Below are 71,598 nucleotides of genomic sequence, written 5' to 3' on the forward strand. Positions count from 1 at the left end.
CTTAGAGTGATCAGCCAGCCTTAGAAAACAGGATTTGCTATTGCCCCTATTTTACACTGAACAAACATTATTCCTGCCATAAATTCTTTGAGATGGGGCTCCTATGTTCTGGATTTTATTTAAACCTAAGCATGTTGGTGCTTAATAAACAAACACTGTCATGACTATGTTTAAGCATTAATTTGTCCAGTCTCTTTTCAAACCCAGCTCTCTCCTGTACTCCCAAATAGCACATGCTGGGTGCCTCCTTGGAGATATTCCAGTCCCTGGCTAATTTAACTGCTATGACTCTTTTCTGACATTGTCTCTCTGATGTTGCCAGTAGCAAGACTGAGCATGTATTCACAGTAGCTGCACATCAATTCAGTAGCTACTCCTGGATCCTTGCTCTCCCTCGTTGTCTCCTGTGCATGGGCACATGTGCACATGTAGACAGATCTCTCCATTGACTCCCCCACACCTCATGATCTCTCCAGCAGTTGGCCTGAACACCCCTGGTGTCTCTGGTAGCCAGTCTTCCAGGTGTCTCACCCAGAGATACAGACTTCTGGCTCCTGAGCCTTTTAACTGCCTTGTCAGCTGGTCTGGCTGGATACTCGCTGACAATCACACACTAGCATACCTGCACAGCTCCAGTTGCTGGCGCATGAGCCCTCCGAACCACCGTCCCACTCTGGCTGCTTGCACTCAGATCTCCTGACCCAGAAAAGGAGTTAGAAATGGAGTTTAATGAGAAGGCAGGACAGAGTGTACTGAACATGGCAGATAAGCCTACTAACCAGTAAGCTGGTTAGAGAAGCCATGTGACTGGCCTCTCTTACCCCTTATCCTTCTTTTTTCCTATGTTTATTCCTCTCCAAATTCCATTGATCCCTCCCTTTCCCCAACTGTGGTTCCTCCCCTAAACCTCGTATTGTAAATTTAGTAGGATCCTGAAATTCTCTTCCCCTGCATCCCGTAACGTGTCCTATATGCCAAGGGAGAGATAGAGAAAAGAGGGAAAAACCTCTCATTGACTCATGATGATGAGTTTCACAACTGAACCATGGGCCTGAGGCTTTCCTGGGACAGCCCTGAGAGGAGCAAGGGCACGTTCTCCTTTCTCCGACAGCGTGACGAGGGTTTCCCCACCTGCCGTTGTGTATCTGTGCCCATGTGTTTGTGTGTGTAGATGAGCCTTTTATGTGTTGCTTCCCTCCTGTGATGAGCCTGGGGTAGCTGAAGCTGGGCTCCCCCACCAGCCAATGTTCCTTTACCCTATGTTGTGTGCATGGAGACGCTTTTTATGTTATAAAATAACAATGTCTCAGGTGTCACATACCTGGGAAAACAAACAAGAAATAAAAATGCACAATACAGCATTTGCATTTAATTTCTTTCTGAATAAAAGTTTTGTTCCTGATACATATTAATAAAATTTTTGCTGTTGTTGCAATTTTACAATTTCAAAACAAAATCTGCCTGTGGAGTTAGCTGTGTGCCTATATTATCAATCTCACATTAGTAAGTGCTTTTGATATTGTATGCATAATTTATGTAGTGTTACAGAAAAGCGTTAAAAGAAATTTGCATCCAGTAGTTACTCTCTCCCTTGAGGCAATCATTAGCTCATTCTCTTTACCAAGGTCATAGAGGGGTCTCATACAATGAAGCATTGTCTGCTAGAGTCACATCCTATACTGTTATAAAATGGATAAAATTCAGAGCTGAATCTCTGACAAGGCAAGGCAACAGATAAAATGTTTCTTGAGCAACAGCAGCTCTATTGTGACTAAATTAAAAAAAAAAAAACAAAAAACAAAAACCAAAAACCACAAAAAAGCATGGGCTGAGGATTTCAGGCCCTTCTTAGTGCTGGAAGGCTAGATTAAGGGAAACTGTATGCAGCTACCTCAGGAAACAGGAAAATATCAACCATGTTATTCTGTTGGAGGTAATAATTTATGGGGCACATTCAGATTTGCACATTCAGGTGCAAAATCTAAAGACTGCCGTGGTGAAAACCATTAACTGAGGATGGCAGCTGGGATGTGAGGTGTCAGAATGGGGCACACAGGGAAAAGCAGCACTTGTTGCATCCATTTTACTTTTGACAATGGACATGTGTCTTTGTGGCTTCTGTTGGGAGTCTCTACTCTAGCTCCTTCCTCCATCTCTTATCCTTAATCTTCCTTTCCTAGAGATAGTCACCTCCAGCTCTTTTTGGTGGACCATGGAACTCAAAGAGCTCCCCCTCTTCACTGTGTAGGACATTGTGACCTCTAAGCAGTTTCTCGTCTACACAAATGTGCACAAATTTGATCCCTTGAGATCTCTGACTGGTTCATTTTTTTTTCAGTGAGGGATCTCAAGCTAAAATAGTACCTGACATGGACAAACGGTCAAAGAGAGATAGTATGAATGGACCTGAAACAAGGTCAAAAATATAATGTTGGATTAAAACTACAACACTCCATTAGGACTCCTTCCTTTGATATTCAATCCCATTTTTATTTGGTGTTGAATATTTTACCTTCCCAGCAGATATTTGCCTGTTTGCTAGAAAGGGCAATGTTTCAGTTAAGGCTGTGAATTATTATCTGGAGATCTATGAACAGATCTCGGCTCTCAGTGTTAAAGCACTGGTGTCTATACAGAAATTACACCCTTCAAGCTCCTGAAAGAAAGCTGTGCTGTCAAGTTAAAGAGTTGTGGGAGGAGGTTGACAGCCTGCTCAGTATCAAGAAAGATGCAAAAGAGATTGACCAGATCTTCACTGGTAACCTGAAAAGACAGGACCCTGAACCCCCAACTGGGGTGAAGAAAGAGCAGCCAGAGACTATGATCAGTTATGGGAGAAATGGAGACTCCCAAGACAGGGAAGACTGGAAATCTGTTATTTCTGGCAATGGGAGGAAAGTTCCTTCTCCCTCTGCAGATCTGCAATGACAGAATAGGTTCAGTGCCCTGGTTACAAACAAGGTAGAGGAAGCCACGTCTTGAGAAGCATCAGAGACATCATGGCCTGAGCCATGCATCTACAAAAAGAGAAAGCAAGTGGTAGTGGTAGGAGATGATCATCTGCTGACCTGAGTTACTATATAGGGAGGTTTGCTGCCTGCTGGGGGCTCAGGTCTGGCACAATGTAGAGACTGCCAAGGCTTGTCTGGGCTTTGGACGACATCCATCTGCTGCACATCTGCACATGCATAAATGAAAAGGTGCCATGGAAGAGCCTGAATGCATCAGGAGTGACTACATGGGTCTCCTACAAGTGAGGGTTGAGGGCACAACCAACACCCTGTGCAGCTGGTGGTGGTGTCAAGGGTTTGGTTTTTGCAACCATGGGATCTTCTTTTAGGAACAGAAGAAAAAGGCTGTAGAAAAAGGACATCCACCTCACAAAAAAAGCAGCTCTGCCAGTACATTGACCAGTCTGGTGAGGAGAGATTTATACTGCGAAGAACTGGGGATGGAGGCTACAATCAAGGTGGGGAGAGGGGTGAAAAGCAGTGTATGGGGGATGATTGGTACAAGAGACCTCAGGAGTGATACAACAGGAATAAGGGGGCCTCTCTGACTGGAGTGTATGTGTGCAAATGCGCAGGCCCTAGGAAATGAGCCAGAAGAACTAGAATGCCTCCTGCAGTCATGGAGCTACATGATTGCAATAGCTGGTGGCATGGTAGCTCAGGCGACCAGAGTGCTGCAGCATATGGATACAAGCTCTTAAGGAAAGAGGTTCATGGAAAACAGTCAGGAGAGGGTGCTGCCTTCTCAGGGTAGTTTGTAGGGTCCTTCACACATGCACTTTCTGCAGAGAGAGGTAGAACTGATGCGCACTTGTGTCCAAAGTTGCAGGCTGCAGCCCCCTATCAGCTCCTCCCAGATTTCCCCAGATGGTTACCCCCTTTCTATTTAGGCACTTCCTGCATAGGTCAGCTAAGAAATATTGAGCATCTTTCTATGAAAAAAACACCACCTCTTTTATGTCTTGACCCTACCAAATGATTTTATAAGAAATTTGTGAACAGAACTCAGTGTGGTACCTTGTGGAAGGGGTAGGCAATATTCATTTACAAAATTTCTAGGGGAGGTAATTTCACAAACGCCAGAATGTGTGGATCTCAGAGGTCTGGCCAGGATCACCTGGATGCAGCACTGACAATAAAGGACACAGACTGTTGAGTTGTCATCATCTCTCCAAGGCTTTTCTTGACTGGCAATGACAAACCAAGTTTTGGTCACATCTTCAATATGCTGGTGTCCACAGTTACTATGGGGCAATCCTTTGGTAGAATCTGTCTTCCTCCTGCTCTCTAACAGATAAAGAAATAACATGTGTGATGTTCTGTAAATGCGTTGCTTTCCTTTGATCTATGCTGTGGAGTTACCAGAGTTCAGGCCTTCCAGGCTTCCCAAAAGCAGCATGTTCATCAGTTTTATTGCTGGAACTGGCAGCCTTTGTTATCAGTACAAGCCAGTCTTTCAAGTGTAGTTGTGCTGTTTCTTTGTGTGCTTACTCAACCACATCTGTCCATTCTGATTTCATTCATACTTATCACAAGATCTCTGTTAGATGCCTTTACAGTCTGAGTCAATAAGATGATCAAAGGTATAGAACAACTTTAGAGCACAAAAAGGCTAATAATACAAGGCAAAAGGTATTGAGTGACATGATCAGACAGCAGGTTCGAAGTTACTACAAATACTTCCTTTTCATCCAAAAATAGTTAAATTTTGCACCACGTGGACTTGGTACAAGCTTCAATAAATACAAAAAATGTCTTCAAGAGCTATTAAAGACAAATGTAGCACTCTAGGTCATAAGTAAACTGGGACACACATCCTTGGCAGCATCAGAGAAGTGTCACTAGATGTTCTTGTGTGTCGGAAGTGGCTTCAACTGGGTGCTCCAAGAGGCCACTGAGTGAAACGGACTTCTGGGAAATTTGTGTGTTTCTATGTCTTTTCTTTTTATACATTTGTTGTGAAGAACATGCAGAATATGCAACATGTGGATAACAACCCCCAAGTACACAATGGTTTCATGATTCCTAACCTGGTCTTTTAGACATAGCCAAAAAAAGTTTAGGACAACAACCTGAAGGAGGTTGCCTTCCACCTCTTTGCCCTTTCTCCCTTGGCTGTGTCTCATCTACCCATACTCAGGAGAAAGGCAGCCCAAGGGAAGATCATGGCTTCCAATATAATCCAAAGTCCTTGCATGGGAAAATATCTATGTTAAAGAAAATGGGGCTATTTCTTGTTATTTTCTGTACTGTTATAGAAATGAGTCCTCTAGGCTGCTTTGGAGCATGTGTCATGTTGTTCATTTCTTCTTCAGTTTCTTCAGTTCTTCTACCAGGAAAGACTCTGTGACAGCTTCTTCTGCTCAGACAGATGAAAGCTCGGTTTTCCATACTCAATACCCAGAGATCTGAGAACAGGAATTTTCTCCCCAGCCATGGTGATCCAGTCTGGAGAGTGGCACCTGAAGAAGGCTGAGTGCTGTAGAGGGTGGGTGTCCAGTCTTTCAAGATGCCTCATTTATGCTCCTTCCAGTACTGGGAAGAAATCTGTCACCAGCATTCTAGTTTCAATTGGTGAAAGATGCTGAGAAAGGTGCAAGCTTCAGGAAAGACCAGGTGGTAAGTGAGTGGGAACCAGGTAGCTGGCTTGGATGAAAGGTGGAGGTTCATCTGGAAACAAACACCCAGCTTGCAAGAGTGTAGTTGCACCACCAAACAACTAACAGGCACTGCAAATATATGGCCATGGGGCTGGAGGTCATGCTGATCATCAGACAGTTCTTGTCTATTGAGGTACCAGGGCCACAGCTGAGGAAGGAGATAGACAGGAAATCTCCACCCTCAAACCCATCACGTTGACACCAAAAGTGTGCAGTGTTCTCACCTTGTGCAGAACTAATGTGACTTTTGTCCTGTGATTTCCCCAAAAGTCTCCCTGATTGTTTCTCTGTCTCCACTTAATTATTTTAAACCATGCTGGGAGAATCCCTACCATTTCTCAGGGTATGCAGGGTATTAGTGCCAACTTAGAAATGCAGAACACATTGGATCAGCTCAGTAGTAGTCCAAATGTCCAGTGCTAGAGGGCGTGCACGGTAGTCCAGACACAGTGGGGTCTGTGAAGGGAGTGAGGTTTGAGTCCCAGTTCTTCTCTTAGACAGCTTGGTTTCAGAAGGATGTCCTCTTTATGATCTGTGACTGGAAAACCTATGGTCCGCAGAGATGGGATGATGAGGGGGATAGGAATGTCTTAGCTCTTCTTCAAAAAAATCCCAGACCCCCAGTAGGGCTGGTGGAAAGGACATCTGGCATGTCCCATCCAACCCCCTGTTCACAAGAGACAAAGCCCTAGATTAGGGCAGCTGTGGCATTGTCTAGCCAAGTTATGGAAGCCCCCAAAGTCAGACATCCCCCACCTGCCTAGTGAACTGCCACAGGCCCGCACCAACACCTGGTGAAGGAGCTTTTCCTGATGTACAACTTTAACTCCCAGGTGGCAATTTGTGGTGTTTTCCCCTCTTACGTTGCTTGATACCACTGGGAAGAGTCTGGCTCTCTTTCCAACTGCCCTTACAGTCATCAACATGTTGTCGATGATTTCTCACCCCCCTTTTCCTCTCCTCTTTACCAGTTTAAAGAAGTTCATCTGCCTCTACCTCTATTCACATGTGCCATCTGCCACAGACCCCTTCACCACCTTGGTCGCCCTGCACTGGACTCTCCACTGTTTTTTATCAGGTATGACCTAGGAGAGAGGTTAAATATCTACCATTAGATATAAAGGAAAATCAGCTGCCTGTAATAAATCAACTGAATCACAACTAAATGCAGGTACCCAGCTGTGAGGAGACATCAAGCTGCAGTGTATTTGCTATTTAAAAAAGATAAATGCTAAGAGAAATATCAGGATTCAGTGTACCTTCTCATCCACTGGAAGAGGAAAGCAGAAAAGATGCTGATCTTGTCAAATAATATCTCACCATGACTGGACTAAACCCTGCATCATTAATACTGATCCCAGTGTCTGGTAGTGAAAATACAGAGGAGCACACTGAATTTGTCTTTCAGATTCATGAAAAAATAAGATAAGCTCTTGGAAAGATCTAAAGCTATTTCTATCTAGACCCTACTCTTTTTTATCAGAACCCATGGCAGTCATATAAAATATTTAATGTAAATACTTCTTGTCTATGCCATTGGTTTTATAGGCTTTTTATTGCTAATAAACCAAATCACGTCATCATTAGTACTTTATTGACCCTTGTCATAGTTAAAATATTACCCAAAGGACAATCACACCTTTGTGTGTTCAGTGTTTGCTGAGTACTCATTCTGGATCCTTGCATTTGCATGATTGGTGGGAGTGAGAGCACCACCCAGGGATAAGACCAATACCATAAAAATTGCTTGCAACCATTTTGCATTTTTCTCAGCATAAGATCTTGGCTTTAAAATTTCCTTTCTTCAGCAAAAGCTTCACTTTAAGTTAGCAAAAACTGTTCTTCGGTTTCCTAGAAGGCAAGCCAGAACTTCACCTATATTATCCAAAAGACCTAAGAAATGATTTTCACCCTTCACATTTTTGAGCATTTGAAAGGAAAGAGATGTTTTTGCTAGTAAGATAACTTTTTTTCTGCTTGCCTCATATTTTGCCTGGATTTGAACAAAATAAAGCCTTTAGGAAGAAAAAAAAAAAAAAAAGAGGAGAAAAAAAATGTTTAATAGACATTGTGAAATACAAGACATAGGCAAACCAGGAAACCAGAACATGATAATGTCCAGATGGGTGGGAAGATGGAGGTTGATGGGAATAGAAGAAGATAAACACAAAATGTTTGGATTGAAGGGATACTGGAGTGGGACTAGAGGGTAATGTGGGTAGGAACTGAGAAACAAATTATGAGATTAGAAATGTAATAGTATCTAAAGCTGGTTGGTTGAGAAGACTGGTACCTAGAACTAGAGGAGATATCAAAACTATGAGAAGTATGTAGAAATGTATACTTTTTAAAGTATGAAAAAAAGTATCTTCTTATCTGAGAATTTTGAGCTAAGCAGAATAGGAGAAATAGGTAGGAAAATCATATAAAGACCAAGAGAGTCAAGGGGCAGAAATTAGAGGAAAGGAATAAAGGAAGTTGGGAAAGAGTCATTACAGAATCTAGGAGGAAAACAAACAAACAAACACACCCAAACTCCAAAAACTAAGGGAAAGAGAGTGGGGACTGGTTGTTGGTAAGAAGGACAAGAAATGGTAGCCCTTGAAAGCCAGTAAGTGGTGTAAAAAGATATAAATTTGGAAGAGCTAAATAGAGTGATGAAAAGGGTAAGAGAAATTCTGGGGAGAAGATGAGGTAAATCTAAGAGAAAGCGGGCAGAAAAGTCTATGCATACTGTAATAGTGAGAAAAGGGAAAATCCCAGATTACTGATGATTGTAGAGTTACTGACGGACACCATAATACCCTATTACAGAGTAGTAAAATAACAAGGGGAATCAGAGGCGGTAAGTGCAAAGTGATGAACATAAGGAAAAGTAACCATGCTGCAAGTCTCTGAACTAATCAGTGCTTTAAGAAGAAGCTCTTGGAATTACATATTTATTGAATCTGTCATCTTAGTGCTCAACAGCTGGAAGAAAATCCAGTGTTGGGAGTTACTAGTAAAGGAGCAGAGGACATAAAAGAAAACATAACTGAATCATTGCATAAATTCAGGGAACACTAAATTTGACTTTGCATTGAACCAACGATAGAGCCAAGACTAACAGTTGCTTTACCTTGGACAGTACTTCTGAGAAAAGTTTGACATTTTCCATGGCTGTAGCTTGTCCACTAGCATCCTGGCCAGACCCTGGAGCCAGAAGGCTCGGACGCCTGTGCAAGACTGTGATCACAGGTATTTAACTCCTGGGAGAAGCACATTCGTTCTGAGGCTGTTCTAGTAATACAAGACAGAAGGGAACCCTTCCCTTGAAGCCCCTTAGTTCAACAGTTAAAGCTGAAAGTGTTTTAACTAAGCAGAGGACTGATGATTGTGAGCCTTATTGTTGCTAAGGTGCAAGACTGAGAGTTTTCAGGGCAATACAGACCTCATTTTCCTTCCTATGTCTCATAAGGGAAGAGGAGGATGGTTTAGAAACAAGAATTCACAGATTCTGAAGCCTAAAAGACCACTCTGCATACCTAGTCTGAACTTGGATTTAACGTATGCTAGAGAAAGATATGCATGTGTTAAGGAAGAATACATACGTGGTTAAGGAAGTAGATGTAAAGTATGTGTTTAAGAAAGGTATTTCAGCAATACTTTAAATAGCAGACACTCCATCTCCCTTGCAAGCTGCTCCATTATTTAATTACACACACTAAAAAGAAATTGCATCCAAAACTTTGAATTTATCTAACTGGCACTTTGTTACACCCTTGACATAAAATCCTTTTTATGACTTAGCTTTTCCTCTGCAAATATCCTTCTGTGTTAGGAAGTCATCTCTTCTTGATAAAGTAAGTTGTATACTCACTATTGCACACTTCCCATGTACAGGATCACTCTGGTAGGAACAGGTCTGGGAAGAACTGCAAGCTGTGGCAGCAGTAACAGGAATACTGTAGTTTGGCAGAACTCTACATAGATGCCAAGAGGGTTTTCTTCAAGCTGCTACTCCATCCTCATGCATAGCTTCTTGCTTCTACCTCTCTTTAGCACCTGCATAGCTACTCAGCGAGCTACCCTTGTGAACCAGTTCCACAGACAGTAACTATTTTCTTTGTCACTGGGTCACATCCCCACTGTATGGAGTCTCCTGCAGAGCTCCACGGGTGGTATGGCAGTAGCATCGTTCTAACAATTTTCAAAAAGCCAGTGCAACCTCAAAGCTATGGATGGATAAGCTTTTTTATGTTTCATGTACTTAAATTCTTCCCGTGATGAATGACAGATATGTTTAAAAGGCTAACCTTGTGGCCATATTTGTTCTGTGTGTAATGGTTTCTGCTTAGCTGGCACATAACTATGTCTGGACTGAACTCTCCAACTGCTTTACCAGCAGAATCAAAATGGAATCAAAAGCCAGTGATGATGAGAGCTTACCTACACTTTTGTAGGCCATGTATGGATACCACTGGATGAAGTGGAACATAAAAATCAACCCCACAAAATATAAGGTAATGTATAGGGAGGTCGTGTATGTGGGTGGCTTCTGGGAAGGGGAAGACAGACACATCTGGACATGAAAGTTCACAGCCTCTCATCAGAAGCCTGTGACAGATGATTTGTATTGCTGAAAAGTGGTCCTGACATGGAAAGCAATAAGCACTTCATCCTCTACAGGACAGTGGAAACGCTTTTGTTATACAGGAGGTTTGTCTGACTCTTGGGAAGGTGTCCCTTGAGAAGCTAGATGCCCTTTCAGGGATTAGTTCCCAAATAATATTTTTGTGGCTAAACTGGTGTGAAGAACATGCATGGAAAACAGACAATGCATGGGTCCCTGGTCTATGTGACCCAAGAAAGGAGGAATAGATAGGTGAGAAACGTACATTGTTGCATGAGCCCACACCTGGAAGGTTTAGGTACACAGCTAGCACAGAGGTGCTGGCTGATATTCTGGAGAAGAAGGCTTTTACAATTCAAAAGGTAACTCAGGAGGAAGAATGTATCAACACAAAATTCTTGAGATTAGATTGTAAGAAATATGTGACCTCACAGGAGCTAAGGGAATTAACACACTTTCGGTTGTGCCTACCAAAAGCATCCTGTAAATTTGAGTAAATTTGCCAAATAAGTAAAAAAGAAGTCACAGAAAAGTATATATTAGTGTTTTCTATCTTTTTTTCCTCAATGTCAGTCCTTTAGGGAGGGAGTAGAAATAGTGCAATGTACAGAAGTAACAGATTTATGCATAAACATGAACAAATCCTAAACTTCAAAATTAGTTTAAAACTGTCTTAGGTCAGTACATAAAAGCCTGTAGCTTGCTCTAAACCTGAGTAGAGAACTGTACTTCTGGTCCTCCTGGGATGTTGTATGGGCACTCAGAAAAAGCATCTTTCCTCATACAGTGACAGACTTCGCTATCAGAGATGTACTGTTGTCCATGCTCATCTATTCATTTGAAGTTGAACTGAGAGATGCAAGTGCACCCAAGCAATATCTCCTTGCTGAGACATGGGGAACTTCTGATGCAGAAAAACTGCTTAATATTTAATTTGATTAGGCTTCCATGTGAATCTGATGAAGATGACCATGTAAATCTTGATTTGAAATCTTGTCTTATACTCTCCAGTTGTCTTATACTCTCTGACTGGTATCTATTTGTCATCTATGAGACTGTAACAAGGAAAAAAGGACAAGAAATAACTGCGATCAACTAGGATGATTAAGATGTGGTTGCACCAATATTCATGTTTTGTTACTCTTCTAAAAAGCCCAGTCTGCAGAAGATTAGGCATTTCTGCTGGTGAATATATTTACCTTTGAATTCTATTTCTCTCCTATGAGGTGTTCTTTGAACTTACTGTTTTGATTTAATGGCTATTGATTTAGTGACATGGGCCATAAAGTGTGATTTATAGCTAAATCATGGGTCCTACTGATTCTCTGGCTTTCATCATAATACTGATTAAACTCTGCCAAGACTTACCAGGCACCACTCACAGACCAGAAAACTTGCTGGATTTTAAAGAGTTTAGCACTGTGGGGAAGACCTCAGTGACCAACCTGTGCTGTGGTTAAATGTAGACTGAGAGGCAGACAGCATCAAGCAGCATGGAAGTATTGTATTGATTCTTTGGGGGATCTGTTCACAGCACTCCTACATGATTTCTTGCCTTATTCTGCCCTTTGCCCTCTTCTTACATGTTCTGTGTACTTATTATGTACAGCAATACAGAAATATGATACTGATTTTTCTAACAAGAGCCCTGAGCCAAGAGTTGATTGTCTCTAAAACTCATATGAGTAGGGGAGAAAGATAGCAGCAGCTGACGTCTATACTCTCATTAGTGATTAAACATTAATAGGAAATGCATGCACATGCCACCATTCTCTCATCCAGAAGAGCCTGGGAATGGCAGAGGTAGCCATGAGGCACTGCAATGGGGAGATCTATCCTCAGAATTTGCTTCCTCAGCTGCCTGGGATGGTTAAATGGTCCTGTCAGGAATATGCTGGGTTCCAAGATTTATCCAAAATCCCAGTTGTTACTGAAAATAAAAAAAGGAAGATGGAGATGAGAGTATGTTCCGGTATACATGTGATGCTATAAAAAAACATATGGCAACACTCAAGTTGTAGTTATCAGCTGCAGACTTTGAAATCCATTCTTAATCTTCCTGTGTGACTTTTTGGCCTTGAAGAAAAAGCTTGTGCAAAAAGTAATATGCAATATGATTACACTTATGTAATAAAGGTGCTTATTAAAAATTATTCAAAATGCTTCTATAGCAGCTGTCTTCACTAGATTTCAGAAAAGGCTTTCATTCACCTCTTGTATTTCCTTCACCAAGGAGCTGCCATTTATTTCTGTAATTTGAGTATTCCAGTCAGGAACATTTTGAAAAGCCACTGGAGAAAAGGTTTTGAACAGGGTTCCCATCTCCCACTGGGAAGAGGTTTTACATTCCGGTAGTTCCTATGAGTTTACATGTGTTTACTCCCTTTGGTCACCTATTCCTCAAGGTTAGGTAGGAGAAAAATCATTAACTTAATTGCAATCATTACAGTCACAAACTTAACTGCAATCATTAACTTAAGACCACATCCTTCCAAGATCACACCGGTCTTCCACCCATGGACTCAGGGAAGATTATGAGGAACATGGTATGAGAAATAACTAAGTAAGTTCTTCTGAATAAGTTTACATGTTGCCCAGGCCACCAGCAATGGGCAATATTATATTCTACAATTTTACAATCTCTTTGGTATTTTGTTGCAGATTTGTTGCCATATGAAGTACATGCTGTCCATGGCACAAAACTCCTGTGTTGTGTCCTTGAGCGTAAAATGAGCAGAGCATGAAACACAAATATGGACAAGTTAGAAATATTTTTCACACTGATTTATTGTTCTACTCTCTTCTGAATTTACACATTTTTTCAAAATTATCAAAATTATTTTTATGACCGTTTTATTGTTGCTTGATCATTACAAGAATTTTCTTCGTATGTTTATCTAGCAACAGCTTCATAACTCTGCATCTTCCTGGAAAAATAACAATATGGAGAAAGGAAGTAGACTGGATAAAAACATGCTGAATGTTTTGTGAAGGGACATTGTGAGGAGTAACTATTTCCTTGTTGAAAATGCTGCCATGTAGAAACATGGTGTTGATCTGCTGTGTCATTTTTGGATACCTCTGAACTGTTTCCACTGGGACCATATCATTGGGTACATCAGACATACGAGGTGCTCAGGATGTTTTACACAGTAGAGGGAGTTTCTGTTCCCCAGGTACAAAGAGGCATTCATTCAAAGGTCAGGAAGTGCCTCAAACTGATAGTCCACATCTGAGTCCACATCTGAGAATGAACCATTCAAAAGGACATTTATAATTGGATATCTGCAAATCATACATTGACTAGGCAGTATATTATTATATATCATACATACTGTTTACACTAGGCTACGTATTATCATATATATCACAGAATAGTAGAAGCACAGAATGGCTGAGGGTGGGAACTGCTCTTTGGAGGTCATCCTGTCCAACCGCCATGCTCAAGCAGGGCCACCCAGAGCCAACTACCCAGGATAGCCTCCAGATGGTGTATGAATATCTCCAAGGATGGAGACTCCACAGTCTCCCTGGGTAACCTGCTCCAGTCCATAGTCACCCTCACAGTGCAAAACCATTTTATGATGTTCAGGGGAACCTCCTGTGTGTTTGTACCTGTTGCCTCTGGTTGTGTCACTGGGCAACACTGAAAAGAGCCTGGCTCCGTTCTCTCTGCATCCTCCTTTCAGATATTCATGTGCATTCACAAAGATCCCCCTGAGCCTTCTCTTTTCCAGGCAGATGAACGAACTTGATCATGCAGGTAAGATATGTCTTCCACTAGTTAAACCTGATCAAGATGTAGAAAATCACTGCCTCAGCAAAAGGCTCCTTTGCACACCCTGTAGCAGAAGGAGATTTATGCAAAACTTCTCAGTCCTTTCCCACTGGGATAGGGCCCTGAGTACTCTCGGGGAAGCATTTGCAGCATGGAAGATGATGGCGTTTACCCACCACCGTTCCAGCAGCTGACAGAGGCAGGTTTGACTTTAGTGCTGCAGGTCTGACCAAATTACAGTCTTTAGGTAACGCCTGCTGTGGGAAGGGAACACAAAACCCAGCATTGCAGTGGAGACACAGCATTCCTCACACTATAGTGATCCTCTTTCCATGACCAAGAATCAGTCCAAGTGTTTACAAACTAGCAGTCTCTGCTAGAAAGAAAAAAGTGATCTTTTCTCATTTACTTCCTTCTCAGACTTCCAGAATGTGGAAACCCAAAAGAATGTCTTGCTTTTCTTCTTTTTATTATTAACGCAAAAGAGGTAATTTTCAAATAGGTGCCTCAAATGAACCAATTAAACAGTAACAGCTTAATGAACACTAAGACATTTTATGTGGCCTCAGTAACTTACAGGATTGATCTCATCATTGTACTGGAGAAGAATTCTTTCATCCCCTCATCCTCTTTTTCTTTTCCTTTCCACTGTGGCACTTGATACCTCGCAGTATCTGATGGTACTTAATGGGGGTGCCATATACAGTTAGAAATTGATACCTGCATGCAAGAACTACCACACTTCTGAAATCAAATTTAAGACAGGCTGTTTTTCATCAGGATGGTGGTGGTGTTGTTTATGGTAATCCTCTGCTCAGAAGTAAATCTGAATCCTCAGAGATTATAAAGTCTGGATGTTTCCTAATGGAAACTGAGTAACTGAGCCTTCTGGTCATTTAAAAATACTCTGCTATCCACCTTTCATCTACACCACAAAGTGAACTGCCCGCCATTCATGACTGAAATTGTACATGTCTCTTATGTATAAAACACAACTAATGCAATAATGAAAAAAAAAAAAAAAAAAAAAACCAACCAAAAACCAAACAGATTAGAGCATCTCACATGTTATTTTTGATCTGGTTGTAACTCATTTTCAGAGTGTCTTACGGGCTTTTGACCAGGCCAATATAACTTACGGGATGCTGGTCACTTGTTTACCACAGGCGCCCTTTAAAAAGCATGTTGGAAGACTATAAGCTACAAAGAACTTGTTTCAAAGATGGTTTACAACAGCAATACCCGAGAAAGACTTTAAAAGACCTTTGCTTCACAAATGGTCTTTTGACTGTGGCTTTCTGCATATGCCCCTTGGCTGCTCGGTCTCACAGCCCATGTAAGAGTTTTCACTCCTAGCCAAAGCTAACCCTTCCCCGGAGACAACTGCTCTATCATGCTGTGACATCTGCTTCTGGACAGTGCATCACCATCCTTTATAAATCAGAAATTAATCCCTTCATCTCTGTTCACAAATATGAAGGAAGTTTAGCTCAAGTCACAGACTGCAATACAAATTTCCAAAGGTTAAAATGTCAGTTAGCCAATGAAAACCATTTTTTGGATGCAGAAGCAAAAGTGGCTGGTTTTCTTAGGCAATGTGTAGTCTGAGTAGCCATCAGCTGAATCTCTACTTGAGTCTCAAGTGGTCAAATAGTCCCTCCAGAATCTTCCCAGAAGAAAATTTTACTGGACGATTTCAGTATTGATTTCCATGTCTACATCATGTTTGTGAGTCTTGGGCTAGCTTGCATCCAGCGCCCCAGGTTTTTTCCAGAGCAGATACAGATTGGGCCATGGTAAAGGAGTGTGCCAGGCAGCGTGCATCCTCCAGGCAGTGTGCTTGTCCCTGTGCAGCCCTCACCACAGCACGTTAACTTGGTCCTTTACCTAGACCTGGTGCATGCTACACACCTGGGTTATTTGGGTAAGGAACGGTGACATCTGATTGTGTTTGTGAAGCTTTGTTATGACTGCTCAGATTTCCAGATTCTGTCCGTCACATATTGGAGTGTAAAATCTTTTCTTGGGAAGAATAGGTCTGTATGATACTCCTGTTATCCTTTTCTAGCCCACCTCACTGCATTCAGAGGCTGTTCAGAAAAGACAGATGGCTCAGAAGATGATCCATATAAAACTCCTCTTCCTGAGTCACTGGTTCCCCATTTTTAGCTGTAGCTCCCAGACATATTTGGACTGACTGCAGACCCTTTTAGTACCAAACATAGTTCCATAACCCAAGTCCTGGCTGACTACTTGGAATAATGCAAAGCATTTATGATACGATAGAAAGGATATGGTGAACCTCATTTTAACCTGTGAAGCTCAGTTAGAGAAGTACTAAATGGAGACAGGAATGCTCATAAAAACTTATCTCAGTTGAATGAAAGGCAGAAGTTATTTGAAAGAAAAAATACTGTGTATCATGACAAGGCAAATCATTATTTTTATCTTCAGAAAAAGAACATTTGCTTATCATTCATACAGAAGAAAACTCAAGTGAATGAGATGACAATTTTTTTCTATCATAACTCAGTAACTTTTATCACATTGTAAATAGGAAGCAGGAAATGAAGGAAACATGCAGACAATAAATTATAGTAAGTGGCAATCCTGACTTCTTCAAAGAGAATGATGTGTTATAAAGCTCAGTCTAACTTGTTTCTTAGGAAAGCACAGGACTGTTTATGAGAAAAAAAAAAAAAAAAAAAAGAGAAAACTTACAAAGATGTTCACTTACTTACAGAGATGTAATCACTGTGGCAGGAGGGGTCTGCCTCATGTTGTGCAATTCCCTTGTGAGCTCTTCAACAAAGCCCAAGTAAATAACTGGATGAAGAGCACAAACTACCTTCTGAGAAGGAAATGATAGGAACACACATGACGTGATGGACATTGGATACACAGGAATTGGTGAAATAAATTAACATTGTTATGAATCTCTTTGAGACATCTGAGAGATGTTAAAACTGTTGACTAACAAGCCCTCTAACTTGCAATGTAGCATTGTGTGCCCTTGACCATGAAGAGTTTTCAGTAGTTTGAGGAGCAAAAGTCAAAGGCAGACTGAATTTTCCTGAGACACTCACCTGTGAAATCTAAGCCTATATCTAAGTGATATAGTATACTTCATATTCACTGAATTTAATGGTTAATGATTATGCTAGTAGCCATAGTTACTGCACACCTGGGGACAATCATAAGATGGATCAGCTGAGACACTGACATTTATAAAGAACAGGCTTTGTTCTTCAGACCTTAGAAAATAACTAGAATGTCCTGGGCCATAAAGACAATGCATAGAATTGTGCTGAGAATGAGTTATCTGACAACCTGACAAAGTGATTAATTGATCAGTTAAATTGGCAATGAAACCAGCTTTTGGGTGTCCTGAAAGTGAACTGCCTTCATTATAATACTAAAAAACACACCCAGTGGCCAAAAAGACCCCTGCTGGGGTTAAGACCCTTCCCCTGAGCATACGTAGTATAAGAAGCATTAGCTAAGACATATTGTAATTGTATGTTAATCACTAACCAATCAGTATCCAATAGGCACGTTATGGAAAAGTACTAACTCCTGATTTACGTGTATAGAAGGAGCACAAAAACCTGCTGGTGGTCTTGATTTGTGGAAAAGTCCACTGAGCACCCAAGCCTGAATAAATTACAGTATCTCCCTGAGCATGTTAAGATTGGTTCATTGCACACTGGACACACATATGATTTTTGGGTAACATAAGGAATGGAGTCTGTCCCTTTACTTTGGTTTTGAGGGGGTCACATTCTCCAAGTGCTGTTTTTAAAAGAAAAGATTAACTTGTGAATCGAAGTATATCTTAATGTGATAAGAAGTGACTACATGATGACCTTGGCTAGGAACGAGGCTTCTGAATCATTTTTTTTGCAATGCTGGCCTTTTTCATAGAAAAAGCTCGGGTACTCTTGAACTACTGAAGAGTGAGAAGAGTTGAGGGATTTAACAGCCATTTCTCCCCTGCAAGTGGGAGAGCTCTCAGCCACTGGAATCTGTGAAAAAGTTGAATGTTTTTTTAGATCAAGATGAAGGCAGGGCCCTGAGGGCACCAATAGTCCTTAAGGGTCCTGACCAATCTCAGCTGGGGTCTCCACCCTGCCCATGGGCTTCAGTCCCTGCCTGAGCTTTGTTTCCACCACAGCCACAGACATACCTGTGCTTATGAACCCCATTAAAAGGGATTTCAACCCATGGTCTGATTTCCCAGGCTAACTTTGGACCTGTCTTTTCATTATGGACCTGCCTGGCAGTCATGGGGCAGTATTAGCTCCTGATTGCTATCACTGGACCTGAACCTGACCTGCACATTGACTTCCCAGATCGACCTCAGCCCTGCCTCTTCATCATAAACTCTTCTGATAATCTGGATTTAGTTGATTTTGGCTATGGCTGGGTCTGCCATGGTCTTCTTAGCCAGGGACTGTGGGATTGTGCCATGACTGGTGAGGCCCTTGCCCTTGTCTCCACCAGCCATGGGATTCCCCTTGGCTCTCCATCCCCACAAAGAATTGTGATTCAGGAATCACTTGTAGAACAGAAGTGAAAGAAAAGAATGACTTTATAATAAGAGGATTTTAAGGGGGAAATAATGGATTTGGAAACTAGAAAGATGTGTTAGGTAACACAAACCTAGTGGTTTGGTGAAAAATGAGGTAACCAACCTGATCTTCTCTCATAATACAAATTACTTAGTGGAATTGCCAGTGAGGCCTTGAAGAAAGGCATTTGGACTGTGGCTTGATGCCAAGAAGTTGACTATGTCAAAACTAGTTCTTGCTGTTGTAGGATTTCATGCAACTTAACATTTGGGTTATAAACATAAACATCATGAAGAATTGTCAGAGCACAGTGAGAGCCATCTGCTCCCAAAGGGATGGGGAGCTGGGAACCAAGGGCTTTCCCATGGCCAGTGGGACAGGGGTGTCACCAGCCACAGCACAGTCCTACAGCACCTGGGTGAGTTGAGCAGGGCAGACCCAAAGTCTGTGGACAGGTTCAATCAAGAGTTCAGATTTTCAGAATACATGGTGGTGAGGCAGTTCTGAGGTTAATTCAGGAAGTCAATGTACAGGTCAGGACCAGATTTGGGGCCAGTGACAGTAAAAAAGATCAGATAGAGCCCCATGATCACCAGGCAGGTCCATAACGAAGAGACAGGTCTGAGCTCAAGCTGGGGAGTTATTCTATGGGTTGGGGTCCTGATCATCAGGGGCTATGGCCAGGCAGAGATACGTGGTCTTTCTTACCCATTTAGTTCCCTGAGAGTTGGGTTCATATATAGATAAGAGGAAGAGAGAAGGAGTTCAGAGCTCAGCCTTTGGAGTGGGGGCTCTGCTCTCCATGTTAAAATAATAAAATCCTGGCATGATTTGTACTCAGTGTGTGTCAAGACACACCCTGAACCTTGCATTCCTAATGAAAAAGCTTAAACCTCTCACTTTTCTGTGTTAAAAGCAAACTGAAACTCTTCTCCAATCCTGTAAATTCAGGAGGTGGAACTTTCAAGAAAACACCAAATCTCAAGAGATAATTTATAAAATCATAGAAGTTAATGGTAGTCCAAGGTACAAATTTGGAAGATTGTTCCATTTTTATAGCCCAGCATCAAAATGCATATTTCCTGTATATGTCTCATAAATCCAGTGTTAGACTAAAATTAAAATCACATTTTAAGATTGGAATTAAATAGCATAGAAAAATTTGTTCTCAAAGATGTGAACATGAAACAGAAATACTAGAAATGGCAGAAGAGCTCATAGCAGGAAATTCATGAAATAAACTCACCTTTCAATGATTTTCCATCTCCTGATCTGATTACATGTCCATTGACATCACAGCGAGCAGAGCAAAGGCAATAGTTTCAATTTGCAATTAGAGACATAAACCAGAAATGAAGCGTTTGCATAGTTGTGGTAAAATACACCGTGCAAAGGCAGCAGGTCCAGCCCTGTTACTGGGCTTTTCAAATCGGATTTAGTGTATCTTTGTGGGACACTTGCATGAAATTGCCCACTGAAATATTTTCTGAAAGTCAAGAACTATTAAACTGGGGGGAAAGTACTAAAACTCACACTGAATTTGTATAATAAACTTGCTTTGAACATGATCCACTCAAGTCAGTTACGGAAGGAAAAAAGCCTGACGGCATTTGAAAAGAGTCCCAACTCCTTAGTCTGGGATTCATCTAACAATCAGGAACAGCTTCCCTTACTTATCACCTGAATATTTTTAATTCTTCTATGTTTCTATTTAAGGCCTCATACTACACTCCACACCGGTTTGAGGTTATGGCAGTGATGCTGAAAAGGGTCTGTAGGTCCTTGTTGTTGTTGTTGTTACAAGTCTATTTATTTCTTAGCATGGATGAGGATACTGGGACCAGTTCATAGCATCATTCTCTACAATGTGAGATTTTACAGGCCTCTCCTATCAATAGAATACACGTTTGTTTTATGTAAAATCCCTTCCAGTGTCAGGGTCCTGTACCACAAAGGTTCTCAAAAACTCATGCTCTTAAAATTACATTTCTGTCCCTTGATAACTGTAAATCAAAATGAAGACGGACAAAGGCGGTTAGTGTGCAATTGTTTGTTCTTTCTCAAGTGATGTCAGCATGTTTATGCCATGCAGTTTTGTTCTATCCTCAGCTTGAAATGTGTTTTTTCAAAATAGAATAATCACCTGTTTAGCATTTTTTTATGTTGACCAACAAATTAGAAGGAGCTTATATAACATTTGCTTAACACTTCTTACTTCCCCCAGGTTTCAGTCCAAGCCATCATGCTAAAATTCAGGCTGTTACACCAATCTACAATGTTCCCATCCAGGTCTCTGGACCCTCCCTGTGATTTCATCTAGTCAGGGCTACAAGGCAGTTCTCACGTCCAGACCTTCCTGCCACAGAGGTTGTGTCTGAATGTCTGCTGTGGCTCAGGACAGTGGAGCTGTCTGGGAAGCAGAATGTTTGCCCAGATCCCTGCGCACTGGGACTGGCAGAGCTTTGTACACACACATCAGGCAACAGCCCGTTTACCCTTCGACACACTTTGAGTCAAGGCTGTGGGAGGAAGAATAGACTTGAAATACGTTATTAATCTCAGGGTATCTGGCACACCTGAGGATACTGGCTAATGTTAGAATTTAGGATGTTTCTCGCCTCTGCCCTTGAAAGGTGCAATTAGGTGAGACAACTGAGCTGGGCCAGCAGCTTACTGCTTCTGAGCAGAAGGCTGAAGACTTTGTCTTACCTCTGTCAGTAAAGGCAATGAAAACTAGGGGATATTTCTTTGAAATATATCTTGTTTTTCCATCATTCGCTCTTCTGTTATGCATGTGTTTAGTACACTGGCCTTGAAGGTGATGCTGATGAACACAGGCTCAGAGGATGAGACAGCAGCTTTCCTGTGTGGAGGAGCACTTTTTACTTTTTCTATGGGGGTTACCTCTTAAAGCAAATAAATCTTCACCATTAAAGTAATAACACCCTGCTAGTTAATACATGCACACCTCCAGCGTCTAGTAAGTCTCTTAACACTGCATTAGCAGTTCAGCAAGTCCGCTCAGGGTTTCTGCACAAGCACGAAGCCTGCAGGGTATTTCCCACAGACTGTGTGCAGGTGACAACGTGTTGGTGGCCAAGCTGGTAACCCAGCCTGGTGAAATCTTGGCTCTGCTCTGAGCATGCTGTGCCTGCAGCCCCATTTCCCAGAGACTGTTGGAAAATGCAGTCCTCAAAATTTGTTTCCTCCAGTGGGATTTCTACAGCCTGCTACAAAACTGGAACTCCACTCCCGCCTGTTGTTTCTTGGCTTTCTTGGTTTGTTTCTTTTATTGTGTGTCCCCCAGCTTCCCCCACAGGGATACAATCCTCTTTCTGTATAATTATTAGAAATGTCACCCAGCAAGTGCAAAACAGAGGTTGAGTCCCTCCTTTAACCCCCTTTTTCTGTATGTCAAGACAGTGCTTACACACTAGGCCATAATCAGTCTGTGGTGCCCCTGTTGATGGCAGGGCACTATATCTAGAGGCAGAAGATTTGTGGGAGAACACACATGAGGGTGTCCAGCCCTCTCACCCCACTTGAACACTGGCAGCCTATCAGCAGGAACTGGTTCTAGTCTTGTTGCCAGCAAGTTTTCCTTGCAAAGTGCATAACCTGTCCTCTCTACACAAGCTGTTCCAAGCTGTTGTGCTAAGACCTAGTAATTTGTCACATCAGTTTTCAGAGAAAATAATAAGCCACATTTTTTATATTCAGAGAAATAACTTTAGGGTTAAAATAAGCTGAGGTAGTGTTTTGAGTCAGGAAATCCAGTTTCCCAGAGGTGCCAATGTCAAGGCAGCAGGAAAAGCCTTAGTGTGAGACTCTCCGGCATTCGCTGTTGGATTTTTTTTGTCCTGGAGTGGTCAATGTACTGGATGTGGGGAATTTTCTTCTGCATCCACATAAATGTGGAATGAAATAGGATCCACATAAATGTGGAATGAAATAATAGTATTAGGTGTGTAAATTCCATGAAACAGGAATTTACACACCTAATACTATTTTTTTGGAACATCAGTTTTTGATTTAGTTACCTAGATCTTGGGATAGAGCATGTCAATGGTCTATAGCATTGACAGTCTTTGGAGAACTTGGTTTCTGAGTTGAGGGCCCATATATATGAAATTGAGATAGTAATTCAACAGTTAAAAGTAAAAGGGAATAATTTAAAAGCTATCATGCCATCTTATATTACTATGGTTCATACGAGGACCACAAATTGTTTTAAGTTCAGGACAATATTAATATCTTTTATTCCAGTGAAGACCCAGACATGAAAGACCTTATATAGGAGAAAAGCAAGTAGGCAAGCAGACTATCACCAAAAATCCCTATCCCAAAACCCAGCAAAAACATAAACCAAAAAAACCCCAAATTATTACTAGATTTTATTTCATACACAGCATATAAACATGGGCAGATCCTTTTTTCCCAATCTTGCCACCAATAAATAAAAACACAAGGCAATATTTTAATTTCAGAGTGATTCCAGCATTGCAGTTTGGACTTCCTTTCTCCTAAATGGAGCCTAATGAACATGAATATCTGTCAAAAGAAGGGAGCTTCCTTACAACTATGCAGAAAGTGTTCCTGTGCTCCTCCACATCCATTCCCTAAATTGGCAAAAGGTTCTACAAGTAACAGACTGAGAATTTTCTAGCTATGAAAGTGTTACTAAACACCAGTAACATGGGGACAAGTTACTTGCTGCAGTTCTGTTACAAACATACATGTCACATGTAGACCTACAGGTAGAGATACAGTTATCCACACGCTGGAAACCATGGGCTGGAAAAGATGATAACTCAATGCTGTGGGGGTGTTAGGTGTGGGTGAGGCCAAACCACAGGCAGATTTAGATATTAAAAAAGCTGCAGGAGACTGCTCAATTTCACCCATTGTGTTCCAATCCAGACAAAATATTGGATAATGAAACTGTGCCTAGGACATTTTCGTTCCAGTGTGATACAACTCATGCAGGACTGAAACCTCTCAGATGATGTTTAGAGTCTCCATGTAGCCAGAACTGAACTGCAGGTGACACCTTATCTGACTACTTCAGGACTACCCCTGGTATGTCTACATGAGTTAGCAGTTCCAGTTTGATTGTACTGGAGATGGAGCCCAAATAGTGATTTGTGAAAGTATGCGATCTTGCAGTATGAATGCACAAACTTCCTAGCTTGACACATCTTCTTTGGATTGTTTCATCTTTACTCAAAAGCAACCAGCGCAGGCAGCATTGGCACAGATTTCACATAAATCAGGGTCTTGGACAGCCAGGTCTGTTGGAGAGAAAAGAGGGTTTCAGTGAGATGGCAAAAGAATTTCTTAGAGAGCACAGCCACACATCAAGGGATTTGGAGGCTCCTTTCCATTACTGTTTTATGAGTTTTAATGTTCCTTGGAGTTATTACTGGTAAGTAAAATTAGTTCTTGCAAAAATCTGGCTTAAAGAATGAAATAAAACCTGAATTCATTGGGGAAATAATGGGAACATGTGGAGGCAAGAGAACAATAGGACATCTTGTGGGAGGGTGGTGGGGATGTGGCTTGCAGCATCACAACATTCATTATATTGGTAGTGTTTCCTCCTAAAGTGTCCATTGTACTGGACAACAGATATATGCAACATAATAAAATAAAAAAAATCAGACCCTGTAGCAGTGTTGCAGAGGCTCTCAAATGAACAAACAACAAAAAAAAAAAAAATTTTTTTGTCAACACAATTAACTAGCACTCCACAAACATACAATGGCAGATTCACAATTCTGTGAGAGGAGAACAAAACTATCACCACTTCCTAAGTTTTAACGACAATCCAAAATGCTCTGTCACTCACATAAAAAAAGGAGGTCTCTCAACCTCGAGGAACTTCTCAGGGCAGTGTCCCGACCCAAGGGGAGAGCCCTCGACCACAGCGTGCTGCTCCACTCAAAATGGCTCCCCCATGGGACTCCATTTATATCCAAGCCAAATCTGATCCATGGTCAATATCAGCTCCCATTGACCAAGGGCCCAAAATACCATAAAGCCCTGAGAAGGAGGGCATGGGAAAAGGCAAACAACAGCCACTACATTTCAGCAGCCAGGAAGCCCCCATTTTCATCAGGTGGGTGCACCTGCCAGAAGCAGCCAGTTCAAGAATCGCCATGCATGTCTTGGAGACAGATCATGCCAAATACCGACTCACTTCATTTATATCTCACACCTCTTTTAGGCTGCCTGGAAAAACATCTTCTTCTACACTGATTAGAGAGAGCAATTGGACCTGTTCACAACTTATAGTTAGCTAGAACTGAGTGATACAACCCTGCTTTTCCTGTAAGCCAGAGGAGACTGTGGGCTCTCTCACTTTAAGTCATGTAAGTTAGTGTGCAGCTACTTGGAAGAACATTTTTCATGGTTACAGCAGCCTGATCTGTGCAGGCTACAGCTAAGCTCAGCACAGCAAGAATTCTCTTGTAAGGGAGCTCACAGCTAGTGTAGTCCAACCCTTGTAGAAGGGGTAGTAGAAAGGCAACATGGACTCTCTCAGCTTCTTTCAAAGTGACAGAACCATAATTACGTTTTTTTGCCTGCTGCTATTTGAATGCTTAAGGTTGAAAAGTGTGACCAAAATGGCAACTATGAAATACGAGCTACATACTTAGCCTCTCAAAAATCATGGATGCATCTTCTCTTTTGCACACAGATTGGAACTCCTCAGGGAGATCTTTTTCATTACATGGAGAATAGCTAGACATGGGAACCACCATGCGACGGTTGATGTATCTGTTCTCATCCATAAGCTCCTTTAGCTTCTTCACAGACTCGAGAGAGAATTTCAAGTCTCCATCCTATGTAGAGAGAACCAGAAATTAAAAAGTGTCAGGAAGTCAGTCCTTAGCCAAATCCATTCCATTTCAACCATAAGCTCTCCCAAAAACTATAATACAGGGAAAAGAAAGTGTTGAAACAAAGCCTAGATAAAATAAGTGTTGACTGAAGGCAAAATGATCAGCTCTTCAAGGCAGAGCAGCAGTGATGTGTCCTGTGTTTCGTTATGTGTCATGTGTTATGTGTTATGTGGATGGAGGCAGAACTAGTGCACTTCTCACTCCCATGAGAGACACCCATAAAATCTGGGGTTGAAAGATACAGACTGGGAATCTTCAGCCTAGAAAACAGATGACTGGACAATATGTGGTAGAAATTTACAAAATCATGAATTGAATGAGGGTAAATGCGAATTTATTTTGTTCACTCTTCCTTCTAATACACCAGTGGAGAATTTCAAGTGTTGGCTGTCATGTGGCAGGCTCTAACCACACAAAAGGAGCTATTCCTTCACATTACACGTTGGTAAGAGCTGAAATCCCTCACCCCAAGGTACTGTGGCAAGTTTCCATGAATTTAAAACTTGTCCACACAATTAATGAAACACAAGTTATTGGCAGCATAAATACAAGACAGTTCTGACTCAAAGCTTATATCAAAAGCTTCAGAAGGCTGGGAGAGTATTCTGGGAAATACTACTCCATGTTTTAGACTGCTAGACCTTGTGAATCTGCTAATGGTCACTCCCTCAGTTTCAAGTGAGTCCCACTGCTGAGGTCATAAACTTAAATTGGAGGTGTTGCTATTGTTAAGCTAGACGCATAAAGTCTGTTTATGTCTGTAGACAATCAGTTTGGCCTAAAAGAGAAATAAGCATTTTCAAACTGATCTTTAGCATGTGTTTTAACCTAGTTTAATGACTGACATGTGGTCAGCAAGTTGATCAAGTAACATCTACTCATTCAAAGCAATAAAGTGAAGTGACTCTGATAGAGCTTGAGACAAAATATCGTCACTCGTTTCATAGTCTCATAAGCCCAACGTTGAATAGTGTGAGATATGGGGGAGGTAGCTGGTTTTGGTTTGTTGGGGTTTTTTTACAGAATCACAGAATTTTGGTGTTAAAGAATTAAAAAAAACCCAAACAAAAAAACCCAAAACCCACACCAGATAAACTCTGACCATGCACGTACTTAACAAGTCTCTTTTCTACTTGCAATTAGTGTACCATTTTATTCAGATTAATTAGTTGCCTATGAAAAATTAACTTTTACTGTATAAATGCAGTTCTAGATTCAGATAGTGGTCACAGATCTTGAAAGCATAAAACAGAGAACTAAAAAAGGATGGAATTTCACAGGGACCGTTTCAGAGAGACTGGAAAGTAGAAATGAACCCTGAGACCTGTATGTCCTGGTGATAAAAAACAAAGGAATAATAATAAAAAAATAAACAAAACCCTTAACACCTCAGATTAAAAATATGTATTAGAGAGATCTCAATCTGAGCAGCATCTTTCCTCCAAGGTGAAAGTGCATACTGTGTTGCTGTACTAAGAGATTTTATCACAGAAATAGTGCAGGCCAAAATAATACATCTCTAGTTTTTCTGTTTTCACTCTACACCTGGTAAACCATCTTCTCCCACCATATTCATTTAAGATCTGTGATGGAAAGTGTGGAGATAGTGATACTCAGTCTTTAAAAACATGATATGAAGTCACATGAACTTCACTTCTGCTTTGAAAAACATTCTGTTAAATGAATCTGATATAGTACAAGAGTGGGAAGTCTTGGGAAGAATTTCAGAAAATAAGAGCATAATCCAACTTTGTGCACCAAGTAATTAGTCAAACCTTAGGGACCTCAAGCAGTGCAAGTGAAAGGAGTGCAACACACATGCAGAGTACACTGCACATATATTGGGGAAAATACAGATTTAATGGTTAATGAGATAAGAATTGAATCTGCAGAGAGAAGCTAAAACTCCAGAGCTACACTTTCTACACTTTTACCCAACCTAGAAACACTAGTCACGTTTAGGGGGTTTTTTTAATGCCTCCAAGTGGAAAACTGAGATTTTTTTATTAAGTAGGAAGCCATGTGTTCTCCTGGAGACTCGAAATGTTAAAGAATGGTTTGGAAGAAAGGAATAACTTAAACCTGGTATCTCTGGATATCTCTGACATCCAAATGAGAAAAATAGGATATTTCAAGGCATACCTACTGCATACATATAAAGTGAGTCAAGAATTGTTTAAGAAATATTAGTTCTCTTGGTACTCTGAGGAAGTTATTTACATTGCAATCAAACTGAAATCTCCTGAATGGTTTCTAAGGATGACTGCAGACAGGTCCACAGTCCCAAGTGCAGACAAGAGCACTGAAGCACCTTCTTAGCTGCTTCCATGTTACATGTAATACCAGTCATAGGTGCTGTGTACTTTGGAAAATGTGATATAGCCTCCTCTAATAGCTTATCTGCCTATTAATATTTCATTGGATCCAGCTAAGCATTTCTTTCACCTTTTTTTAATCTGACATGTGTAGGATCCATCACAGAAACTTGCAGATGATGTTCATAAAGAACTTCCTGCCTAGAAGCAGTCGAGACAAGATTATTTCTCTTTTCTCACATCCTATTTACATCATTCTGCAAAGTCAGAGGTGTTCCCTGTTCTTGCAGCTTCACAACACAAAGGGGTTATGTGCAAAAGAAAAATCTGGAAATGCTGTGCCTCAGTCAGCAAGGGATTTCAGAGCAGTGATATGGCTGGTAAAGTTAAACTGCAGCAGCATGTTAGTAAATACCTCAAGTATTTTACAGAAAGAACAACTGAATCATAGGGACATGAAGTTGGATATCAAGCCAGAGCAAAGCAAAAATTCAGGTCTATTGATTTAGTTCAAGATTCCTGTTGCAGCCATGATACTTGACATAATAACAGTACTTTGTTGAACTTCTAATACCAACAAGTTAAAGAGCAGAAAACTCACCTGAACGTAGACTGCTTGGCAGCTGTGCACCAGTGTAAGGACTGCAAGGACTGTAAAAGAAAGAAAGCCTTTCATAGTGCCTGCAGAGTATAGACTTTCCTAACCTGAATATAATTTATTTTCTCTGGCTTTGGTCTTTTTCTGTCTTTCTTTTGTGTCTCAAACTTTCTCTCTTCTTAGCACTCAGATTAACTCATAGGCCAGAGCACTATGCTCCCAGTGCGAAGCTGGAGCTTTATAAAGACTTCACACAGCATTTGCTTGGTAATCCATTAAACTCTTTAGTGGCATATCATAAACCCTCAGTGGACTATCAGTTAGCTACTCATTGGCAGAGTAGGCCAGTCACACCCAGGCAGATCCTGGGGTTTATGAGTCCCTCTCTCTTTGAGAAACTGAACATGACACAGGCAGGCAAAACATTCCAGCCTACAATAAATCAATGGCAGAGACTGATGTAATGCAACATCTGAAATTCAGTCTCCATATGGGGAAAGTACTCAGGTTTCTGGCCACTTGCTGCAGAGCTGTGAGAAAGAGATTTGGAAGGAGATAGAAAAAAATCGATCTCTTGCACCAGTTGCTGGCCAGTCAGTTCCCTCTTCTGGGGATTCCAGGTACTAAGAGGGGAGCAATGGACCAAGGCATAAACACAGGCTGTGCCTGCATATGACCAGCTATGTCATCTTGCTGCTGCTTTTTGCAGCACCTAATTAAAATGCACACATTAAGAGGCACGAGGATTGTTATTAGGGATAAAGGCTGCCATGAAGCAAATCTATTTCTCTGTGACTTTCAGTCTTACCCAGAAACAAGGTAATGTCACAGATGGGGAAGGATCACCATGCCTCACTCAGCAAAGTTCTGGCCATCAAGCTCAGGTCCTTTAATCTGTAAATGGTTTCTGGAATACTGTGGCTTTGAAGTAAAAACAGGCACCATGCCAGTGTCCTGATACCAGCAGAACAGAGGGTGTCAACCACTAAATATCTTAAATCTCAGCAAAGTTTAATACCAGAAAAGTCTCTATTTCTTATTGTGTTCCAATCTAGTGCTAATACTACAGTGAAAACCACCATGCTGCTTGGTATGAAATTTCAGAAACTTAAGCAGCCTGGACTTCCCAGGCAGTGGGCTTGTAGGGAAGGAATGAGACCTCTCTGGTTGTATACTCCAAAAATTTCAGTAAAGCTGAAGCTACCCCTTCAATGACAGTGCTGACTGCTTACTGACTTGACTTCTCTCCCCTCCACCAGCCCAGTGTACTCCTTATCCATGAAATCTGAATCCCTAGAAGCTTGCCTTTTATGCTGTTATGCTTTCTCTGCTTTTTGTGCTGCCGTTGCCAACAGCCACTTACAACTCCAGAACAACTCACACTTGTGCCCTTAATTCCTCTAACACTGGTTAAGGGTGATAACAGCAGAATAGAGCAACAACCTCCTCCTAGCAGCTTTGCAGAGATGTCACAAGAGACAAACACGCCTGGAATCCAATTAGGTGAATCCAAGGGTAAGAAAACAATTAAACATAGGGAATAAAAAAGATCTACTGAGACACCTGAAATGGGATTGAAACCCCACCTCCCATCACATACTTGGTTCTCAAAACCGCTGGGTCAGTACACCTGTCAGAGCATGGGCTACCACTTTCCATCAGTATCATGCTTGCCATGCTGATGGCATGCCACGGTGGACAATCCCAGTGCTTCTGATCCAACTGCATTCCTGACAGCGAAGAGGTACACACTCTCTCCTCCATCTCTTTTAAAAAACCTCCAGAGAGAATTATGGCTGGCTTGCTTACACTTTTTTTTACTACTTTATCTCAGAGTTATATCAAGCTCTGATACCAGTTTTGGTCCATTACTTCACACCCTTCATTTCTGTCTTGCTTAGGCAATATTACGATAATACCAGTTAAATCTTTGAGTGGAACTGTTGCACTTTGCTGCCTGGATTTATTCAGTCCACCTATAAGTTTTGAAACCCAAAAGCTTTTCCAAGTAGCTTGAAAAAAAGGACTCCCTGTCAAAACTCAGATCATGTGTCTCCCCTGTTTGGTATCCTGTTCCTCATTTATAGGAATCACTTATGCATTAGGGGAAATGGGGCCTTTCCTCAGAATAGTTGTCAAATGCCTTCACCTGGAGTCTTAAGAGGGCTCCCACGTGACATTCCCCAGGAACAGGCAGGGATGATGAGGTCACATATCTAAGCAGATAGGATCTTTAAGAAGGAATGCAGAGGCACCTAACACATTTAGTCACCTCCAGGAATGACTTTTTTGAGGCTGTGCCTTTGAATTAAAAGGTCTGCAGCAAGCATAAATCTGAAACTAAGTCCCTAAATGGTTTTTCTGCTCAATCTGTAGCCAGTATCTCAACTATTAGGATAGGTGTGCCCTGCTCAAGAGAGAGAAGACAGAAAGTACACACAACGGGGTACTCTGTGGTTCTACCTGCATGACCATGGAGAGGACACGAGGAAGTGGGATGGAATACCTACCTCCATCCTAGATGCATGGGCACGTGAGTTGCGAGGAAAAACAATCTCAAAAGGGGATTCTTCCAGGAAAAATGCCCCTCCAATTTCCAGCAGGCAATTCCCCAGACAGACTAGAAGGGCTGATCTTGATTCTGATCCTCTTGAAGGGAATTCTAAGTCATTTTTATGAGTAACGAACATTCTGACCAGGATTAGAGTGCCACTGCCTCCAGCCATGTGGAGGAAAGGGACGATCAGGTTTATTGGACTGTCTGGATTTGATGGCCTGGTGTGCAAGGCATTGGTCAGTGGGTGGTGAGCGGTTGTATTGTGCATCAGTTGCTTTTCTTGGTGTTTATTTCTCTCTCTTTGTTATCTTCCTTTCATTACTATTACTACTTATAATAATAATATTCATATTATTATAACAAAGAGAGAGGAAATTAAAACTCAAGAAAAAACAACCGAAGGGTTCTCAGAGAGACCTGGCAAGGTTGACAGCCATTCAGTTTTGTTCATCTCCAAAGCAGCTATACCAAAAGCCCACCAATACCATTTGGGTCATTAAAATACCTTCTCCTGAGATACTCTATACCAAGGATGCACAGAGCTCTGCATCCGTCACAATGAGGTGCTTTTGCCACTCATTCCTTGTTAAACTCAGTTTGGCTTCTAACACAGTCAGCTGTTGGGATCCCCCTGTCACTCCAGAAATACAGGTGGGTTCTGTCCCTTTATAACTTGATGGCATCAGGGTGCACTGTACAACACAGACTACTCCTCCGCCTTTGGAGCCTCTTGCTTCTTATAGGTCCTCAGTGTCCATTGAGACTTTCACCAGTCCAGAGGGATTATGAAATATTTGTCATAGTGTATCTCTATACCACCTTCAGAAGGGAGGATCTCCTGAAATTTATCTTGCTGTATTTGGGGATGAAGAGAAAAAAACCCAAACAAACTACAGAACATAATATGGAAAATATTCTATGAGACTTTGCAATATAACAGATACCATTAGGTGGTGCAAGAGTAAAGACAAGAGAACACAAGAGGGACAAGAGAGAACATGCACCCAAACCTAGTGATCCCAGTTCCTTGGTTTCCAGCACAGGGTTTTGAAGGGGCTTTAGTTTTTATGGCACTGTAGGTAAAGCTAACTACAAAATAAAAATAAAAGGTTGTCAGACATTTAGACTGGCCAGGAAGGAAAAGGGAAAAAAAAAAAAGGCAAGCAAACAAACAAAGAAATGCCACCATTTTCAGGCTCTTCCCAGCAAAGAACTTGAGACACTGACAATTGGCTGCAGCTCCCTGCTTTCTGTTTGAGGAAAACTGTCTTCATTGACCGTAGGACCAGGGGGGCAGATAATAGGATGTATGTTTTGAAACATTTCAGATATACTAACAAGAAATTATTGATTTTACATATAAGATCTATTTCCTTTTTGCCCTTTATAGGATTCTGAGCAGAAAAGATTTCTGACCCACACAGCTCTTTCTGCAATTTATACAGATGCATAATTTCAAAGGATTTTTTTTTTGCCTTCTCTCATACCCTACATACTTAATGCAAGAAAGACTGTAGCCACACAATCCTCTATTTTTCCCTTCTTCTTGTTGAAAAGTTAATGGACAGATTTTTGCTTGTATTTAAAGTTTTTAGGAGAATATTCAAAATGTCTTTTAGACAGGAATAGTCACTTTACATACAAAACCGAACTAAGTTGTGAGTTTTTGTGTTCAGTGACTTATTAATTTTTCAAGGCATGCTTGACTGTGTACAGACACAATTTTATCATGAAAATGAGGAAAAGTGAAACATTTCCCTTACATTGGCTGTTCAAACAGATTTTAAGATTATTTTTTTCCACTTTTAAAATGTATTGAATTAGGTAAAGCTTACCTTCACAGTCTCGGATAAAAATCACACAAAATATGTTTTCTCACATTCTGGGCCATTTTTTTGTAACTGCCCTAGAAGTGTGTGCATGATCACATACTTTGCTGGGTAAAAAACTGTCTGGATGGCCGGGCCCAAAGAGTGGGGGTGAACGGAGTTAAACCCAGTTGGCGGCCGGTCATGAGTGGTGTCCCCCAGGGCTGGGTTTTGGGGCTACTCCTGTTTAACATCGTTATTGATGATCTAGACGAGGGGATCAAGTGCACCCTCAGTCAGTTTGCAGATGACACTGAGTTGGGTGGGAGTGTTGATCTGCTCGAGGGTGGGGAAGCTCTGCAGAGAGACCTGGCCAGGCTGGAGCCATGGGCTGAGCCCAACTGGGGGAGTTTCACTAAGGGCAAATGCCGGGGGCTGCCCTTGGGCCACAACAACCCCCAGCAGGGCTACAGGCCTGGGGAGGTATGGCTGGAGAGCTGCCAGTCAGAGAGGGACCTGGGGGGTTGATTGACAGCCGGCTGAACAGGAGCCAGCAGAGTGCCCAGGGGGCCAAGAAGGCCAATGGCATCCTGGCTTGTGTCAGCACTGGCGTGGCCAGCAGGGACAGGGAAGGGATCTGAGCCCTGGGCTCGGCCCTGGTGAGGCCGCACCTCGATGAGTGGGTTCAGTTTTGGGCCCCTCACCCCAAAAAGGCCATTGAATGACTCGAGCGTGGCCAGAGAAGGGCAACGGAGCTGGGGCAGGGTCTGGAGCACAGGTCTGCTGGGGAGCGGCTGGGGGAACTGGGGGGGTTCAGTCTGGAGAAGAGGAGGCTGAGGGGAGACCTCCTGGCCCTCTGCAACTCCCTGCCAGGAGGGGGCAGAGAGGGGGGATGAGTCTCTGGAGCCAAGGCCCCAGCGCCAGGCCCCGAGGGAATGGCCTCAAGCTGCCCAGGGCAGGGTCAGGCTGGCTCTGAGGAAGGATTTCTGTGCAGAAGGGGCTGTTGGGCGTTGGAATGGGCTGCCCAGGGCAGGGGGGAGTCCCCATCCCTGGAGGGGTTGAAGAGTCGGGCTGAGCCAGCGCTGAGGGATCTGGGGCAGTTGGGAACGGTCAGGGTGAGGGTCATGGTTGGACTGGAGGAGCTTCAAGGGCTTTTCCAACCAAGATGCATAAAAACCTAAAGACAGTACTTAGGACTACAAGTAGCTCCCAGGTCATCATAGACCAAGAAGCAAAAGCTACAAATTTTGTGGTGAAAGAGGAAAAAAGATTTATGCATGGTACGAGACACAGACGGATAAGGGTAGGAGAGAGGCGCAGGAAAGCAGAAGACAGCACTGAGCCCAAAGGAAGGTGACCTGTCAGAGTACCGTGTCTGAGGACACTACCAGTGCTCTGTGACTGGAAACACTCAACAGACTTAGGATGGGTTTGCCTGAGTTGTGGTGCTGCCAAAAATCCTGTAACAATTTGGACAGACGAATTTCGGTTCCCTCTCTGCAAATACAGGCTGGGAGTTTCTCGCTGCACTGACACTTCAGGTCTCCTCTACTGTTTGCTGCAGCCGTCTGCCATCACTCAGCCCTGCTGCGACCACTTCAAACGTTTTTGTGGGAATGAACCCACGTACCTGAGCAGAAGTCAATGTCACAGGACCGTGACTCACCACCAGGGGCTCTATAAAGCTGTGTAACAGACGAACGTGAGCAACTGCAGTGAAGCAAAAGCAGAAGCTAGGCGGCAGTGTCGGCACAGGCTCTGGGGCACAGGCAAGCTGCTGCTCCTACTTCCCACAGTGGGCTCCAACTGTGGCTCCTCTATTGACAGGAATCAGTTCTGGACCTCCTTTCTCATCAGCTGAAGAGAAAATGCTTTAGCACCTCTGAAACTTCAGCCTCAAAGTTGGTACTCAGAGTTCATGGGGGAGAGCAAGAGCCAAAAAGACTCAAGAGTTCCCAAAGCAGAAAGACCATACCCTTTCCTTTAGTAGTAAAAGGTGGTGTTTCCCCCCAAGTCACATTTCTGCATGTCAGTAGATCGTCCAGTTTTACAGTGACACACCACCAAAGGAACCTGTCACTAAAAGAAAGTTGCAGTTTTGAAATGGCTATTTACATGCAAGTGAGATAAAAAGAGAGGTGGAGGGCTCTGTCACAGATACTGGAAGAGACAAATGGTTAAAATGAGAAAGACCTTCAAAGACCATGTGTTGCCCCAAGCAGCCTTTAATGAATTTTATTGTGGTTCAGTGACCCTGGTTTGCTTTTAACGGTTCATTTGGCAAGTTGTTGCTGCAGCAATTTCTAATAATAATGTCACAAGAATCTTTTAACCAGGTACAGCTTTGTGACTATACAGGGCTGCTCTGAAAGTGAATTTTGGACTTGGTAAGACGGAAAAACATCTGCAATAAGTTCCTTTAGTTCCTTCCTTCATGGTGCACATCACACAGAGGAACAGGAGGACAACAGTCAGTCTGAGGAAAAGCAGAAGTAATTTTCTTCACTCAGATGAGGATTATTTTGAAATTATAACAGCAGCTGAGAGCCAGACATGGACAGCATTTACTTCCTTCACACTTCGGGCGTTACTGATCATAGTCAACACAACAATGTATTTCTTCCCAACATACTAGTTTTTTGGTAGAGTTATTTTCTCAGCCCTCTATTCCAAATGATATTTTGACTCTATCCTTGTGCTGTGCTGATTCAAGTAGAAAAATAACCAAAATGACTAAAACAATGAAGTGATGAACTGTAATTAAGATTCTCTCTATATATTATTTTTTATCATGAACCAAAAGCTCAGTGACAGCAATAAATCCAAACTACTGAAATAATTTGCTAGCTATGCATCTTGATAACCATACCTTATCTTTTTTCATCATCTGCAGTCATCCTGCTGTCACTCCATCTTTCTGTAGAGGCTCTCAGGCACAGAAAAACACACTATGTCTTCTGTATTGTCATTTTTCAGATGTAGCTGTGGGTGGACAAGACATTTCACAGCAGGTAGGAATGCCTAATGCAAGAAGAAATTTGCAGTGTAGGAAAAGGGAAAGGAATTGAAAAGGAGACTTCCCCTAGGAGATTAAATCCCAGGTCCATACAAACAGCTCACCATGACTTGGGGCCAATAATCCTATCCGAGTCAATAAAAGCAATGCCATTGAAAAGATCATACCCTGCGTAACCTGCAGCAGGCTTCAGGTCAGTGGCAGACATGAAGTTTGTACAACTCTGATAGTTTTTTCCAGGGATTACAATGGGACTATTCACATACAAGAGCACGCACTCAACTGCCAGAATCTGGACACACAGCTGGTTAATCCCGTCCGGCTGCAAACAAGCTCCAGACTAAAATCCTTGCAGGGCTGATATTTATTAATCAGTATTTGTGCATCTCTCTGTAGTACCTTCTAATCATATATCTTAAGCCCCATCCCCTAGCCCTGTGTGCAGGCCCAGGCCCAGGGCTGAGCTCTCCCCGAGCACCGTGTCTCTGCAGGAGGGGCTGGCACTGTCCCCTGCCACCCTGCCCCCAGCAGCGGCCCAGCCCCTGGCAGCCGGCAGAGAGCAGCTGGGCTCTGGCTGCAGCAAATCCCTGCAAGCTGGAGGCTTACAGCATTTGTATTCCAAAGGACTGCAGACACATACTGTATGAAAATTCACAACTGAATGCACTTGTCCATTATCATCCCATCACTGATTAAAGAAGAAAGTGCATGACTTCACATCAACCACCTCTGCCCCGGTCATGCTGAGCTCTCCTCTGCACAGAGAGGAGCCCTTTGGGTATTTCACCTCAACAGAACTCAACTAAACAGTTAACACTTCAGTCCTTGTTTCCATCTCTGTGCAGACAGACGGCACCTATTAGGAGTTATATGCCAATCTAAAAGGTGGTCAATTAAACTATTATGCTTTGCTTCAGGCATCCAGCCACAGCCTACAGATTTTATCAACTGCAACCAGGAGGGTCTTACCTCAGTAGAGAACTGAGAGATTTGGTCTAGTGGTGAAAGTGTCAGCTTCATAATAAACCCCTTCACAACTGCAGTTCATTAGGCCTCGATCCAAAGCACGGAGCAGGGAGTGACTTCCAGGAGGTCTGTCAGCACTGCTGTGTTGGGGGCATGTGTCATCCCAACACTCAGATAGCCACGCTTGTGTGGGGGTGTAAAAGACAGCACGCATCCCATGGAGCTTACAGTCATATGTAGAGCTGCTGCAAATACAACAGGTGAAGGGAAATAAAGTCATGACTATTTCCCTGAGTGGGAGCTGAGGAGAGAAAAGCTGGTAAGAAAGTTGGCTGAGCTCACAAGCCAGCTGAGAGACAGCAATTGCCTGCAGTCCTCCTGAGGGCCCCACACCAGAGCATCTTTCCAGGCTAGACAGGGTTTTAAAGAGCCTTTAAAAAAACCAGCTAGTACATACTTTTTACTAAAGCCTTCTGAAACTCTTCTAAAACAGCCACAGCCATTATGGGAACGGTGGGCTACAAAGGGATGACAGTGGAGGAGTGCAGAGATTAACAAAAAAACCCTGTAGTGTCACAGCAGACTGCTCCAGATTGACAGGTGATGAGCCTGAGGTTTAAAAACTTGATGCAATAGTTATCTGATGGCTGCCACTGCAACTGGAAAAGCAAAGAAATAAATTTGTTCCCTTGAAATCTACAGTCATCTGCCTCTATTTGCAGAAGAGCTTTTTGCACTGTGTGTCCAGGACACAAATGCTCGCGATCACGCCGTCCAGCTCTCACAGGAGTGGGCCCAGCAGAGGTGGAGCAGGATAAGCTGATCACAGCTTAGGACAGTTTTGCTCCTGAACCAGCAGTCTGTAGCAGGAGAGTCGTCCTGCTGGCCCAAGACCAGTATAACCATTCTCTCAAAATCACCAAGACATTTTCCTTTTTCTCAAGAACTTCTGCAGATTTTTTTTACAACTGTCAGCTCACCTGCACTTGATGGAGAAAGGGGCAAACTTCACCTTTTGCACATACTTGTTCTGCACCCGGGTGGAGCAGTCTGTGAACCCTGGTGGTTACTGCAGCCACTGACGTTTCTGTCAGTCCCGGGTCTCTCCAGGTGCGCTCTCTGCCCCCACTGAGTCTTCTCCTCTAACATTTTCCTTGCCTTTCATTTTGAGCCTGGAGTAACAGGAGAGCAAGACAGACAGAGGGACAGTACTAGTCTGAGGGGCAGGATAGGAGGGGAGACAACTCCCCCCGGCAGGCAACGGCAAACTGCCTTCCTGGGGATGAAGCAGCCCAGCAGGGAGGGGTATCCTTCCATCCCCCGGAGGCTGCACAGCACAGTGACTGCGTGGGACAACAGCCATGTCTCACAGGGGACTGATTTGTATCTTTCCTCACAGAGACTTTTTCCTTCTGAACCGTCCATTAATTCTTTCTTCCAGAAAAAAAAAGGAAAAAAAAATAGTATTGCACAGGAAATTTTTTTTCTGGATAAAAAGAAGGGGTTTACAACATATGTTAGCACAGAGTTGAGAATTCAGAAACAACTATTTCATTACTTTTCCAGATACTACAGGGCATATTAATACATATTAGCACAGAGTCTGTGTACAAATATGTAATTAATCTGCTTTATAAAACAATTGTATCTCAGATCACTAATTCTTCATTTGAATGGATAATAAATATAATTTTCAATTTTCTTAAAATGGTAAAAGCTCAGAAAAAACACAATTTCTTAACACAGATCTCAGTAGAATTTCATATAAACTCCTGGTTGTATTTTCCGTGCAAGATTCACCCACAGTTAGTCTGATTGCTCTGTCAGTTTTTCTTCAGATAAATTCAGATTAGGAAATCTTTATTCAACAGGAAGGAAGATATATAACTACATTTCAAAACTATTTTGCTTATACTGCAACCTGTCACTGGCCAACATTAATGCTGGTAATAAATACTAACTGGCTCCTTCTGGGAAACGAGTACCCAACACTTACTGGAAGAATGCACACTTCTAGTTTGGGAAGCAATTTTAGAAAGAGCTTAGTAGGATTCCTCTATTACTGCTTAATGTTTATACTGCTTATGTTCTTTTATTGCTTCGAGTTAAACATAGCTCAGCTGTCATCTCTTGCTGTTGAAGTCAGATAATGAAATGGTAAGTGATGCTTTAGAAACCTGTATAAACTTCAGTGCTGCATTAAATGGACAATGTCAAGTCCTAAATAAATATGAGTTACAATCAGAGGAGAGCAAGCTATGCCTGCAGCCTGCTGATAATTTACATTTTCACAAACACATTTTTCAGTGCTTCTTTCCCAGGCCCAGATGAAAAAAGAGTAAGCCTGATGGTATGTGTAGGAATGCAGAGAACTGTCAGCACTAATTGGGCACCTCTCCCCATCCCTGCCAGGGGACAAGAGACTTCTGAAACCTCGTACCTCTGAGAAAATGAGGCCCCCTCCACCAGCTGAAGTTTGACTCCCTTTCCTGACACAACCAACTCGGCACACACAGTCATGCCTTTGAAAAGAATTAGGAAAAACCTGTTCCTTACTTTGTTGCATTTATAACAAGTTTAAGCACATCCTGCCACAAATTTAAACTTAAAAACTCAAACTGAAGTCAGGTTTTTGCTAAGTTCACACAGTGTTCCTTTGAAAAGAGTGAAGTAAAAGTTTTGAAGTGCAAGTAACAAGGACAGAGGCTGCAAGCTCTTACTCTACAGCGCAGCAGGCATCATATTTAGTCTCACTCTTAACAGAGGCGATGATGTCTTTTGTAGCTATTAAAAGCCTTGAACGAAGCCTTCAAGCAGCACACAGAACTAACACGGCAATTAAAAGCCACAAGAGAGCACCTACTTTATACCCCATGGTTACAAATCTCTATTTAAAGACCTCGTTCTCCTCTCACACCTGCACGGACAAACTGAATTACTCTGGTATGAACCTGGTTAGGCCAGCACATGAGAACCCAGACAGGCCTTGGGTCTCCTCACATGAGCCATCCAAGACTGAGGTATCTAGCCTAAATTAGCCAGCTGGGTTTCCCACCACATCCCAGGCCATCTAATTTTTACTGGATGATCTGGTGTCTTGGTTTTCACCAAGCTGGCTTATGGCAGGCAGCTCAATGAATTACTGCTTGCTTCTCTGATTTCTTGGGAGTGCCTTAAAAATGTGAATCAGGCATTAGGGCAAGAGCTATAATGGGATCCTGCCACACCAGAGCAATGCTAACTCCAAAACCTATCAGTGATTTCAGTGTAAGCAGTGCTGGGAAAGCGTGTGTTAATCACTGTCTGAATTTGGGACATCTCTACTTTTTCTCCCTGAAACTGCCCAGCTCTGCGAGTACAGAAGCTGCAGGGCAAGAGGGCTGTATTGTAACAGGCAAAGACAACGGACTACTTCTTGCGCAGGCTCAGTGCAGAGGTTTTATGTTTTCCAAGACAAAAGCTTTTGCTAAAAAAGTGATCTGAATTAATGAATTTTTCAGAAGGAACACAAGGCAGAGACACGCCATTGGGATGGGGCAGCCTCAAAGTCAGATATAGGAAGTGAGTTTCTCCTGAACATCTCACCTCTCCGCTGCTCTTCATCTTTCCACGGCTTCCAAGATGTGTGAAACTAATTTAATCAACTTTAAACAATGTCCTTTATTAATCAGAACATGTGAAGAGAAATAATTTAACCCGTGCATGGTGTGAGGGTACAGATATTTGTCCTATTCATGTCTAATGCCTTTTGGTTTTGAGAAGAATATTTGACACATGAAGTATAATCAGCAACTTGGCTCTCCAGTTTGCCTTCTTGACTTGCTTCTGTGCCTCACCCTAAGGGTTATGCATCAGTCAATGTATCTCATATCCTCCTCCTGGCCTTGAAAAAAGGCAACCAGCCACAAAGCTGTCTAAATGCTGCAAAATTTCAGGTGAGCCTCACTGTTCAAAGACAAACTCATCAATTACTTTACAATGAGAACAAAGGTAACAAAGAATCAAGAAGGTATTTTTAGCACTAACCAAGCCCAATATATTCCAACATGCTTAAGTACCTACACAGCCATATTTTATCGAATATGTTCAGCTTCTTGAACAGAGTCTAAACTGACAGTGCAAAAATCAACCCCCTTGCTTTTTTTACCCTTTCATCAGGGTCTGCTGATGTTACAGTAGGACTGTAAGTTGACTAAAAAGGCATGTCCTGGGCTTCTTGCTCTCATCCCACACGTCTCCTTCCCAGCACTGACTGCAGATCCCTCCTCTCCCAAACCCTCCTGTGCACATGAGGGGTGAGTTGCATTTGCCACTAACCATCCACAAGGGACAGCTGGCATGTGACCTGGGTATCTCTAAATAAAACTTGTGAGGACAGGGAGTGAGGAGATGGGCCAACTCCATGTGAGGTGAGTTCTTCCGCTGTTTTTTCACCAAGAGGAGACCAACACTGTAACAAACCCTGATTTTGTTCATCTCTGAAGACTGGGCAGCATCCCCATACCACCCTCATGAATTAGAGAAAGAATGGAGTAGTATTTAAGTAGCAGGTAAAACTACAACTCTGCCTAAGAAAAGACACTTTCCAGTGGCTTAGCCTTGCTTGCTGAGCTGATCTGCCAGGCTGCACCATCTGCCAGAGCAGGCAACGAGATCCAGTCATGCAGTGAAGAGATTAATTCACATCAGTTACAATACCTATTGTACAGCTCATTAAATCAGCCAGGCTGTGCCATCCAGCACCCATGATGTCTCACCCTGGCTCTGGGGTCATCAGTGGGCAGCTGTAACTATGAGTGATAGAAAAGACATTTTCCCAGGAGAGTGTCTGTTTCCTGGAACTCAGGCATCACTGATTATTTTCCCTGGGTTGTCCATTCCAATCTTTCCTTTCCAATCTTCTTATCCCCTAGAGGGGCTATGCAGCTTTTTAGTGACTTGAAATAAAGGTATAAAATCAGTAATATTCTGATTACATGCAAGTTCTGGAGGTAACACCTGTGGGCTTATAACGACACCGCGTTAGCACCGTATCGATCTACGATCTGCTGTTGTCTCTGCACAGGTAGGAGCCAATTCATCTAAGAGGTCAAATTTTGAGCTGGGAAAGAGCTGGGGTCTGAATTCTAGTTATGAGGTCGATTTAGGGAAGGCTTAAACTACTGCCTGTAAGAAGACAGACAGAAACATGGTGTCCTGTCCCCAAGGAGAAGACTCCTGATAGCTACAGCTAGAGGAAGCCCCTGCATGCCCTCAACCACACGGACAAGCGGCAGCAAGAGGGAGGAAAGGGACATAACCAAGGCAGAAAGCCAGGCAACAGGCAGAGGGCTCGTATCTGTCAGTAGGTGTCCTGATGGTGCTTCTTGTCGTGGGAATCGCAACACTGCTGGATGAAGCTGAAGCACTCCTCCCGCTTGCGCTGCAGGGTCAGCTTTCACTGCTCCGTGTTTGCAGGGAGATAACCCTGTGGCAGGAAAAGCTGTGTCAGGGCAAAGCCCCTTCCCTCACCACAAACCGCCCCCTGAAATCCTGCCGGTCAGCTGTGCGCCTGGAAGCATCAGGCACAGAGACTCAGGAGCTGGGGAAAGAGCTTTCACAGGTTTTGGCTTTCCCAGCCCCTGATGCCTTTACTGATCTTGGAGCAACCCACCTTCATGGGATTCAGTTTCCCAAAACAAGAGGGAACCACACAGACTGGTTCCCAGCACCAGTCTGGGCTTTGTGCTCAGAGAGGATGTAGCAACTACATTCCCCACAAAAAAAAAACCCTACAGCTCACCCGTAGGCTGGGCACAGATACAAAATGAGCAAAACTGGTTACGGGACACAACGAAGGTCTAGCAGCGCGTGTCCCTGGCTCGGCACAGTCCCCCCAGACCCCTGTGTCACAGCTCTGGGTACTCACTGAGAGGAGACGCCACGTCACGGGCCGGACCTCTCCGGGCACACCGGGCCAACTGCATTTCCTCAGCTCATCTGCAAAGGGACAGTGGTGGCAGTGGGTTAGATCCTAGGCACGTCCAGGTACCACTACACCAGAAGGAGAGGAAAGCCCAGTCTGCTCCTGCAGGCTCTGGAGACACTCGAGCCTCCAGGAAGGCTCCACATCAGCAATGACGGGGGACGTGTGTCTGCAGCAAGGGGAGGAGAGACGTTTACAGCTCAGTCTGGGCACAGGACTGGTGGCTGCAGGGGCTCCAATCCTCCAGAGCCTCAGTTCTCATGCAGAGTCCAACAGTCCCCAGTGATCACAACCATCATTTGTGAGATGGAGGAAGACTGGAAATGGACAGGCAGCTGGTGGAGGACATAACCACCTGCCAACAGAGCAGTTTGTGCAACTATCCCACTTGGAGCAACTGCAGGTAGTCCTTTCATCCATGCCAGAGCAGACCTGACTGCGACCTGAAGCAGGCAGCAGGCCCCCTCTGCCTTTCCCTTCCCACCCACAGGCACCCCCGTTTTGCCACACTCACCCAGGTCCGTGCTGTGGCTGGAAAGGAGCTGCCAAAACTTCTCCGGGCGGGTTTTCTCCCTCAGCATCTCGGGGGCAGCACCCGAAGCGTTCTGGTCAGAGATTCGGGCGATGAGTAGAATGACAGGCCAAAGGGGAAGGGACTGCTGCTTCTGAAGGGGTCCACACACAGGCCTCCTCTGCCAGGAGCAGATGCTGTGGTGAGGTGGGGACAGAGTCTGCCGCTGGAGACTGCACCCCTCTCTTCCCCAGTCCCAGCAAACAGAGCACCGCTGTCCCACTCTGGTGGATCAGCTGGTTCACAGGCATCTGTTGTGGCTCTTCCATCATTTCCCCCCATTTCTCCCTCACTCTCTTCCTCCTGCATCAGACACCTGGCTGCCAGGGGATCAGAATTCCCTCTTCCCATGGGAAGCCATGGGCAGAAGGGCACAGGAGATGAGGCAGAAGGAGCTGTGGGAATCCCACAAGAACCAGCCTTCAGATCTGTTCTGCTTGCTGCTGATCTAAAGAGTGATCAAGCTAATTGCTAGCACAGAGAGGAGGCGATGGGCTGCCAATGCCACCTGCTGGCAGCAGGGACCTACTGGGTAACTGCCACGAGCAGGGGCTGACGCTGCCCAGTTCTCTGCCCAAACTGCCCCGACCTGGGGTCAGCAGGACCTCATCCAGACCTTGACTAAGAGCAGCACACTGGGCCACAAAGAAAGCAGACAGTGAGCAACTCCAAGCAAGAGCTTAACACAACTCCACAATCCCCCAGCACCCAGAACACGGGATCCTCTGGGCCTGTACGCAGGATACTGAGCAGCAGAGGAGACTGAGGCATTGAGGCCAGGCCTCCAGAAATGGTTCCCTGGAGTACAGGATACTACAAGGAGGTGAAAGGCTCTCTTGAGCCTACCGGCTGAGCCACAGCCTCTCATCTCTAACATGCGAGCAGCAGCAAGGGGCTGAGTTCAGCAGCCAGTCAGCGGAGAGCCAGAGCATGAGGCTGCTGCTGGGGACGGCTCTTACCAGCTGTCCTGGAGAGCTGGGCCTCGCTGCTGGACTTGGCAACCTTGCAGTTGGTGGGCACGTCGCTGAGAGCAGATTGGGCCCGCTCGGGTTTCACCTGCAGCTTGCTGTGGTTCTCCAGAACCTGGGCTGCTGTGGCCTTGGCCACTTTTAGAGTTCAGAGTTTGCAAAGAAGAGGAGGAAGAGAAGTCCTCATCTTCATCACCACCGATGTCCCAGGAATCACTGGTGTTGTGGGAAAACTCACAAAAGCTGGAGGACTTCTTGCTTTTCATAGGCAGCATGTTGGAGTGGCCCCTGATGAAGCTGGGAACCAGAGAGAAACAGTATCAGAGCCATGCTGTCAGACCACTCCATTTTCTTCCCTTCCCTATGTCCTCACTCCAACCAGCCAGTCCATTCTTACAGTTTCCCCATTCCTCCTCCCAAACCCACGGAACATGCTAAGACTCTCTGCGCTGCCTGCTGGCAGGAGGTAGAGCCCGAGCTGGTACGATGGCAGGGCACAGAGGCCACAGTGCCAGCACACAGCTGGAGAGGTGCCAGGCTTCCCAGCTCAGAAGGGCAAAGGGGAGAGACGTACGACTCCTCCAGCTCTGCCTCCCCCCACCCTAGAGAAAACTGGTAGATTAACACCCAAAAAAAGTCCAGTGACCTGGGGAGAGGCATGTCAGGAGTTAGAGCCAGTCTGCACTCGCAGATGCTCCTGATACAGCTGCGATGGCTCCCAGCAGACAGGCCAGCCTGGTTCTTCTCTCGGGCACAAAAGGAGCCTTTGCATTTACCGTTCAGCTACAGGAGTCAAAGTCCACCACCTGAAGCATCACAGAAAAGGGGGAACCTTCACCACTACACAGCACAAGACAGAGACAAGGAGGCAGTTCAGATCAGCTCTGCCTTCTCCTGCCGGGAAGGGGCTGGGGTTCTCCAGCCTCGCAGCTGCCAGGCAGCTTTACCTCCCCTTCCCTTAGTTCTTCTGTCTCCAAAGGGGAGCAGAGGGCTCAGACACCATTGCTAAAAAATACGCCTGTCTCCTTTGATGTGGCTGGTATGATAGGGATTTCTGGCCACAAAGGACACCAGCACATGAGCTTTCCCCACGAGCTTTCGCAGAGCTCAAGGCAGCGCCACATGCCACTGCTGCCCTTCTCGGCAGGAACATCACAGTGCCAGAGGGTGCTGGGGACCTCCACCCACTGCAGGACTGAGCAAAAACCCTGCAAAGCCTTGTGGCCTGCATCTAGAAGATAAACACTTACTTTTTGGTGAGCCGGGGATCCAGCAGAGGATACTGTGCTCCACAGACAGGTTGAATGCTGCAGAAAAGGGAAAGAAAAAGACAACAATGCAAAAAGTCACACAGCACCCAGAAATAATCTCCTCAGCCTACTCTGGGGTTGCACTTCTTCCCTGTTGTTGGGAGCTGAATACAGACCAAAGGCAGCCTCAAGAATCTTCTGTCTTCAAAGCCTTAGATCCAAAGTGCCACATTTGGCTGAAGATTTGTTCTTTGCAGCAGCAAAGACCCTAAGCTCAGGCTGGAGCGACCCTAAGAGCTAGGGTCTCTCCAGCCTGAGCTGGGATTAAAGATCTGCTCTTTTCTGCACCACCAATTCGCTCTGAGTGACCACATGTCTCAAGTCCCTGTGCCTTACACACTGATGTTAATTCTTTTTTTCCTTCAAGAGGATTTCCAGGTTTGGGAATTCACATTTCCAAGCCCTGCGGGACAGGGAAGGACTCCAGCCAGTGACAGCGGGGCTCACTTGTTGTGTCGCCCAAGCCCTGTCATAGCTGTCCCTGGGAAGGACGGGCATGTGGGGGATTTCGAGGTGGCAGCAAGCCTCCTGGGCAGCAGCCAGTTAGGAGCAGGGGAGAACTTTGCCAAAACCTTGACTTGGAGTGTATTGTCTAGGCAGGACTGGCTGCCTCCCAGACAGGTTCACCAGGTTTGAGCTTTCCAAGCCGAAGCCTGAAGTCATCCACTGAAGAAGAGAGATGCTGTCTAAGACCACCAGCTGGGAGCAGGGCCGTGACCTCCGGGAGGGACGGGAGCAATCAGGAGACAAAACAACCTAGGGAGAGGACAACATTTGCTTCCCCGTGAGCAGGAGAGGAGGAACACATAGTGCTCATTGCTTTCCCTTTGCTTGCCACAGGACTGGACTGTCCCACCAACCTGAGGGAGCCGGCGCAGTGACAAAGAACCGAGTGAAAGCACATTAGAAAGAGAGATTTAACTGGCCCAGCAGAATTTAGATCCAACTAAGCATTTCAGACTGTGTCTGCACAGCAGGAGGGGAAGGGAAATGAGAGCAGCCGTGAGGAGCACCAGACAGGAACAGCACTTGTGAAAGCCTCCCCAGAGAGGCGAGTGCCCTGTGCCCATGGGAGCCTTGCTCCAGAGGCCTTGTAGGGAGCATCTCCTTCATCCCCACCAGCCTCTTCTTCCTAAGCACCACTTGAATCAGACATGTCACTTGTTTCTCCCGTCCCCGGGTGAGGGCAGATGCCTCGGCAGGAACAGGGACATCCCAGCCAGAGGAACCACAGCAGGGGAGGTGCACACAGAGAGGCCCCACAGTCCCTCGTATCGAGCAGAGGTGGACCAGGAGTGACACCCCGCAGGGAGGATAACAAGGGGCACACACGTTGGCAGGGGCACCTGTTTGGGACAGAGCTGCTCCGACCCAAGGTGAAATCTCTAAGGGCTTCGGGAAGGGCTGAGATCTCTTCAGTATCTGTGGAAAGGAGGGCGTACAGACCTGGCTCTGAGGCCACCCCAGGGGTCCTTCGAGGCCCTGACACCCCCACCCCGCTTCCCATGGGGCAGAGGGTGCACACAGGGGTCCCCCCAAGGACCTGCCCTGCCCTACAGATGAGGGGGCGACCCTGGCACTACCCTTGCCTGATACAAGGGCATTTCCTCCAGCACAGTTCCCCTGCCCCACAGCCCGCGGTGCCCCCGGCATCCCCCTTACTGCAGAGGGGAACCCCAGGGCCCCCAGCCAGCTCCCCTGGCCCACAGCCGGGGTGGGCGCCCCCGGTACCCCCCACCCTTGCAGGGGGTACCCCAGGGGCCCCAGCCCCACGACCAGGCAGGGTGCTTCTGGCAGCCCCTTCCCGAGACAAGGGGCTGCTCCAGCTCGCCCACCAACGCCCCCCGCTGGGGAGGGGAGCCGCGGCCCTTGCAGCCCTTCCCCGGAGGAGCTGGGGGTCGGGCCGGGCCGGCGCTCACCTGTCCGGCGGCTTGGCGCTCCGCTGCCAGAGCTGCTGCTGCCGCGGGAGGCAGGGAGGGGCGGGCCCGGCAGCGAGCGGGCGGGCGATGGAGCCCCCCGGCCGGCCAGGCCCCGCGGGCCGCCTCACCGCCACCCGCCCGCAGCGCCCGGCGGCGCCATCTTGGACCCGGGCGGACAGAGCTGTGGGCCGGCCAATGGCGAGCGGGCGGCGGGAGTGACGTCAGAGGAGGGGCGGGGCCCGCGGGGCGGAGGGGCCGCGTGAGGCGGGGGAGACCGTCGGGGCGAAGGACCCGTCCCATGGCGGGGGGAGCGGCCGCGGGAGCGGGGCCGGCGGCGGGCTGAGGAGGGGGCCCGGCCGGGTTAGACACCGCCCGGGGAAGGGGCGAGAGCGCTCGCGGGGCGGGGCGGGGAGGCGCCCAGCGAGCCCCGGGGCGGAACCGTGGGGAGAGGGCGGGAGGAAGCGGCTCCAACCTCCCGCGGGGCCGCAGGAGGGAGCTGGCGGACAGAGCCGGGCGCGGGCGGGGGCCACGGCTCTGGGGGGAGGCGGCGTCGTCCGGGTCCCTGCGGCACCCCGGGGTGGCGCCGCCGGCACCCGCGGCTGTCCTGGTCCCCTCGGGGGTTCAAAGCCCTTTGGGGCCATTTCCAGCCCCCAGCCGAGCCCCGGTGCCAAAATGTCCCCTGGTAAGGACAGCCGCGGAGGGGGAGGAGCCGCCATTATGGGGCAAGCCACGAGGCACAAGCAGTCGCCTCCTGAATAAACGGGGATAAACTCTTTTAAGACTTTGTTTGGAAACACCCTGCTAGAGCAGCGGGAGGGTGACCCCCCCGCCTCGGCGAGGGAAGGTGGCTCACTGTCTCCTCGCGGCCCTCATCCTGCCCCTCTCCCCAGAAGGAGAGAAACCCCCCCAGAGGATGGGGTACAGGGACTGGAATCCAAGTCCTCGGCATCCTCAGCTGTGCCTCGATTGCCGTCAGGCCTCAGCTGGTGACGGCAGGAGCCAACCTGGGCACAACTGAGCCAAATGTATGTGTTTTGGGGGGATCTGCTCGCACCCACGCGCACATTTTGGGATGCTACAGCGAGTGATTTACTGCGAGTAGTAGCCTGGCACCGAGATCCCGGCTGCCGTGGCACACGCGTGCCGCGCGGGTGGCAGCACGGGGGCGGTTTCCCTTGGGGTCGGCGCTGGTGGCTCACGAGGCCGTGCGTGTGTGCCGGGGGCCCGGCCCTGCCTGCCCCTTTCAAGGAGCTGGGGCAAGAGGAAGACTTTTGGCAGGGGTTGGCCTGAAATGACATTTTGCTGCTTCTGTTTGTCTCAGCTTTTGTAGCGGGGTGAGATCTCCGTCCCCGCAGCCGTTCAAATGCACACGCGTGCCTGCGTGTCATTTCAGGTTAACTGAAGCGGCCGCTTCAATTTGAAACAGGAGCAGCTGCTCCATTTTTTGGCTTGTTTCACCCCCTCTGAACTGTAATAAACACAGAGATTAAGGACACAAATATATTACCCTGGAGAAAGAGGACCAAAAGTGTGGAAAAGGATGAAAGAATCACACCAATTATTCCTTTAAAAAATATGTTTCCTTAGCTGAAGCTGCTAAACCTGGAAAGGTTTTGCAGTTCTTGTCTGGTTGTTGGTTTGGTCTTTTTTTTCAGTGAATAAAGTGGTTTTTTCCTCCTAAAAACCCCCACCAACTCTCAGGCCGAGTGATGCAGTTTCGATGTGTCACGCAGGCAGGGTTAGTGCAGATCCCACTCTCGGGAAGGTCGGTGTAAACCCCAAAACATGGACTCTAGTCTTGAGCAGGGCTACAGGTGCCTGAAACCAGCACCTGGCTGCCCCCACTGCCACAGCACAGGGTTCATTTTTCAGAGGAGGGATGTGAAGGGACAGATTTCACCCCAGGTTCATGCTGAGGGGGGTGCAGGGCTTTAGTCTTGACTCCTGGAGGACTAAATCGCTTGCCTGGGGAATGTGGGGACAACAGGGGCTTAAAGCTGGGAGCTCCTCTGCGGCTGGCCCCAGCCTAAGGAGGGATAGGGCAGGGAAAGGCAGGTGAGCCCAAGCTCCCCCACAAAAGGTGGGACAGCAAGCAAGTTGGGGCACTGTGCCTCAGTTTCCCCACCTGCCCTGTGGAGGTGGTGCTATTGCCCCACAGACCAACGGCAAAAAGGCTTTGGAGACCGACTTCCACCAGGATTCATTAGTGGGGAGCGGAGCCGCGGGACACCTGGTTTGCTGATAATTCACCCCATCCTAAGGCAGGTGTTTAAAATAGCTCCTGTGACTCCCTGTGCTGAGAAGGGCCAAAGGGTTTCAGACGCCACCTCAGGGGCAGCTGGATGTTTTCCTTGCAGCAGGACATGGGGTGAGATGTCACCGCCGAGTCTCCAGCTCTTCGGGTCCCTGTGGCGAGCCCGGCCCCGCTCCCCAGGGCGTTTTTCCTCCTCAGGGCTCATCTGCATTTTTTAGCCGTGGCAGGGGTTTGGCTGTTGCTCATCACTCATTCCCAGACAGGGACGTGCAAAACAGAACCATCGCTGTTGCTGTGGCTGCAGGCTGCCCTGGCCAGTCCTTTCTGCATCACCAAGCACCTTTGCTGGGGATGGATGGGTACAGGAAGCCACAGGTGTGATGAGTGCTGGCCCTTTGCAAGTCCTGAGCCACCCACGGGACTCTGGTGCTCCCAGAACAGAAGGTCCAACAGTCTGAAATCCCATCCTGCTCCTGCTTCATCATTTTTTTCTGCTTTCCAAAATGTGGGTCCTTCCCCTGCTGACAGCAGGGAGCAATAAAACGTTACGAAATAGAGGTGGGAGTGCAATGCTGGCTGAGTTTAAGAAAAAAAAAAAAAGGCAAACCAAACTGAGTTAAGGCTTTCTGCTGAAGGTGGAGGCACAGCAGTGACACAGAACACCAGGTCACCCCACGAGGCTGGGACGTGGCTCCAGGACCCCCCCATGGCACAGCAGCCCCCCGGCTTGGACAGCAGTGCTGGCAAGCCCCAGGTGAGCCAGGGAGAGGGACTGCTGCCTGGGCACGGGGGCTTTAAGCAAGAAAGCCCTGGGGCAAGCCAAGGAAAGGATGGTCCTGTTGTCTGAGATATGGTGGACTCGCACAGTAACCTGCAGAAGGGGAAACGTGCCCCTTCCTTGGGGCAGACACAGCCCTGCGAGCACAGCACAGCAGGTGTGCCGTGAGGTCGAGTAGGAACAGGGCTTCAAAATCCAGCACATTAAAAAAAAAATCCCAAGTGAAAACAAAAACCCAGAACAACACCCCCAAAGCCGAAGCACCGCAGAGCTGGGCAGTGGGGTCTGACAGTTCAGAGGGTAAAAGCTCGAGTGAAGTGTTAACTGCTGCTGACTGACGGCGACCGACTTCTCGTAATCCCAAGACCAACTGCCTCTCGCTCCACGTTCGCCGCAGCCGAGCTGGAGGTGGCACAGCCCGCCGGCGGCTTCCTTCACCCCCCGGCACCCAACACCCGCTCCGCGCCAACAGAGCTGGAGCAGCAGGATCTGCCCGACTGAAATTTAATTTGGCTGACAACACCCGGCCTTTCACAAGGTCGCTTTGAGGGTTGTTTCCTTGCCGTGCCCAGCACACGCTCGGCACCGGCCTGCGGGTGAATGGAAACGCAAAGGGCTGCGCAGCCCCTGCGATCCCTCCAGACCTGCCAGGAGCGGTCGGCCCTGGAAACACCCCGCAGCGTCCAGCCTTCCCCGTGGTGCTGGCGGCTGGCTGGTCCTGGCTGACGTGGCTCAGCGAGCCTTTGGGCGAGGCCTTCGGAGTTAGTCTCAGCTGGAGACAAACGGGCGGTCCCTGCAGTAGCCCCGCAGTAGCCCCGCCACGGTGCGGCCATCGGTACCCGGCGCGCTCGCAGCATCCTTCATCCCGCCCCGCAGTAAAGGGATGTCTCCAGCACGTCAAGTAGTTTCTTTATATTTAAAACCACATTTAAAAAATGTAAGATTTCTGAATTCCCCTGTACAATATGAACTATTAAGAAAAAACCCACCGGCCAAAAGACATAAAGACTTGACAGCGCGGACAGCCCGGAGCAGCTCCCCCCTCCCCAGTCCCAAACAAGACACCCGCGGGGAAAACCAAAACACCTGGCAAGGGAACAACAGCAACCAGGACTATGTACAGAGACAGCTGGGGAGCAGGCAGCCGCTCCGCACCCCCCAGACAGAAACACTGTGCATGGGGATGGACACGGGGCAGACACGGAGGGAAGGCCCGAACAGAAAACCGGGGGATCAGCAGCTGTGGGAGCAAGGTGTGGGTTGGAAACCCACGGGAATGATACATAAATAAATAAGTTATGCTGGCGGCTAGAACTGTCTCTCTTTAATATACAAATCCATGAAAATAAATACAAACAAAAACTGGAAAAAAGATAAAAAGGTAAAACATCTCCAAGAGTGGGTCAGAAGATCAGCACTGTCTTCATTGTCATCAGGGACATGGACAGTGAGGTACCCAACAACGGCCGGCTTGGCCTTGCCGATCCCTGGAGTGGGATGCGGTGCAGTGGCTCCAGCATGCAGAACTGTGTGGCACGGCGAGTGCTGGGCTGTTCCCCTGAGCGCTGACCGGGCGGCGCAGGCGGCGCTGGGCTGTTCCCCTGAGCACTGACCGGGCGGCGCAGGCGGCGCTGGGCTGTTCCCCTGAGCGCCGACCGGGCGGCGCAGGCGGCGCTGGGCTGTTCCCCTGAGCACTGACCGGGCGGCGCAGGCGGCGCTGGGCTGTTCCCCTGAGCGCTGACCGGGCGGCGCAGGCGGCGCTGGGCTGTTCCCCTGAGCGCTGACCGGGCGGCGCAGGCCGTGCTGTGCTATTGTTCGGTCCCTGGGCCCAGCCAGAGCTGTTGGAGATAATCACACAGCCACTGTCAAAAAAGATGGATGGCAACTGTTGCCATAACATCAATGAAGAAATCGTGAACCTTAGACGAACTTTGCTTCATTATAATTCCAAAACACCCCTCCTGGTGGAAGGCTGCCCGCCTCCAAGACTGCCCACGCCTCGCACGCTCCCTGCTGCGCGTGTGCGATGGCCTCGCTCGAGAAGGGCGGAGACCCCTGAGGCAGAGGTGGAGCAAGGTGTGTTACTGAGCATAAAAGGATGACTTCTGGACAAAGAAAATGGGAAGCTTCCCCACCAAGGACCACGACGATCGACGACGCAGCATCAGCTGGACCCAGGACCGTTGGGACGTCGTGAGATCAGTGGTGGCAGCTATAACCTCTCTCTCTCCTCTCTCTCAAACTTAACTTTACTTTTTTCCTTTCTTTCACCCATCTCTAACTATCGCGTGCCACTTCACGGGCAACACAGTGAAGTTTCACTGTTTTATTACTGCTGTCACCTTTGGTGTTGGTCACCTTATTTTTGCACTTTCGAGATCGTAGCAAACGAACCATCACGAGTCCACCGAGGGGATCGTGACAAACGTCATCACTATTAAATACCGTAGATCAAACCTCGCTCTTGTATAACGCTGAAGACCTTTACAGCTCTGTTCGTTTGCATTGGTTGTGCATTCGTGAGGGCACTGGGAAGCAAAGAAACCCAGAAAATCCAGGCGAGGTGGAGGCATGGGAGGTGAGGGATCGCCTGCTTGGCTCCCAGTGTCCTCTGACCCGTTTTATTTTTGAAAGGGGAAAAGGAAGCATATACCCAGGCGAGTCTGGGAAAAGCAGCAGTGTAGGAAAATTCAGGTATTTCCTCCAGCACAGTCCAGATCTCACTGGCACTCGGCACAGTGACAGGTGAAGGCACTCGGGCACGGTGACAGGGGAGGAGGCAGCGATTCGGCCACAGTACCTGCCCTCCTCCCCAAGTCTTTCCCCCGGTGAAGCTTCTCTTTGCAATAAGGTCTCTGATCCTCTCGCCATCCTGAATTCAGGTGCTCAGAAAGATGTTTGGGAGCCACCAAAACCAGATGGTTTGCAATAAGGTCTCCCCTCTCCACCAATGACAGAACCAAAAAAAAAAAAAAAAAAAAAAATTGCTGGCAAGACCAGCAAATGAGACAGGGTCATTCAGATGGAGCCCAGGAGAGCTGGGTTGGATGGCGGCCACCAGCACTTGGAAGATCAGGTCTCCAGCCCAGCTTCGGGACAGGATGTGCGTGGTCCCGATGATCCCTGCTCAGGCTACGGTGGTGAGGAAGCCTGGTCTTCTTGGCTTCTTATGGCCAGGAGAGGCCCAGAGCTGTTACCGGCCAGGGTCCCGGGCCAAAGTGTGCAGGTGGGGTGGCTGCCATCTCCTAGGGGTGGTGAGCGCCTTGCAGCCAGGAGTGGTTGAAAATGTCCTCCAGGGATGGTCTATCAGAGGGCCGCAAGGACAAACACCACCTGATGAGATGCTGGCACTCTGGGGAGAGAAACCAGATGCCGCCGGTCAGAGAAGGCTCCTGTCCACCTTCCCCCACCGTCCGCAGTGCCCCGGCCATGCTGGCTGTGCTCAGAGCTACCCCCAAACCTCCCGATCCAGGAGCTGCTTTGGAGGAGAGCAGGAAGGCAGGACACGTGCCACCTCCCCCAGCTGACCCCGGGACATCACCCTCCTCCACAGCCCTAAGAGCGGGGATGCTCGTGCGCCCGGGGCCATCTCCCACACCCGCTGCCCGCCACGACGCCTGGTACCCACCGAGGGAGATCGGCTGGTGGAAGAAGAGCTGGCCCCTGACGATGTCCTCATCCTGCTCGAAGGGGACGTCCCCGCAGACCAAGTCATAGAGCAGGATGCCCAGGGACCAGACTGTTGCTGAACGGCCGTGGTAGCGGTGGTAGCAGACCCACTCCGGCGGGCTGTACTCTCGTGTTCCTGCGGGAGACAGGCGGAGCTGGTCAGGCGGATGCTGCCCGCTCCCGGATCCTCACCCGACCGTCCTTGGGGACACGGGGGCTGCACTGGTGGGGAGGGGGACGACGCACGGTGTGGCCCCCACCCCCTCACCAACATCGGGCTCTTGTTTACAAACTTTGGGTTGTAAAAAACAGTCGCCGGTGCTGGAAGAGGGCAGCATGGGCCCAGGGAAGGCCCAACCGTTACGTTAAAAAAAAAAGAAAAAAAAAAAGAAAAAAAAAAAGAAAAAAAAAAAGAAAAAAAAAAAGAAAAAAAAAAAGAAAAAAAAAAAGAAAAAAAAAAGAAAAAAAAAAAGAAAAAAAAAAAGAAAAAAAAAAAGAAAAAAAAAAAGAAAAAAAAAAAGAAAAAAAAAAGAAAAAAAAAAAGAAAAAAAAAAAGAAAAAAAAAAAGAAAAAAAAAAAGAAAAAACCCCCACGGGTGGGAAAAAAACACGCCTTTCCCCCCTGCCTTAGCCAAAGAAAAAAGTGTTAACAAAGCCAAGGCAAACAAGGAGAGTGGAGCAGCGCAAGCCCTTCCACGCCTGCAAACCAAACCGGTGGCCAGCACACGGAATTGCAACACCCCCCCCCCCCCCTCTGCTACCCCCACGGGTGTTTTTGTCAGGCTGGCTCCCCCCACCCCAGCCCCGGGCAGGGTGGGCGGCAGCGGCTGGGAGCCGGCTCCCGTTTCACAACATCCCCCCGCCCCGTGCCAAAACCCAACTTGGCAGCCGGATGAGTAATGAATTCCGCCCCCCCCCCCTCCAAAGGGGGAACCGGTGCCCGGCCAGGCCGGGCCGTGCAGTGCCGGGAGCACCCCCCGGGTGTGGGCTCACCGGCAAACTCGGTGTAGGCCGCGTCCTGGAGGAAAGTGCCACAGCCGAAGTCGATGAGCTTCAGCTCACCGGTGGCGAGGTCGACGATGATGTTTTCCTCCTTGATGTCCCGGTGCAGGACACCGCAGGCGTCGCAGTGCCGCACCGCCTCCAGCACCTGCCGGAACAGCCCCCGCGCCACCTCCTCCGACAAGGATCCCCTCTGGATGGTGAAATCGAAGAGATCCTGCGCGAGCTCCGGACGCTCCATCACCAGGACGAAGCCGTCCGGCAGCTCGAACCAGTCGAGGAGGCGGATGACGCCGCGGAAGCCGGAGGAGCCCACGGCGTTCAGCAACACGATCTCCATCGGGACTCGAGCGCCGCTGGGCTGCGGGGGGCCGCGGGGCCGTCAGAGGGACGGGGCGGGGGGCCGGCAGCCCCCGCCCGGGATGCCCCAGTGCCCCCACCCGACCCCACCGGTGCCCGGGCACCCCCCTGCCAAGGGGCTGCTCCAGGGCCCCCCGCCCGGCCCCCCCGGTACCGGGCAGCCCCTCCCCGGGATGCTCCGCGTCCCCCCGCGACTCCACGCCCGCTCCCCCCGCGGTGTTCCCGTTCCCACCCTCTCGGGCCTCCCCTTATCCCCCGCCCCGCGACGCCCCGGTTTCTCCCGGCAGCCCCGGTCGCTCACCAGCTCACCCCACGCCGCGACGCGTTCCCGGGACACGTGTTTGATGGCCACCTGCAAGCCACGGGGAGCGGCGGGATGAGCCTCCGCCTCCCGCTCCTCCTCCCCCCGCCCCGCCGCCGTCCCGCCGCTTACCGGGCTGCCGTCGGAGAGGCGGGTGCCCGCGTACACGGAGCCGAAGCCGCCGCTCCCCAGTAGCGGCCCCTGCCGGTACAGCTCCTCCAGCCGCCCCTTCTCCTTCCCTGCGGGCCAGACCGGGCCGTCACCGCTCCGCCCCGGCCGCCCGACGGCCCCCGCCCGCCCGGCCCGGCCCGGCCCGCTCCGACCTGGCGCCGCTGCGGCCGCGCGTCGCTCCCCGCCGCTCCCGGAACGGAGAAGGGCCGCCGAGGCGATCTCCGGCACCGCGGCCCCCTCGCCCCGTGCCGGGGCCGGGCTCGGCCGCTCCCGACCCGGGCCGGGCACCGGGGGCTCGGGGCCGGCGCCCGGGCTGCCGAGCGGCTGCGGGCGGGCGGGGGAGCCCGGGGAGAAGGAGGCGGGGACGGGGCGGGCGGGGCGGGGCGGGGCGGCGGCGGCCTCGGCCCGACGGCTCCGCGCCGGCCCCGGCGGGAGCGGGGACCGGGACCGGGCCCGGGCCGGGCAGAGCCGCGGGGCGGCGCCGCGCCAGGCCCAGCCGCGCCGGCCCATCCAGCGGCGCCACCGCCAATAGGGCGAGAGCCGCGGGGCGGGGACGGGCCGGGGGGGCCCGGCGCGGCGGGAAGGGGCCGGGGCCGGGGGCCCGGGGCCGAGAAACGCTGCGAGAGCCGAAGCGCCGCTGCTGCCCATCGCTGCTCCGCTGCGCGACTGCGGGCCGGTTGCCCGCGGAGCCCCGGCGCGTTCCGCGGTTGCCACGGCCCCATCGCCCGCGGAGCCCTGGCGCGTTCCGCCGCTGCCGCCGCTCGCAGGACGCCGACCGGGCGGGGGGGGGGGGGGGGGTAGGGGACAGGCTCGGCCCGGCCGCCCGCCCGGGATCGGGCCCACGGGCACGCTGCCCGCCCGCCCCGACCGGCCGCTCCCTCTGCCGGGCCGGCAGCACCGCCCGCCCGGCAGCCACCGAGCTCCTCTGCCTCCCGCACCCGCGCCGAAAGCCCCGCGGGTTACTGCCTCCTCCTCCACTTCACGGTGGGTTTCCTGCCCCCTCACAACTCCCCGGTGGGGCCCGTCCCGCCCGCGCTGCCCTTACTGCACCGCCAGCAAACCGCTGCCGGAACTTTCCCTCTTCTAGCAAAAGGGGCAACTCCAGCTGGGGACTCCTGACCAACAATCCTTCCCTAATTCCCCCTTTTCCCCCCAGAAGTCACTGTCTGAGATGCTTCCCCGAGTTCCAGAGATAAGATAAATCCTTCCCTGGACGGGCTCTCCGATTCCTGGGGAGGAGGGTGCTCAAAGCCACCCCGGCCAGGGAAGACCGGCACATCGGGGCCAGGAAGAGGACAGGAAAAGTCGATGGGGGACACAGAGCGCTGGGACGGAGACAGACAGACAGACAGACAGAGACAGACACACACACACACACACACACACACACCCCGCCGCACACGGAATGCACCCACTCACCCCCCGCACGCACCCACCCCGCGTGCACCCGCCCCTGCGCCCACCTGCGAGCTCCCAGCGAGCTCCCAGCGACGCGCCCGCTCGCAGAACGCCTCTCCCACGGGGCACACAGAAACCGTGCCCTCCTCTCCCCGCTGCAGCTTTTCCAGCTCTTTCTTGGGGGCTTTTCCCCACTTCTCATATACCTTCTCCCAGCGGCACTACCCCCAGCGCTGACGGGCTCAGCCTTGGCCAGCAGCGGGGCTGCCTTGGGGCCGGCGAAGCTTCCAGCAGCTTCTCACAGGAGCTGCCCCTGTAGCCCCTCACCTGCTACCAACCCCCCCCCCCCCCCCCCCCGAACCCGACCCAGACCCAAACTGCACCTCCCCTATCGCCCCGCTATTAAGGGATGCTGGTGCTAAAAAGAGAGTTCTTTGAATAGACCTTATGTAATAGATTATAGAAAAACATCTCAAGAAGCAAACGTGCTGAATTTATCAACTTAGACGCGAGATGCCAGACTGCTCAGTCGCTCCCATCCGCTGGCAAAGAGGCACCGCTGGGCTCAAACAGCTGCCCGATGTTGTCCCCGTTGCAGAGGTCACCTTCTGCCTCTTCACCCCAGGGATGCTGCAGCAGGGACGGGGCCATCAAGGTTTCAAACTCGAGGGGGTTCTGGCTGGATTCGGTGAGGACCTGCTCCTGCCCCTGGGCGCAGCCCACGGGCTGCCCCTCTCCTCTCAAGCCCAGGTTGCCTGTCGCGGGGTTGTTCGGGGGCGCGAGCTCCAGATCCTCAAAAAGGGAGAATTCCCCGTGGCGGCTGGTGTCAAAGGTGCCTTCCCAGGCCAAGTCCCCTTCCAGTGACCCCAGCTCAGGCTGCTCACCCGGCTCAGCAAGGCGGAGCTGGAAAGCCGAGGCGCCTTCGCCACTTGCTGGAGCGAGGGCTGCTTGCGCCTGTGCCCTGCTGGGTTGGAGTTCAGGTCACCGATGACTTCTTCAAACTCTTCCAGCAGCTGCTGCGACTCCACGCTGACAGTGAGGATGTTCTTGGAGGCCTCCGCAGGACAAAAAGCCACCTGCCTTTTAACAGCCATCCTCGGTGTCCTAGCCAAGCCTCAAGTAGTCGGGCTTTTGATTATTTAGAAACAAATAAAATGCAAGTTAAGTAACGAGGGGTTCTTGGAATTGTGTATCTAAGACGGGCTCCTTTGAAGGACATTGTCTAAACCAGTATTCCTACAAATGCTCACGATGCAGACGGTAGAAGTGCACCACTGACCCCTTTTCAAAGTGCACAATTCAGTAAGTTCATACTGAGCACACACGCAGGTATGGAAATCCGTACTAAGACTACAACATTTAAAAGCACAATAAACATTGGGCTAATTGGGTTTATCACTCCCACAGATAGATGCTTTACTGCTCACAATAATAAATTCCAAAGTCTTTGCTAACTGGCAGTGACCTACCCACCTTTTTCTCACTTGGAGAGTCTGGAATGTAAAAGGAAGATCTAAAGGAGCTGTAATACAATGGCATTTCCAATATCTTGCTCTTACTGAGCTGAATATGATTTCAAATTAGGTGAAAGATTTTCTTTGCCAAATGCTGTATTTGCAAAGTTAAGTTCTAAGCCAACAAGAACCAGTGTAGGTCAAGGTTGAATGCCCAGCAATAACATTAATGCATCTTCCCTGTGTATGTTAGTGATACTGGACTAGTAAAATGGTAGCATAAAACTCAAATTTCTTTTCAGTCACGGAAATGGTAAGAACAGCTAATTTGGACCCAGTATGTTACTGAACTGATTTCACATGCGTGCATATAGTATCTAATTTTGTAGACAGCATTGTATTCAATCACAAATGGTTTATATTAATCTAATTAAAAACTGCTAGTCAACTTGATTTTGTCTTTTGCTATTAAAGTAATTATACTTACAGCAGCATTTAGATATCAATTTACATATACTGAGCCCTACGCAACATTAATTTTATTCTCAAGTCATAATCAAAGCGAAGAATTACTTTCAATTGACTGACATATGCAAACCCACACAGCTCTGTGGAAATCAAACCAGCAAGCAAAAGCACTCAAAAACACTTTACAAAATTCTGGTTCTTCCCCCTCCCACCATACATTTTCTAGACTTTGTTTTGGTTTGCTTTTATTACTAAGGACAAATGCAAGAAAATACAACCTTTCTTCCTTAGACCTCATTACCTCTCACTTTTTCTACACTTGGAGAGGAAAACCAAATACCTTTCAAGATTTTGTAATGAGGACTTGGCTGATCTGAAGTGGTAATGCAACAAAATGTTTTAAGAGGAGCAAAGCATTCCAGAACAACACTGTCAAGGTGAAAACAGTTAATACTGAGTTAACGCAAACACCCGGGCTGGTGCTCATTCTGTTCCCAAGGTGTGCAGACAGGACATCTCTGATTCCTACTGAAATTTCAACTGTGCTGCAAGTGAAAACTCTACAAATTTAAGACAACAGATACTGTCCTCCACTTGTCTGATCAAATGTGGCAGCACAGAACACAAACTCAGACAATGCAAAATAAATCCTGTTGGATATACTGCCACTGTTCATCAGCTTGTTCTCAAAAGCCCCACGCTGCAGCACTCTGTTCCAAGAGCAGACTGCACACTAACCCAACAGACTCTTTTTCTTAGCTGTCTGCTCACTGTGAGGAGAAATTCATAAATTCCAGGTCTGGAGCTCGGTGTTCAATGCCCAGACTCTGCACGGACAGAAGAGCAACATCTAATCCCCTTGGGCACCTGTGTCTCACAGCACTCTTCTATGTTCCTCTAGGAAATCACTGCCTGCAAGTTCCTTCACGGAGTTATAAATGCCAAAGCGTTTGGATTTCCAGCTCTCAAGCATTTATACCATGATGGGTCCCTTATATTTGTCTCTCTGCAAATGTTGTAACCACTGAAATGAACTAAAGACAAACCACAACTGCCATGACAGGATTAAAAAAAAAAAAAGTGAAACAATAAGCAAAATTAGCTTTCAGCAGACACTGGGGAAAAATGCAAGTGTAACTCCACGTGGAACATGATATTCCATGGAAATCTCAAAAGTCCTTTGAAGTTCTGGATTTAACCAACACCCTAGCTGTCTTAGATCATTTAGATCATAGCAAAGTAGAGCAAACAATTTGTTCCACACATGTAAGTTCTTGGAAATGTTTTCCCGCTGCCAATTTATTTACAAAGCAATCTATTCCCCTTAAATGTTAATATATCTGTAAATAACATTGCACCAAAATAAGCACAGAGCAGAGCACTTCAACCTGAAACAATGCATCAGCAGGCAGCTACTGATCAGCATCATCTTCTCCAGTTCAAATGCTGCACAGGGACACCGACAGCCTAGGAAATGCGCTCTCACACTGAAGCACCAGCCACAAACGCACAATTAAAACCATGTTTCCATCATCAGATTCAGATTAAAAGCTGCCTTATGAAAAGCTTATTTAAAAGCCAGCACATAACTTAAGTTTCATTTTAAACATCTAAATCTGTAGATATTTGCCTCAGATGACAACTTTCCTCTTTGCCAGGTTTTTTCTTAGGACATGTCACATCCTGATTTATTTATAATCACAGCAGCAAATGGGTATTTCTGAACGTGTTCTAACAGTGTAATTTCCAGACTGAGGTTTGTCGAGTGCTTGTAGGTGCAGAGTGTGGATATACACACTGTTTGGTTATTCTTAGAATAACAGAAAGCAACTTTCTCATTAATCTTTAGCAAATACAGAACAAATTAACTCCAAGTGTGCCAGCAAACCCAGATGCCCCAATCCTAGACCAGCTTTCAGCTGCTCAGTTCCAGTTTCCCAGCTGTCAAGACTGGTGAGCCTCAAACCTTACTATTCCCTAAGAACACCAGAGAATATTTATCACATGGAAGTTTCTGATTGAGTACATCCACACAGAAAAAGTACTGTGAGAAGAAAAATTAAATGACGGGAAAAATGACTGTGAAAAATAACAGTGATAAATTAGGAAAAGGATTGTTCTATGGAAATCCTATTTCCAAACCACAGAAGTATGGGGGAAGAAAAAGGAAAAAAAAAAAAAAAAAGAACTGAAATATGCCATCTTGGATGTCAGTTTGCAGACTACAGTGGGAAAGAGGACAATTTATTACTTAATTATTATTATTTATAACCTTAGAATGGTTTGGGTTGGAAGGGACCTTAAAGATCATCTAGTCCAAGGCCCTGCCATGGGCACAGACATCTTTCGCCAGACCAAGTTGCCCAAAGCCCCGTCTAACCCGGCCTTGAACCCTTCCAGGGAGGGGGCAGCCACAGATGCTCTGGGCGACCTGTGCCAGGGCCTCACCCCCCTCGTGGTAAAAACAATGTACGCTCCTTCTGTCCAGTCTGAACGTACTCCTTCAGTTTTAACCCGCTGCCCTCTGTTCTGGCACTACAGGCCCTGGTAAAAAGTCTCTCTCCATCTTTCATAAAACCTCCCTTTATATGTAGAGAGGCCACTCTAAGGTCTCCCCAGAGCCTTCTCTTCTCCAGCTGAACCCCCCAACTCTCCCAGCCTGTCCTCACAGGGGGGCTCCAGCCCCCCCAGCATCTTTGTGGCCTCGCCTGGCTCCGCTCGAGCAGGTCCGTGTCCTTCTGCTGTTGGTGTCCCCAGAGCTGGACCCAGCCCTGCAGGGGGGTCTCGCCAGAATGGAATAGAGGGGGAGAATCCCCCCCCTCGCCCTGCTGGCCATGCTTCTTGTTACGCAACCCAGGAGATGATTGTTGTCCTGGCTGCCAGCTCATGTCCAATTTTTTGCCCACCAATATCCCAAAGTCCCTCTGCACAGGGCTGCTCTCAGCCCAGCCATCCCCCAGTCCGTACTGGTATTGCCTCAACCCAGGTGTAGGACCCTGCACTTGGCATAATGCCTGATGCACATTTGAAAATATGTAATTGTTTGCTAAACTGAGACAGAATTTTTGTGAAGACCTTCAAAAAACCAAAATAGCAAAGTAGAGATTTTGTAAAGAAACACCTAATATCCAAAGTTTTGTATTTTTGAAGTTAGACTTTGGCGGGGGGGGGGGGGGAATGTTTAAGCTAGTTGTAATCAAAATTCATTCAAAATAAGAATTTGTCTCAGATGACACGAATACCACCGTAGTATCTGTAATATATTCACATTTACGCTTGAGCTCAGGAAAGTCACAAAATACCCTTAAAGCAAAAACCCCACAACATTCAAGTGTGGCTCAGTTTACTTCCCTTGATAAACTGTATTGTGTGCTAGCAAAGTATAATATCCCACTTTAAAAGTTCAGGTTAAATCTACCTTTCGTGATTCTGACTTCAAAAAGAATGAAAACTTGTATGAAATACTGCACCATGGAAACTGGTTCAAACATTTAAATTCAAACAGAAAACTAGTTTTAGCAAAGCAAGAAAAAAATCATTCTTAAGAGTGTGATTGACGTTTAGCATTTTGCTCTACAGCTCTATTTTTCTTAATAAAAACCCAGACCAAACAGTAATGTTAAACTCTATTCCCTGTGTATGTGCAGCCTGAACAGAATCCTCCCAGGAAGCCCTCAGCGATGGGAAGAGCTACTTGGGGCACTCTCATACTGCCACCTTGTTATTGGCCCAGGTTTTTAACAGAAAGATACACTTATGAACTAAATCTGCCTTTCTGTAGGAAAAGCAAATGAATCTCCGAGAGCCCAAAGAAGCCCAAACCCCACATAAGCCAATGAAATCCTGAACATCAGACAAAATGAATCTGCATCGCATCAGCAGTTTCCAGACTGGACAGAACAACTTTTGCAGGCTTGTGTGACAGACTGTACTAATGCTCACTGAGTGCACAGGCTAAGGAATTACACACCTTCTGAACAGTCACACCCTGCCTACAAGGAGCTTTATGACGCTGAGCTATAGGAGACTAATGGACACGAACAGAGGTTTAACAAACACCTTCACAGCTGAACCCACACGCTTCTCCTCACATTCATCATCACAGGCACCTTACACAAAGCAACAAATATTTACATATGTGCAAAATAACACAGAAGCAGCTCGTGAGCCCCCACAGCAGGGAGCAGCACTAGAACCCAGAGGCTCTCAGTTCTCAGGGAGCCGGACAGCGCTGTGGCACAAGTTCAGTGCCAAGATGCTGCTCAAGAACACACTCTGCACTGCTGACATCTGGGATCTGACCAAGCATCACCTCACTTCACACACTCACCAGGGTATCTCCTGACTAGAAGCACCACTAGCTTACCCAAGGAAATAACTGTTACCAGTTTACAAGAAAATCTATTCAAACTCTCCATGAAACAGTGTGATTCCTCCAGCTCTTGTAACAGACTGGTACACAAAGTAGGTCAGGTAACAGACAAAAGGCCTCCCCAACAGATGGAGATTTGCCTGTTCTTTAGAGTTCAGCTACCTATTACTAATTTAAAACAATTCATTTGTTGCTTTTAAATACGTTAAGCACACCAGAACACACAAACAAACAAAAAATAACGTTAACGGGGAAAAACCTCGGTTTGACCTTTACCAGTAAACCCAGCGCCACCCACTGACACCGTGTTTCTGGAGCCCTGTCCCCTGTGTGCCGCCTGGAGCTCCGCACAGCAGCGGGGCTCTTCTCAACCCCGGGCTCTGCCCAGGGACACGAGAAGTCACAGCGCTGCCAACTCACAGCAAAGGCTCCAGGCTCTCGCCTCTGAGGCAAAACCCTTCACATCCGCACTTACGCGTTTCATACAAAGTCCACCAGCAATCCAAACGGCTCCGTCCACCAGAAAAACAACCCCTGGCTGCTCTCGGTACGCGTGCGGCCGGTCATGTGTTATCAAGAGCACAAACCCAGGGTCTGGAGCATCGCTTCACCGTGGGTATATCCCAGACACACCCGATCCCAGAGATCCTGGCACCGCTGCCCGGGGTTCCTCCTGCACCAAAAAGAGTTCTGACACTTCTATACATTCCCTTCCCACCTTCCCCCAGCAGCAGCCGGGGCATCAATTCTGGTTTCTCGAGCCGTTACACTCTTCCCCTGATTAAAGCGTTTTATAGCAGCCATCGCGGGCCAGACTCTAACCCAGATCTCCGGGAACCTCGGCAGATGGGTCTGGAGGGGAACGTCCGGTACCGCCGGGAGTCCGACAGCGGCGTTCCCTCGAGACAGCTCCCCTCCAGCTTTCCAAAACCCCCGAAAACACCCACAGTCCCGGTCAGACCGGGAAGGAGCGGGAAAACGAACCCTTTCTTCAACCTCACTATTGCCCAAAGTGCAATTTCCACACGGACTTGGCGCCCAGAAACCCCCATTTTATTCTCATTTTCTTAACTGTCCTTCGCAGCTTTCGATTCGTCCCTCGTGCATTTTCTCTCTCCCACGAACACGCGCAGATCTCACACACACACACCCGCGCGTTCCCGGCCGCCCGTCCCGGGTCCCCACACAGAGCCCGAGAGAATCCCCCGCCCGTCCCGGGACCCCCGACGGCCCCGCGGCGGCCCCGCGCAGCGCCGAGCGCCGCCACCGAGACGCGGCGAGCGGAGCGAGCGGCCGGCAGCGGCCTCGGGGCGACGGAGCCGCGGCCCGCGGCGGCGCTTCCCGCCGGCCCCGCGCCTCGCTCCGCGCCCCCCCGCGCACGGACCGGCCGCCCCCCCGAGCGCAGCCTGACCGCGGGAGCGGAGCCGCGGGGCGATCCGCGCCGTCCCCGTCCGCCGCCGGCTCGGGCGGGGCGGCCGCCGCTCCCCCGCCTCGGGGCCGCGGGCCGGGGCGCGGCGGGACGGGCCGCGCGGGCGGGGCCGGACCCTCCCCCAGCGCGTGCGGCCCGGGCCGGGTCACGGCGGCGCGTGCGGCCCGGGGGCGCGTGCGCGGGGGGCGGGGCCGGGGAGCCGCCGCGCGTCCGCGCGGGACCGCGCCTGCGCGGGGGGGGGCCGCGCCCCGTGCCCGCGGTGCGCCTGCGCGGGAGCGTCCGCGCGCTCGCGGCCGTCTGCGCGCGGGGCTCCGCGCCCGCCCGGCCCCGGCGCCTCCGCCCCTGCGCGACGGGGCCGCTGCGCCCGCGGCGGGGGGGGCGCCCGCGTCTCCCGGGGCCGGTCGCGCGGGGCCGCGGCCGCGTCTCGGCTCCGGGCGGGGCCGGGACTCCGCGGGCGGGGCCGCGGCCGCGCACGGTCCCCGCGCCGCCGCCGCCGGGCGCTCTCCGGGGCTGGAGCGGCGCCGCCCGCGCTGCCCTCGTTACCGGATTGCGATGGGGATCCGGCTCTCGGCGCGCAGAGCCCGGAGGCGACGCCGATCCGGGATTTCCCCCGACGGGCGATTCAGCGACGCGGTGCGGTCCGGGAGGAAACAAAAGACGCTTCGCGCAGCTTAAGCCGCTGAAACGTCATTTGTGGGGGGACCTCGAGCGCAAACACTAACACAGGACTCGGGGCGTTCCGCTCTGTCGCCCGGTGAAACTCCTTCTCGGTCCTCACCGCTCACACGCAGAATTTCTCTCGCGACAGAGCTGCTGCAGTAACGCGTCTGTAAATCCCGCTGCAGCCCATCCCCGGTCACTGAGCCGTCCCTGCCCCCCCATCCCTCGTGCTGCCCGTCTCCTCCCCTTCCCCGCCGAGAGGGCAGGGTGAGGGTCCTCGCCTGATCTCCTTTTGTGACAAGGTGACCCGACTGTTGGACGAGGGAAAGGCTGTGGGTATTCTCTGCCTGGACTTTCAAAAAGCATTCGACACACTTTCCCGTAGAATTCTCATAGAAAAACTGGCTGCCCATGGCCTGGAGGAGGGAACGCTCTGCTGGGTCAAGCCCTGGCTGGATGGCCGGTCCCAGGGAGGGGTAGTCAGTGGAGCTAAATCCAGCTGGCGGCCGGTCACAAGTGGTGACCTCCGGGCTCGGTGTTGGGACCGTTTCTGTTCAACATCTTCACGGATGATCTTGATAAGTACACAGAGTGGATCATTGGTGAGTTCGCAGATGGCACCAAGTGAAGCGGGAGTGTCGATCTGCATGAGGACAGGGAGGCTCTGCAGAGAGACTGGGGTAGATTTGTTATAATCAGACAAAGCCAATTTTTATAAAAATATATATTGTTTTATTTGGGTTCAATCGACTTAGGGTGGGAAGCAATAGGCAAAGCAGCGCTGGGTGCGTGGAGAGCCACAGCTCTGCCACACGCACCCCGAGTTCCAAAAGCAGCGGTTTTTATACTCTTGTGCCATCGCCTTTAACCAATCCCCTCCCGTCAGATGATTGTCCTGCTCTTTTCCATTGGATCATTTGGGTTGCTGGGGTGCGTGTCCTCCTCCTGTTGGGTCTTTTGAAAGTCTCGAAGCCTTGGTCTCCTGGTGCGCTTTTCTCCTATTGGATCTTTTAAAAGCCTCATGATCTCATCTTTTTGGGGTGCTTTTCTTCAAACAGCAGTTACGAGTCACTGTTACTTGTTCTAACCCAATGGCACACTTTACATTTTGATGGTTTAACATTTACAGATCATTCAAGTGTATCATACCCCCCCCTACCCAACCTAACAAATTAGTTACAACAGTTTATTACAGTACCTACCTTGCTTAATTTAGCAAATTGGTTACAATAGTTTATTACAGATCGGATCGGTGGCCAATGTCAATGGGATGAGCTTCAACAAGGCCAAGTGCCAGGTCCTGCCCTTGGGCCACAACCACTACAGGCTCAGGGAGGGGTGGCTGGAGGTGTCTGGAGGAGAAGGATCAGGGGGTTCTCATTGACAAGCAGCTGAACATGAGCCAGCAGTGTGCCCGGGTGGCCAAGAAAGCCAACGGCATCCTGGCTTGGATTAGTAATAGTGTGACCAGCAGAAGTAGGGAGGTGACAGTCCCCCTCTGCACTGGTGAGGCCACACCTGGAGGGTTGTGTCCAGGTCTGGGCACCTCAATGTTACTGATTTTATTATCAACAGAAATTAAATTGTGTTTGATTTTAATATAAGTATAGAATTAAGAGATATTTTAGTAAAAATCATTTTACATTTATTGTATTTTGAATCTAGCAACCAACTGCTACTCTAAAATCCCCTGTACAGCCCCGTACCAAGGCCGAAGGGATTGGTCATAACTGTTTAGTAGGAACGGTTAGAACCTAGGTAACAAAACACAAGGTGATTTGTAATCTGATTTATAACACATACATAGGACTAGAAGAATGCAAGTAGTTGTCAAGGTCCAGGATTAATGGGAACTGAGGGCAGTAACCGTAACAGCTTGCAAGTACCTGCCAAGAAAACTGTGTCCTTGAGCAAAAGGTAATTCCGGCAGGGGGAGATCGTGACCACCGACTCACGGACCACCTACTCACATTACACCCCAGACCCATTTCTAGACATTTCTAACCTCTACTGCGCAGAATCGGAAATAGGAGGAGAATATGTTAATGATTTCTTGGAAAAGTTCTATATAAGGTGCATGATTCTGGTGCCTGGCACGTGTTGTTGGTGAGAACCTTCCCCTACACGTCCGGCCGTCAATAAAGAAGTGTCTGCTTATCTACATCACATTGGGGTCAATAAGTTTTTATCCCAGTTTTCAGTGACATCAATACCAGAGAGATCTCGAGGGGCTGGAGCGAGGGCAGAGGAGGGCAACGAGGCTGGGGAAGGGCTGGAGAGTAAATCCTGTGAGGAGCCAGTGAAGGAGCTGGGAGTGTTCAGTGTGAGGAGGAGGAGGCTGAGGGGAGCCCTCATCCCTCTCTGCAGCTCCTGACAGGACATTGCAGAGAGGCTGGGGCTGGGCTCTGCCCACAGGGGATCAGGGACAGGACAAGAGGGAACGGCTGGAAACTGTGACAGGGGAGGCTCAGACTGGACATGAGGGAAAAATGTTTCCCAGCAAGAGTGGTCAGAGAGTGGAACAGGCTGCCCAGGGAGGGGGGAGTCCCCATCCCTGGGGGTGTTTAAGGGCCGTTGGGATGAGCTGGGGGGGGATGTGGGGTAGGGAGAACTTTGTAGAGTCGGGCTGAGGGTTGGACTCGATGATCCCAAGGGGCTTTTCCAACCTCCTTTAACCTCTTGGGTTCAAGTCCCCCACAAGAACAACAGCAAGTGACCGTGAGATTTCTCCCAGCTGTTTATAGAAAGCTTCACCCACCTCACCGCTTTGGTTGGGGGGTCTGTAGCAGACTCCCACAGCAAGATCTGCGTTATTGGCCCTTAACCTAACCCCCACACTCCCAACCCTGCTATCACTGTACTTGATTTCTGAGCTCTCCCAGCATCCTCTGACTCACAGACCACCCCACTGACACTCCTGCTCTGTCTGTCCCTCCTGAAGAGCTTGCAGCCATCGATTGCCACACTCCAGCCGTGTGAGGCGTCCCACCACGTTTCTGTGGCAGCTGCTGTGTCAGAGTTCTCGTGCTGCAGCACGGCCTCAAGCTCCCCTGGCTGCTGCTCACACTGCGTGCGTTGGTACAGATGCACTTGAGATGAGCTCATGAATCCAACCCCCTTTTGTGAGCGTGGGCCCCATTCCCTACCAGACCCTTCTCAGGTGCTTCCATGACTCCTAAACATCGATCCCTTCTCTCCAATGGAACGGCACGGGGAGAGCCCTCCCCACCCACCACCCTTCAAGCCTTGGCACAGAATCACGCAGAATCACAGAAATCATCGAGGATGGAAAAGACCTGTAAGATCATCCAGTCCAACCATGTGTTCCCAGCAGATATCTGGGAGGTTCAAGTCCCCCACAAGAACAACGGCTCGCTTCCCTTGAGCTTATTGCCAGCAGGCCCAGTGATCTCCCCTCCCCCTCATATCCAGTTTAAATGATGGGATGGTTTAGAATCCCGGTATAAGGAGGAGCCGGGACTGGTGCCGGTTGCCGTTCACTGAGGGGGGTGGAGGTGATAATAAAGGCCAAACTGGAGTGAAGCCCATTCCCTTACAAGTGTATTTTATTTGTCTTTATCACTCTGCAAGACATAGAAATATCTGTCTTTTATGTTGCAGGCCTGAGTATGATAGAAAAGTTTATAAAATGTCAATAAAAACAAAAGAATAAATAAGGAAAGAAGAAAAGCAAAGAATATTTTAAAATAAAATTTCCCGATTTTAAAAATATTTCTGTGCCTATTTCCTCTTTAATATACATTGCTTTGTTTTGATATACCAGTCTTCGGGGCATTTCATGAACATATATTCAATTATGATTTTGAAAGAAAACGTATTTCCAGAAGCGGGGTGGGATGTAGCTACAGGGACACAGATTCCCGAAGTCACAGGGAAAGAGTTTTATTTGTCTTTATCACCGACCATCTCCAACCGGTGCTCCCAGGGCCGCACTGTTCCGTGGCTCTTCCATTGCTTGAAGCCAAGCTGCAGAGATTTTTTAAGTTTATTTTTTGAGGGTGTGGAGGGAAGGAAAAGAAACCCCATTACAGGCATCCAGGAGCGCCCATAGGTGCCCCCACCCCTGCCACAGCCACCCACCGCAGAGCTGTCCCAGAGCTTGTTGGCCTCTGCGGAGGTTTTGGCTGCAGAAATCCCCCCCCAGTGTGATGCTCGGGAGGGGGGACCCCCTGATACCCAGGATGGGGGGACCCCCCAGTGCCTGGTATAATTGTCGGGAAAGGGGAGACCCCTCCCAGGTGCCCCCCCCCACTCACTGGGCACATCCTCTGTGCAGTGGTGCCAGAGGGGAAGGGGGGGGCGGGCTCCCCCTCGGAGGTCATGGCGGTGTCTGTCTGTCAGTCCCATCCCGCCGGTATTAGACAGGAGGGGCCAGGCATGCGCGAGGCGCAGCCCCCCCACCCCCCAGAACCATGCCCCTTCCCACCGGGAGGGTCCAGGGCCGACCCCCCCCTGCCAGGGCCTGGGGTGCGCCTGGGAACAGGGTGCAGGGGCTGGGGTGTGTGGGGTGGCGGGAGCACAGAAAACAGTGTGAGCTGTATCGGGGTACACGGGGCGGGGGTGCACAGGGATCCGGGGCAGGGGCGAAGTGCATCAGCAGGTATGGGAAGCGGGGTGCTGGTGTATTGGGGTACACAAAGATGGGCATGCACAGGGAGGGGGGGGTGTATCGGGGTGCAGGGGGCTGGGGTGCAGCAGAATCTGTGGTGTCCAGGGAGTGGGGTGTAGAGGTTACCCGGGGGCGCAGTGAACCGTAGTGCAGGGGAAGGGAGGCACAGTGTGTTGGGGTGCACAGGTACTGGGGTGCACAGTGCGTTGGGGTACAGGGGTTGCCTGGGGACTAGGCGCAGGGTATTATCGGGGTGCACGGGGACCTGGGCCCTGGGGCTGCTTCTGGAGAAACACACACATTTGGGTCAAAAAGAGAGAATTTCTGCCCATCAAGAGCCTTTGGCAGTCAAGTAACGGGGCTGGGGGGGAGACGGGGGGTCAAGCCCAGCTAAACCCGGTTCTTCCAAGTCCCCCCTCGGCGTGGCGACGGACTGAGCGGTGCTGAGCCCCCAGAAAAACCCAAACCAGCGTTTGCCCAAACAGCTCCTTTAATAAGGAAAAACCCGGCGGCTGCCGGGGGACGAGAGGCGCCAGGAACAGCCTGTTCACACCAAAACCCAGCAGCTCCCCCGCCCCGCAGAGAGAAAATACAGCACAAAAATAGATTTTCTCACACCAAAACACGGGGGGTTCCCCGCCTCCACTGCAGGTCTCACAGCTTTCATCGAAAAAGGGGTTTTGGCACTTTACGACTCACGGAGACCTTCAGCATTGGGGATTTATGGATTTTTATGTCCCTTCTAATAGTTTTTTTTCAAACTCTACGCTTCCAGCGCCCCCAGAATTTCCAAGAGATTCTCCTCTCCCATTTATAAAAAGGGGTTTTGGCAAATACTGAACAACTCTGCTTTGAAACAAACCCAAGTAGTTTTTTCCCCCCAAAAGCCCACGGGTTTCTAGAGCCCCAGGGGCTGCAGCCACGGGTCAGTCCGTCCGGCTCCCAAAACCCACGGTTCTGAGCCCAAAACAAGCAGTGACCCCTCCCTGCGCAGGGAGCAGAAGGGCAGAGCCGGGCCTGGGCTGGAGGCACCTGCCAGGGCAGAGGTCGCGTGGCTGCCGGGGGGGCTTGGGGGGACAGCAATAAAGAATAACAAAATAATGAAAAAATTTAAAATTAAAAA

At 48.2% G+C, this 71,598-nt stretch overlaps 1 protein-coding gene and 1 pseudogene across 2 annotated transcripts; both read right to left on the minus strand.

Moving 5' to 3' along the window:
* Positions 1-23,855: 23,855 nt before the first annotated feature.
* LOC141969309 (guanylin-like) lies at positions 23,856-36,998 on the minus strand. 2 transcript variants are annotated; one of them, XM_074924935.1, is made up of 3 exons: positions 28,454-28,528; positions 25,288-25,477; positions 23,856-23,923 (listed from the first exon to the last, which is right to left on the minus strand). In XM_074924935.1, the coding sequence occupies exons 1-3, from the start codon at positions 28,526-28,528 to the stop codon at positions 23,856-23,858; spliced, it is 333 nt and encodes a 110-aa protein (XP_074781036.1). The 2 variants fall into 2 exon arrangements, 1 of the variants encoding a protein (XP_074781036.1); XR_012635030.1 differs by lacking the exon at positions 23,856-23,923 and adding an exon at positions 36,801-36,998 and having other exon boundaries at positions 25,418-25,477; positions 28,454-28,503.
* Positions 36,999-37,243: 245 nt separating this feature from the next.
* LOC141969409 (TBC1 domain family member 22B-like) lies at positions 37,244-48,246 on the minus strand (annotated as a pseudogene).
* Positions 48,247-71,598: the final 23,352 nt, after the last annotated feature.

Source organism: Athene noctua, chromosome 22 (assembly GCF_965140245.1).
Source record: "Athene noctua chromosome 22, bAthNoc1.hap1.1, whole genome shotgun sequence".
NCBI lineage: Eukaryota > Metazoa > Chordata > Aves > Strigiformes > Strigidae > Athene > Athene noctua.

Bases quoted from the DNA above. Each gene is read 5' to 3' on its own strand.
- LOC141969309 (XM_074924935.1), bottom strand. From the start codon at position 28,528: ATGAAAGGCTTTCTTTCTTTTACAGTCCTTGCAGTCCTTACACTGGTG. The intron at 25,478-28,453 runs GTGAGTTTTCTG...CTCTCTACATAG, and splicing joins GCCAAGCAGTCTACGTTCAG to GATGGAGACTTGAAATTCTC. The intron at 23,924-25,287 runs GTATGTAGCTCG...TCTCTCCAACAG, and splicing joins CATGATTTTTGAGAGGCTAA to ACCTGGCTGTCCAAGACCCT.